Source organism: Mustela putorius, unplaced genomic scaffold (genome assembly GCF_011764305.1).
Source record: "Mustela putorius furo isolate JIRA1106 unplaced genomic scaffold, ASM1176430v1.1 tig00000196_pilon_pilon_pilon, whole genome shotgun sequence".
NCBI lineage: Eukaryota > Metazoa > Chordata > Mammalia > Carnivora > Mustelidae > Mustela > Mustela putorius.
This window is the reverse complement of record NW_025421310.1, coordinates 3,640,077-3,710,942: the sequence shown is the minus strand read 5'-3', so window position 1 is coordinate 3,710,942 and position 70,866 is coordinate 3,640,077. Positions and strand designations below refer to the sequence as shown.

Sequence of the window (70,866 nt, the reverse complement as noted above, 5' to 3'; positions counted from 1 at the left end):
ATGTCTGCAAACGTACCACAGTCCCTATTGCTATACCGCCCAACACAAGAGATGAGCAACACATGCTCATTGAATGACATAATGAAAATAGCAAACGTGGAAACTTGGAAATGGACTGTTTTCTTAAAAATTGGCAACCAGAGGATTAGAATCATGGAAATTGTCTTCTCCTCCTGAGAAAACAAATGCTCTTTTTGTTCCAGTTCTTATTCTCTGGCTCCTGGAGGAATTCCGTGTACAATATCAGGTCAATGAGAGGAGTTTTCCTGTGCCCCGACAGTAAGACCATTCTGCCGTAAGCTCTCACAGCCCTGGGCACCTTTCCTCTAGTAACGCTTACCATGGACTGACATTTTTCCTGATACACATCTGTATTGGTCAGGTTCACAAGAGGTACAAAATGGTCACATCGTTACAAAGTCTGGCAGGTCCACACCCTGCAGGGGTGGGGGGCAGCAGGTTGAAGATCCAAGGTAGAGCTCCTGCTGCAGTTCAAGTGTGAAGGTCATCTCCTCTTGCTTGGGGAGGTTAGTCTTTAGTCTGTTCATGCCTTTGATGGATTGGGTGAGACCCACCCACATTAGGGAAGACAACATATTTGACTTAAAGTCCACAGATTTAAACACTAATCTCATACCAAAAACACCGTGAGAGAAACACTCAGAGTAGCGTTTGAGCAGGTGTTGGGAAGCCGTGGACGGCCCAGCATCCATCTCCCTTGCTGAGAGGTAATTCCCATGAGGTGAGGACCAGATCTGTGTTCTCTCTCTGCGCAGCCGCGTGGTGGCTAGCATGGAGGCTGACGCAGAGCTGGCGTCACTCAGTGCTCATCGTGGGAAACCTGACGCTGCAGCCATTTCCCACACCTGGGATTCCTGGGGAAGCCCCTTTTGGGGTTTCATGGCCACCATATTCCTCTTTTCTAATCTAATCTTCAGCGTGGTTTTCTAGAACATTAATGTCAACAATACCTGATCTGACTGTGAGCATCCTTTACTTAAATACTCATGGCAGATCCCACCGTCTACCAAAGAAAGCTTAGCTTGGCCCGTATATCGCTCTCATTCTGTGGATCCGATGATGGTCCCCAAGCCTTACATTCTCGGTGTACACACCCTGTGTAATCCTCCTGGGTATGGCTGGGTGGTCTTGCTCCTGTGATTGTGTTATGTTCCACAGCAGAAGGAAGAGCCCCCTGAGTGGGCCTGACCTAATCAGGTGGGCTTTTAAAGGAACAGCAGAGGATGCCAGAAAGACACACGACTTCTGGCCTGGAAGAAGAAGCAACAACGGCTTGTTTGTGAATTGCCTATGGGAAGCATGCTGCAGGGAACCAGGGGCAGCCTCAGGGAGCTGAGAGAAGACCACCCCCATGAGAAAAAGGGTCTCGGCTATCCAACAGTAAGGAAATGAATTCTGCCAACAGCCAGTCTTTTGTGTGTGTGTGTGTGTGTGTGTGCGCGCGCACACACACGCGCGTTTGGAAGCATGCCCTGAGCCTCAGGTAAGACCACACCTTCATTTCAACCTGAGACCCCAAGCAGAAGGTGCAGCTAACCCCTGCCTGAATTCCTGACCAGAAAATCCACGAGATAACAAATTTGTGCTGTTCTAAGCCGCAGGACTGTGGTAATTTGTTACGGAGCAGAATGTGAGCACACCTTCCATACTTTCCATCAAATGCTGGCACCAGCTGGGCTCAAGGGCCATAGCCCCAGGGAAGTGGAGCTGGGAGGTCCCAGGTTCATGGCCACAGATCTTGCGACGGCGGTGGGGCTTGAGCTAGAACACACATTTTGGGGCCCTTGAGCAACACAGTTCATTATAGGGACGAGCTGGGAGTCACGAGGACCTGGTCTGCAGCCGGGCTCTGCTCCCTCTGGTTAGTGCCAAAGCCTCTCTGACCCCGAGCTAGTTATCCACAGGGTAGGGGTCAGGATGGTGCCTTCCCTGTGAGGTCCTGGAATACATGGTTTGGACTCCTTCCTAAAGCACGTGGCATGGGGCCAGGAATCCTTCCACATGTGGGATAGACATACTACCTGAGCTCATCCTCGCCAAGGCCTTCATCCATGTGTCTGTAACATGTGTGTAATGGCACACATGTGCCACACACACAGGCACACACACAGCGAGGCTCCCACACGAATGGAAGCTCCCCCTGCTCCCACACCTGTATCAGTGGAAATCGTGCATTCAGCATATAACTGACACCAACTGGCTCCAAGACACCGTGAAGGGTCCCCGGGACAGAAAGCTATTTCCTTCGAAAAGAACATTGCGAAATGAGCAGTTCTCAGATTGCAGAGGGAAAAACTGGTTAGAAAGAGAATGTGGTGATAACAGTTTGCCAAACAGATGGTTAGTATTACTCTTTTTTCTCGTGTTTTGGAAAGGAGTGTCTCCACACTGCGGTCTGTACCGAGCCAGGTCCAAGAGAGACATTCCTGTCCTTGGTCCCATGGACGTATGTACTGCTGGTATCCGGCCTGGCCGTTAGCTCAATGGAAATTCCGTGGGATTCTGGAGCACTGAGGGTCCGTCTGGGCCACTCGGCCAGCTTCCCTCACACAGGAGTGTTTCTTGCTTCTGTCGCATTCAGCAGGGCCGGGACTGGGGTGAAGCAGGGGAGGCTCTCAGCTCGGGTGTAAAACCAAAGTGTGGGTTTGAGTGGGCCACAGACATCTCAATAAGAGAAACAATATTTTAATGCAACACAAAGTTTCACAATTAATGCAAAAAAAAAAAAATCAACGGTGAACAAAATAATGTTTTAACTGAAGTGGATCTGATAGGATCGGTATTGTGGTGAGAAGAGGGAGAAGAGTTGCACAGTGTAGCATCAGATCCCATCTTGAGCAAGAATTTAGGTTTGGGGTGCATCGTGGGTTATTTCTACATGATTTTTTAACTAACAAGGTATTGCATTCAAATATTATCTTGACTCTTAGGCTGCCCGTCCCTCTCTTGCCTCCTGTCACTCTGCATCCTTTCCTGTCGACTAAATGTCTCCTTCCTCCTTCCCCACCACCCTTGTCCTCTCTGCCAGATATCACATCTGGCCTGAATGGCCGTGGCAACCTCCGGACCATCCTGTCCATGCCCTGGCCTCGTCCATCTCGTGTGATTCAGGATTTAATCTTCCTTCGGGCCTTTTCCTCGAAGGCCACGTTCATCTGTCCACGAGTCCCGCTGATTCCACTGTCGTCCCCCACTATCTAGAAACATCTAATCAGTGACCCCTGCCCCCATCAGCTTTGGTGTGCGTGGTCACACCTTCCTCCACCCTACCTTCTCCACTCTCTTCCATTCCCCTCCCAGGGTTCCCAGAATGTGGGGCACACTGCACTGTTGTGATGTCATTTCATGGTTCAGCTTTTTTTTTTTTAAGATTTTATTTATTTGACAGAGATCACAAGCAGGCAGAGAGGCAGGCAGAGAGAGGGGGGGAAGCAGGCTTCCTGCTGAGCAGAAGAGCCTGATGTGGGGCTCGATCCCAGGACCCTGAGGTCATGACCTGAGCAAGGGCAGAGGCTTTAACCCACTAAGCCACGCAGGCGCACCTTGCTGATTGCTTTCTAAACAAAGAGAACTTTACACAGAGCCTGGGCAAGCAGCAGCCCCTGGCCCAGGGGTTCCTCGCTCAGCACTGTGGCCCCGGGCCAGGAGAACCGTTTGTGGCGGGGGTGTCCTGTACAGGGTGCCTGTCTTGACCCCCCAGATGCCAGTAGTATGGCCCTCCCCTATGTGGTGACAACCAAAACCGTCTCCAGGCAGGACCAGCAGTCCTGCAGTGGGCGCAGTCACCCTTGGTTGAGAACCACTGGCATAGTCACACTTATTCACACTGTTTAGTTTCTACTGTGTTTCCTTTAAAAAGCGGGAGTGCCTGGGAGTCTCAGTCAGTGAAACATCCGCCTTCGGCTCAGGTCATGATCCCAGGGTCCTGGGATCGAGCCCCATGTCGGGCTTCTGCTCCATGGGGAGCCTGTTTCTCCCTCTTCTTCTGCTGCTCTCCATGCTTGTGCTCTCTCTCTGTCAAAAAGAAATCTTAAAATATATACATATTTTTAAAAACAACTTCATTTTTTGGGACGTCTGGGTGTCTTAGTTGGTTAAGCCACTGCCTTCGGCTCAGGTTCCCACATCAGGCTCCTTGCTCAGCAGGGAGCCTGCTTCTCCCTCTGCCTCTGCCAGCCACTCTGCCTGCTTGTGCTCTCTCTCTCTCTCTGACAAATAAATTTTTTTAAAAAATAAGATCTTTAGGGGCGCCTGGGTGGCTCAGTGGGTTAAGCCTCTGCCTTCGGCTTGGGTCATGATCCCAGGGTCTCTGGGGATCCCAGGAGCTCTCTGCTCCGCGGAGAGATTGCTTCCTCCTCTCTCTCTGCCTGCCTCTCTGCCTACTTGTGAGCTCTGTCTATCAAATAAATAAATAAAATCTTCAAAAAAAAATCTTTAAAAAAAGACCTTTAAAAAAAAAAACTTCATTTTTTAAGGGCAGTTTCAGGTTCATGGTAAAATTAAGGGGAAAGTACAGAGATTTCCCATGCACCCCTGCCCCCACTCCTGCACTGCCACATCCCCGTCCAGGGTGCATTTGTCACCACTGGTGAGGCCTATGTCGACACGCCATTGTCACCCAGAGTCCATAGTATGCGCTCAGGACCACTCGTGGCACTTTGTGCACACTGCGGGTCTGGACGGATGTGAGGTGACATGTCTCCAACCTGTAGCATCACCCAGTATTTTCATTGCCCTTAAAGTCCTCTGGGCTCCACCTGTTTGTCCCTCCCCCTCCAACCCCCACCAGCCACTGCACACACGTCACACACACACACACACAACGCAATCCCTTGCGCGCTCACACACAGCTAGTCACAATCTCTCGCACAAGAGACCCACCGCGGTCGGCTATGTGTGGAGCAGCACCCTTCCTGTCCCTCACGTGGCTCTGGAGGTGGGGACTCTGCTGCCTCCCCAAGTCAACAAGAGAGTCTGTGCTGTTGGATTCCTTTTTTTTTCTTTTTTAAAGATTTTATTCCTTTGAGAGAGAGAGACAGAGACAGAGCAAGAGCAGGGAGAGAGGGAGAAGCAGGCTCCCCGCTGAGTAGAGAGCCCAACTCGGGGCTCAATCCAGGACCCTGGGATCATGACCTGAGCCGAAGGCAGAGGCTCAGCTGTCTGAGCCCCCTAGGCGCCCCTGTGCTGTTGAATTCCACACACATGTTTCCAACACGCCACACGGACGTTCAGACATGGATGGAACATGAAGGTGAACGGTGACCGGAGCATAGGGGCCGGAAGGACACGCAGAGGAAGCAAATCTTCTCTTGGAGGCCCCATGAGCCATTCTCGGTGCCGGAGACCTGGGGACTTGGTCTGGATCTTATTTCTTTTGCTCTGTTTTGGTCAGACACATTCTATTCTTCTGCTCTGCCCTTTCTGCCCTACAACAGCCTCATCTGGAGTCCTAGCTTTCACTCCTAAGGAAAAGTCCCCTGAACCCCATCCCCAATTGTAGGAAAACCCAAGTGTGTGTTGTAAAACCACCAAGGGGGGTAGAACAGTTTGGTACCAGGCAGGTTGGGGCGAGGGGTGCTTGATGATGCCACAGACTCCTGCCTAAATAGGGGTGCCTCTTGGAACCACACGACTGGGGGGACTCTGCTGTCCATGATGGTCTGGGACAAATTTCCTGGCGCCACCTGAGGTTAGAAACAGCAGCCCCTGGTCAGCTGTTGCCCTTGGCCACCTCCAGGGGGACCGTGTGCTGGACAGAGGCAGCTCATCGTGCCGTGACGGGAGGATTAGCTGTTAGGAAAGCCAAGCCTGTGACCAGTGTGTCAGGTATGTCCACCCTTGGGCTCCAGGATCACTAAGGTTTGCCTTGTAGATCTAGTTGGTGCCAAAAGCTGGAGAATGGGTCTGTATCTTGAGGCCCCCAGGGAGTCATGACATGGACATCACTGAACGGACCCAGAGAAAGAAGACAAATTGCACGTCACATGGAGGCTGCAGGTGGCACGCAGAGTCGGGGACTGGGACATTTGTGTGCCAGGACTGCCTTGGGTGGTTTGCTCCCCCATCGCTGCTGGTTCTGTTTCTCTCTCAGAGTTCCGATCAGGGTGCTTTGTGATAAAAGGGGGACAGGAAGCAAAGTGGGAAGTGGGCTACTTGGGGAGGGAAACCTGAGGCCAGAGGGGCCCAAGGTGTCACCGGAGGCCTTAGTGGAATGTCACCATCTCCCTGGGCAACGGATAGACATCCAAAGCCTTGGGTGCGGAAGAACTTAAGCAAGATTGAGATGTGAGATTATGAACCTATACAGTGAGAGAGCCCCTCTTTCTGACAGTTTTCAGGAGGGCATCGGGGTTTGAGGCTCAGCAGGGGAGTGGTCAGGTTCAAGGTCCAGAACGGTTACAAGTGCTTTGAGTTTGACGAGAGGCAGTGGGGGTGCCGTGTGGAGGATAGCCTGAAACCATGCAGAAGTTGACAAAAGAGCATCAGGAATCCTCTTAGATTCGTGGTTTAGACACGATCTGCCCACAAACCCCTCCTCAGCCTCTCATATCCACACTCCCGTCACCCCACCCGCGAATTTGTTTAAAGCAAATCCCAGACATGATACTATTTCATCCCTAAATATTTCTGTGTCTGTGTCCTCAAGAGAAAGACTCTTGTGTGAAGCTGGCGTGAACCCATGCAGGGCAATGGTCACGAAATAGGAAGAGTGTAAATGCATTGCCCAATTTGCTTTTTTGTCAGGATTCTGTTGGTCTCCACAGTTCACATTCCACTCGAGGCATCTGGTTTCGGTTTGGTTTGGTTTGGTTTGAGTTCTAGTGTGTTAAGTAATCAATTGCTTTCATACCAATTATACAGGAGTGCTCCCAGAATGGAGTTACTTAAAAAAAAATTTTTTTAATCTTTTCCTTTTGGGGGCACCTGGATGGCTCAGTTGGTGAAGCGTCTGCCTTCGGCTCAGGTCATGATCCCAGGGTCCTGGGATCGAGCCCCACATGGGGCTCCCTGCTCAGAAGGGAACCTGCTTCCCCCTCTCCCTCCGCCCCTCCTCCTGCTCATGTTCTTTCTCTCAAATAAATAAAATCTATACATGACTTTGAACCCCACGCTGGGTATAGAGATGACTTTAAAATCTTAAAAGAGAGAGGGAGATCGGGGCACAGAAGGAAGACCATGGGACACAGGGAGGAGGTGTCCGTGTCCAGGCCAAGGAGAGAGGCTTCAGGGGAATCTTTAGGAGATCATTTCTGTCCTGCAAGCCTCCCAGGCTGCATGCTTTGTTCTGGAAGCCCTAGCAAACTCATTTGGGGGGGGGGTGCAGGGAGTATATATAAAGAGCTGATTTGTTTTTTTAAAGATTTTATTCATTTGAGATGCAGCCCTGCCTCTCCTCCTCTCTGCTCCCCTTTCCCTCCACGGAGAAGGGAAGGAGTCTCCAGCCATAAGCCTTTTTCTTTCTCAGGTTCAGCCATTCTTTCCAGTTATGTGGTTTTAAAGTGAACGATATTCTCAGACGACCTCTGCTGGCCGCTTTTCGCAGCAGGTGATAACGGTCTGTCCCTGGGCAGACACCCGGCAAACATGACTGCGGAGCCCTGGAGATGTGTCCAGAGCAGGGTGACATGGGCTGTGAACTTCAAAACACTCACTGGACCTTGAAGATTGTGTGTGAAATAAAGAAGGTGAAATGTCTTGTTAACAATTAGATTGATTACATGTGATCAAGCTATGGTTTTGGGGCACCTGGGTGGCTCAGTCAGTTGGGCATCTGCCTTCTGCTCAGACTTGATCCCATGGTCCTGGGATCGAACCCCACCTTGGGCTCCCTGTTCATCGGGGAGCCTGCTTTTCCCTCTCCCGCTCCCCCAGATTGTGCTCGCTCTCTATGTCAAATACATAAATAAAATCTTAAAGGAAAAAAATAAGGAAGTGAGAGCCAAGATTTTAACTCATAACTCCCTGGAAGGCCAGAAAAATACAGAAGATATGCTCCAGTCCAATCACCCCATGAGACTATGGTGTGACAGGGAAGCACAAAGTCATGCATCTATCCATCACCTAGGTCTTACCCGTACTGTAGGCCTCCTATGTGCCACGCACTCCTGAAGTTGGGGGTCCAGAGGGAACTCAGACAGACGGACTCCACTGGCAGGGACACACTTCTCCTGAACAGGAGACAGGGACAACGCACAGTAGGAGCAAATAAAAAATAAGAGGGCAGCTGAAGGTTATTTGGAGAAGAGAGAGAGGAAAATTATCGGGGCGAAGTCAGTAGAAGATCCTAGGAAGTGTTTTTCTAAGGCAGAGCCCTCCAATCCTCACACGTGGCAAACCTCCCCTCGATGGTGAACCTGCAGAGGGAGGCTTAGGGTCCCCCTGAGAAACTCCTGCCAGGTTGGACCTGCCAGGCTGGGGCCACCTGAACTAGTCCCCATTGGCCTCGAGCCCAGGGCTCCTATGCAGTGTGCAAGGGGGTACAGGTCAGGGGGAGAAGCCATCTGCCTACGACACCCATCAGTGATCCCTCCACAGCCCTCAGGGCCCTCCTGCATTACAGGCTGGGATTTGAACAGGCTAATTCCTGAGCCTGGACCCACCCAGCCCCCTCCTTCTGCTGTGCTGGCTGTGGTTTCCATGGCAGTGGTGGTCACCAGGTGACAGCTCCCAAGGCTGGGAAGGTGGAGGCAAGGGCCTTAGTCTGTGGGGGCCGGGGTCCCCATTAGCAGTCAGCTCATGACTTCTATGCAATTAAAATGCATCCTCAGACAGGGTCTTTGCAAAAGGGGAGAAACCAGTCTGCACAGGTCTCTGCAGGCTGTGTTGGAAATCCCAAAACCCCTGAAGGAGCCGCGGCATAAACTTTATCTGTCCTCCAACTCGTTCATTCATTCATTCATTCATTCCACCACTAATTTATGTCACAAAGAGTTATTCGGGTATTTTTTTTTTTTTTTAGTTATTCAGTTTAATAAATGAGGAGCATGGATGATTCTATTAATATACTAATTCTACACCTATTTTAAGCCCCAGGCTTGGTTCTAGGGATGAAGGGGAAAAAACCTCAGTGCCTCCTTTCCTGAGGTTTTGGTCTTAGATGTGTAGGTGCCCACGCAGAAGTGTCTATAATACGTTCAGCACCAAAAAGTCTCAGGACGACAAAGCCATCAGTATTGTTTTCAATTTCATCTCCTTCCTCTTTTAACAGTAAAACAATGTAAGTGGTGGTTACTTCGTAACTCAGTGAATGTGACAGTTGTGCAGAGAAAATCCCACTCCCTCCCCCATCCCACGCCACCGGTTCCCTTTCCGGAAGCCCCATCTGTCACACGTTCTTGAACGAATCAATATTCCAAGCACGTGATGCTCTCAGGCCCCCATTTTTTTTTTTTAACAGAATAGTAATTTGTCCTCTGGCTTACTTAACCCATCCCATCCTCGTGGATACTGAGGTTGTGTGCGATCCACCATCAGATCCCAGGTACACGTGCTATCTCACATGTGTGTGAGCCAGCCACTTCTAGCCAGATACTCCTCATAGTGGTGCTTCAGGATTCCTGGTTCAGGCATTCAGATTTGGCATGGAGAATGGCTTGTGTTCGTCTACACGCCCGCCCATGACGAATGAGCGCTGAAGACATTTCAACCCCAAAATATGGTTTTCCGATTTCTCTTGAATATTTCAGAAAATGTGAACGATGCTGCGCTCAATTTCATGCACGGAAGTTGTTAAGCAGTGTCTGGTAGCCATTGTCTGCTTCAGGATAAGGCTCTCTGTCCCCTTTACTGCATTCTCCATCCCGCCCTGCTGTCTTCGGAGTCCAGACTCCATCGGTGCCCTCTTTGTATGCTGCTTGAGGTGCGAGCTCCCCTTCCCAGGAGATGTTACTCTGCATGCTTGAGAACACCAAGGCCAGGCAGACAGGGTTATTACTGTTAAGAAAATGCCAGTCCTTTTCCACAGTGGCTGTGCCATTTCATGCCCCCACTGATGGTACTCGAGTGTTGCCCTGGTTTCCCATCCTTACCAACACTTGCTGTCTTCAGTCCCTTGATTTTTCCCCAATCTGGCGAGCGAGCGGTGGGAGTCAAATGTTTTTAGTGAGTGGAGGGAGGGATGCATCTTTGTGGTCAAGGAGAGGATTCCAAATGGCTTAACTGTGCACCAGCCCATGTCTGTTTTCATCCTATCTGTGACCTGGGCAACACTTACGAGTATCTAAGGTGGGGGGCTCCTCCGCAGACTTCAGAAGCGTCTGCAAGCTTGGGAGGCAGTGACTTCTGATACTGATGTCCCATGGGTTGGTGTCCCATGATTGTTTCCAGAGTCAGAGATGCCCTCCTCCTCCTACCGGGATCCTGCATGCCAGCCTTGCCACCTCAGCTGGCCTGCCTTCCTTGATGGTGTCCCTCCATCATAGCATCCTCTATAACCCCTTTCCATGTCATAGCTCTTTCTCCTTTCAGAAAGCTTCTGTCCCTCCAGACAGGTCACCGATGTTCCCATAGGTTCATAAACATTTACACACAACACACCTGCTATATGCTGAGCCCTGGGATGGGCGGAGGGGCCAGGAGGAGATCAAGAAAGGGAGGGTCCTCATGGATTAGAAGAACAAATATTATGAAAATATCTATGCTACCTAAAGCAATCTACATATTTAAAGCAATCCCTATCAAAATCCCATCCATTTTTTTTTTCAAAGAAATGGAACAAATAATCCTAAAATTTATATGGAACCAGAAAAGACCTCGAATAGCCAGAGGAATATTGAAAAAGAAAACCAAAGTTGGTGGCATCACAATTCCAGACTTCAAGTTCTATTACAAAGCTGTCATCATCAAGACAATATGGTATTGGCACAAAAACAGACACACAGATCAATGGAACAGAATAGAGAGCCCAGAAATAGACCCTCAATTCTATGGTCAACTAATCTTCGACAAAGCAGGAAAGAATGTCTAATGGAAAAAAAGACATTTGTCTCTTCAACAAATGGTGTTGGGAAAATTGGACAGCCACATGCAGAAAAATGAAACGGGACCATTTCCTTATACCACACACAAAAATAGACTCAAAATGGATAAAGGACCTCAATGTGAGAAAGGAATCCATCAAAATCCTTGAGAACACAGGCAGCAACCTCTTCGACCTCAGCTGCAGCAACTTCTTCCTAGGAACATCGCCAAAGGCAAGGGAAGCAAGGGCAAAAATGAACTACTGGGACTTCATCAAGATCAAAAGCTTTTGCACAGCAAAGGAAGCAGTCAACAAAACCAAAAGACAACTGACAGAATGGGAGAGGATATTTGCAAACAACATATCAGATAAAGGGCTAGTATCCAAAATCTATAAAGAGCTTATCAAACTCAACACCCAAAGAACAAATAATCCAATCAAGAAATGGGCAGAGGACATGAACAGACATTTCTGCCAAGAAGACATCCAGATGGCCAACAGACACATGAAAAAGTGCTCCACATCACTCGGCATCAGGGAAATACAAAACCACAATGAGATGCACCTCACACCAGTCAGAATGGCTAAAATTAGCAAGTCAGGAAATGACAGATGCTGGCGAGGATGCAGAGAAAGGGAAACCCTCCTACACTGTTGGTGGGAATGCAAGCTGGTGCAGCCATTCTGGGAAACAGCATGAAGGTTCCTCAAAAAGTTGAAAATAGAGCTACCCTACAACCCAGCTATTGCACTACCGGGTATTTACTCTAAAGATACAAATGTAGTGATCTGAAGGGGCACGTGCACCCAAATGTTTATAGCAGCAATGTCCACAATAGCCAAACTATGGAAAGAACCTAGATGTCCATCAATAGATGAATGGATAAAGAAGATGTGGTGTGTATATACAATGGAATACTATGCAGCCATCAAAAGAAATGAAATCTTGCCATTTGTGATGATGTGGATGGAACTAGAGGGTATTATGCTGAGCGAAATAAGTCAATTGGAGAAAGACAACTATCATATGATCTCCCTGATATGAGGAAGTGGAGATGCAACATGGGGTGTTGGGGGGTAGGAAAAGAATAAATGAAACAAGATGGGATTGGGAGGAGAAAAACCATAAGAGACTCTTAATCTCACAAAACAAACTGAGGGTTGCCGGGGGGGGGGGGGGAGAGGGTGGTGGGGTTATGGACATTGGGGAAGGTATGTGCTATGGTGAGTGCTGTGAAGTGTGTAAATTTGGCGATTCACAGACCTGTACCCCTGGGGCTAATAATACATTATATGTTTATTAAAAAATTATTTTAAAAAAAGGCAGGGTAGCCATTCTCACGGAATGGAACTTAGCTGGTCTTGAGGGAAAAACGACAAAAACGAAATGAGGGTGTGGGAAATGGGGAGATGTTGGTCAAAGAGCACGGTTCCAGGGGCACCTGGGTGGCTCAGTAGGTTGAGCCTCTGCCTTCAGCTCAGTTCATGATCTCAGGGTCCTGGGATCAAGCCCCACATCAGGTTCTCTGCTCAGCGGGGACCCTCCTTCCCCTCTCTCTCTGCCTGCCTCTCTGTCTACTTGTGATCTCTGTCTGTCAAATAAATAAATAAAATCTTTAAAAAAAAAAAAAAGAGCACGGTTCCAGTCATGGGAGATGAATGAGTCGTGGGGGTCTAACGCACACTGCGGTGACTCTAGTGAACTTTAGTGTACTGTTGCCTTGACATTTGCTACACACACATATGCACGCACACGCACACACATAAGCACACAATCATGCACAGATCAGCCCCATGTAAGGTGATGGATGTGTGGATTCGCTTGCTTGTGGTAATCATTTCCAAACACGTATCAAAATGACGTAAATGCATATACCATTTTTGTTTGTCAGTTAGACCTCCCTAAAGCCGGAACTGGGGATGGGGGTGGGGAGTGGCAGGGGAAAGAAAGGAACAAAGATGCTTCAGGTGCTCAGAGGAGGAGAGTAAAACAAAGCCAGCGGGAGGAGAGCAGAGGGCCCAAGTCAGGGAGTGTTCTCCCACGTCTGCTGGTGGGAAGGGCGGCCCATGACTCTGCGTCTCCATCATCCCTCTCTCCCCTCCACACACACAACACACACACACACACCCCTATTAAAACCCTCACCACGACCGGGACTCCAGGGGAGACATTTCCCACTTTGAGAAGAGAAAACTGAGTCCTAGAAGGGTGAAGTCACTTTCCCACAACCCTGTGTTTTCATCCAATCCCCACACAGATATTTACTGAGAACCGTTAGTGTGGCAGGCTGGGATTCTAACCCACACAGAGTCTAGAAAGTTCCATCCGCAGTGTTTCTCAGCCTCCTCCCCACCGCCACTCCCTCCCGCTGCAGTTTCCATGGCGACGGGCAGATCCTTAGGCAGCGAATTGAAGCCAGCGAATTCTCTTAAGGACCAGGGTAGAGTAACAGATGCCAGAAAAGTTGAGCTGGGGCTGGAGGGAGGTCCGGGTGGGGTGGGGGCACAGGCCTGAGGTACCCCCCTCTGGGATTTTGGGCACGTCTTTTGGGCACATCACAATTTAAAATGGGCACATTTAAAATGGTTTCTCACCACAAGGGGAAAACAAAACAAAACAGAACAAACAAAACAACAACAACAACAAAACCCTGCCTGCCTGTGCCTTTGCAGACACGAGTAGAAATCATGGGTTTCTGTTCCATAGCGGCTACTGGCACTGACGATGGAAACAGCCTTTGTTCTTAGCTATACTAATTAGTTACTTGGCTAATTCAGTCATTCAACAAGTATTTATCCTTAATTTTTCCAGAAACCAAAATTAACAGATTGGAGGAGATCCAGGTTTGGCGGCAAGAATGGCATCCGTGAATGACAGAAGGAAAGAGGCCTATGTTGGAGGGTACCACTTCCAGCCAATCAGTGACCAAGAGTTTTCCATGTCTCTCTGACTTTCAAGCATCTGTCCTCTTGCCAAATATGTACTTGCTATCTCAAGCAATCATTAAGCAAATATATTAGGGGCTAGTCCTAAATTTGGGGAATTCAGGATAAACAAGATAGATAAGGTCTTTGCTTTCTTGGAATGTTCACCACCATGCAGAGGTGCAGAAAGGAAACGACTGAGAAATAAATTAGCAAGATTATTTCTCACTCTGAAGCAAGGTCTGAAGCTGTGCAGTGGGCATACAATGTGAGCCCCAAACCTACACCAGGTCTGTAATTTTATATTTTCCAGGAGCCATATTTAAAAAGGTAAAAAGACACCAGTGGAATTAATCTTAAAATAAAAAAAAAGATTTTATTTATTTGGCAGAACGGGCACACGAGCAGGGGGATCAGCAGGCAGAGAAAGAGGGAGATGGAGAAGCAGGCTTCTTGCCAAGCAAGCAGCCAATGTGGGGCTTGATCCCAAGACCCTGCGATCATGACCTGAGCCAAAAGCAGAGGCTTAACCGGCTTGAGCCACTCAGACACCCCATTGGAATTAATCTTAACAGGTTTTACTAATCTTAATAGGTTGTATTTAACACAATATATGCAAAATATCACCATTTAGACCAAGGACACTAATGCAATAGAGTGATTGAAGAGATACCAATTTTTTTTCGACTAGATTTTCAAAATCTGGTGTTTGTTTCACAAGTACGACATCTCTCCATTGGGATGGGCGACGTTTCAAGCACTCAGCCATAAGCTTGCGGCTTATATTGGAAGACAGACTTAAAGAGCACTGTAAGGAAAACTACTGAGTAAAGAGAGAGGGATTTGAAGGTGGGTGGATACTTGGACAAGATCTTTTGCTTCAGGAAGTCTGGAGAGGAGCCCAGGAATTGGCATTTCTACAAACCTTCACTTGCCAGGTGATTCTGAGCCGGGGGATCTCCACGGCACCCTCGGGTCGTCAGTCCTGGGTAGGCAGGGAGTGATTTAACAATCTCCCCCTCCAAGTCCTAGTAGTGGGGAATGACGATTATGCCCATTTGCAAAGGGCAAACTAAGCCTTCAGAGAGGTCACCTCCCTTCCCAAAGACCCTGTATTTTCATTCCTTCACAAATGATAAACACGGGTCTTTACGGACCACCCGCTCTGTGCTGAGACTGGGACTTTGCATCTGTACATTGTGCATCTTGCAGGCCTGGAAACTTCCAGTCTCCAAGCCCCGCACTGCATCTCACTCTCCCCTTCGTACCTCCGCTCCAGTGGTGGTTTCCATGGCAACGGTCTCTGCAGAGCAGCAGCTCAGCCCCCTTGAGCTGGCAAGAACCAGTTCATGTCAGAAGGGCCTGGGCTGGGGATGCTGTGGCTGGGGGTCCGTTAAGGCCTGAGATCCCCACCCCACAGTTCTGTTCACTCAGGCCTTTAGTATCATTAAAATGTCTCTTTGGAAGGTGGGGAGGCAGGGGAAGTCTCTTTGGATGGGGTTTTTGCAGAAGAGAAAAAAAAATAATTGGCCAAGGGAATTGCTGCTGATTCTTAAAGAAACCGCGGGTTTGCGACCCGTCATTGCAGGTGCCAGCAACATACCCGTGACCTGTTCTCTGTGCTCAGCAGCACCTCATTGTCCCTTTTGCACAAGTTGATTGAGTGCCCGGGGCGCGGTGGCACTTGAATATAATTGCAAAACAGCAACAACAAAAACCCTATTATAAGGAGTGAAAAATAGGGCTGTGAAGCTTCAAGGATCTTTCTCCCCAAGAAACACAAATGTGAGGGGTCCATTTACTCTGGCTTCAAAAGATGTCGGGCACCTGTTTCCCAGCACCCGTTTGCACCCAACCGCTCTGAGAACTAACGGTAACTTGAACAAAACCAAAGGATTGGCCACAACTCAGAGCTCAAATTCCCTTACTTTCAAGATCTGTGGAGGGGGTGGGCGGAGGGGGGCAGGAGTTGCAAATAGAGACTGGTTTTGGCAGCACATTCAGAAACGGATCGCTATTAATTTCGAGACACTGCTATTATTAATCACAATTCAAATTCTTGGGGCAGGTGCTTCGCAGTGGAACTTTGGGTGCCTGGGGAAATTCTCAATAAATACATGCCTCAAAAAGAGAAGCAGATGGCATGAGGGACAAAGCCTTAAACATCTGCTGGAGCAAATGTTTGCTTGTTTTTGTCCACGACACCGTAGAAACTGCTAGTGTTTTCTTCTAATGGTTACGGGCATTTTCACCGGTTTGGGGTTTTTGTTTTGTTTTGTTTTTTCAGAAGCCCGGCCATTCGGCTCTAAAAGACTGTGGTCCTAAGTGAACAATGGCAGTTTCAAGGGGGAGAATGAACTTAAAGTGTTTATGTTCGTGATCCTAAGCAGAATGGACAGATGAAGAATTCGGAGATTGTGGCAAACATCCCTCCAGAGAGAAATTCTGAAACACACAGAGTACGAGGGAGTCCAAGCCAGCCAGAGACGCAGAAGCCCCTTAGTTATTCCTGCTGGCCTCCCTCTGCTTGCAAACCTCCCTTTTTACAAACTCGTCTTTATGGCCCCATAACTTGCAATAACACGATTGGAAACAAATGCAATATTCTTCAAGAAGGGACTGGCTAAATCCCAATGGACGCGTTCAGTGGAATTTGGTGCAGCTGTGTGGAATTCTAAGGATGTTCTTTAAGGACTGGAAGAGCCAAGTGCACAGGGAAGTGAAAGTGAGTTGTATAATAGCAGAAGGGTGGCCACCACTGTGGAAAAAGGGGGAACGGAAAATGTATTAAAATCTATGTATATAATGCACTACAATGTCTTATATTGCGATACATAATATGTATGTAATAAATACTACAGAAAGCACGTGTGATAAAATAATAATATATAAAAAGACATATATATATAGGCTACCTGTCTTACAGCACGGAGGAGGCACTGGGTGGCTGGTGAACACAGGTGATGTCCAAGGTTGTTGAAACAGACTGAATGCTGCCTCCTTCCAAAAGTCATATGTTGACAGCTGATCTCCACTGTGATGGTGTTTGGAGGTGGGGCATTTGGGAGGTAATTTGGTTGTGAGAAGCCCTCATGAATGGGATCAGTCCCCTGATAAGAGGCCCCACACAGGCTCCTGGGTGGCTCAGTGGGTTAAGCCTCTGCCTTCGGTTCAGGTCATGATCTCAGGGTCCTGGGATCGAGCCCCGCATCGGGCTCTCTGCTCAGTGGGGAGCCTGCTTCACCACCCCCCCGCCTGCCTCTCTGCCTACTTGTGATCTCTGTCTGTCAAATAAATAAATAAATATATTTTTTAAAAGGCCCCACACGGCAACTATCATTAAAACACCACATTGCATGTTTGAAAGTTGCTAAAAGAGTAGATTTTTTTTTAAAGATTTTTTTTATTTATTTGACAGGGAGAGAGAGAGCACAAGCAGTTGGAGCAGCAGACAGAGGGAGAGGGAGAAGCAGGATCCCCACTAAGCAGGGAGTCCAAAGCAGGACTCGATCCCAGGACCCCAGGATCATGAGCTGAGCCGAAGGCAGGTGGTTAACTGACTGAGCCACCCAGGCACGCAGCCCCATTTACTGAGCGATAGCAAAGTGACAGCACAAAGCTCCTGAGGAGGGAGAGGACTCGCCCCAAGAGTAGATCTTAAACGTTCTCATCACAAGGGAAAAAAAACTGTGAGTGTGTGTGGTGACGGGTGTTAGCCAGACGTATTGTAGCGCTCATTTCACAGTACACAAAAACATGAAGTCCTTACGCTACGCTCTGAAAGTCATAGAACATTATCTGTCCATTATACCTCAGTGGTGAAACCAGAAAGCTCCCAGGAGCCTCCTTGTGCCCTTCCATCGTGTGAGGTTGTGGTAACATGAGTGCCGTCTGGGAGCCGGCGTGCAGGCTCTCTCCAGGTACCCATCGCTGGCACCTTGACCCTGGACTTCCAGCCTCAGAAGCAGAGCTTCGGGTTCTGTGTGTGACTCCAAGAGGGGAAGACGGGTCTATCAAACTCTTCTGCCTTTTTTTCATTTCTGAGAAGTCATCAGGTCCTGATGTGTTATCCTTGTATATACTGTTGGGTATCGTGTGGCAGAATTTAGACCTTTTACGTGTCTGTGCGTGGTGAGATAGGCCTGCCATTTTCCACTCTGAGGACACCTCTGACAGGGCAAAAATAGGGATTTCTGTTTCCACGGCGATACAAGGATGGCCAGGTGAATGGCCTCGAAGGGACCAAAAAAGACTGATAATACCAGTGGCCCAGTTGGGAGGCCCAAAGCAAGGCGCCAGCCCAGTTCCCAGGCCTGAGTTGCTGGTGGTCGGGTCTAGGGCCAAGAAACATGCCCCGCACGTTAGAGACGTCGGCAGGCGTCGGGGGATGGCGACACTGACACAATGGACCGTGCAGTCGGTTGACCACAGAGACCCCAGAGAAGGGAGCAAATGGAGGATTTCTTCTGGGGCTTCATCCTGTGGAGAACTTGCTGGATCGCCTCTTCCAGGCCAGCCTGAAGCACAAGAGAGGGATGGAGGCACAGTGGTGTGGGGAGACTGGGGACGGTGGGGCTGGGGAGAGAATTGGTGGGAGCTCAGTGAGAGGCAGTGTGAGAAAAGAAAACCACCAAGAGAGCTCGTGCTCAGGGAGAAAAGGCAGCGAGGAGCTGACCATCTCTCCCACTGCCAGAAGACAATCATCACGAGAATTTTCCACTGAGCTAAAGGCCAGGCCAGATTCCAAGAAGTATATGCATCCCATGTCATCAATGATGGGGAAGGTTTCTCTTAGACATGAGACAGTGTGGACAGCATCTGGAGACATCTGTTTAAGATCATGTGTGTCTGAATACCCCCTTGTTGAGCAAATTGCCCCTGGACCCGATCCTCTGCTGGTCTTCATCCAAATTTTAGGAACTGACAACACTGGATTTTATAATCTGTGGACGTTATTTATTTAGAAGTGTGCACCATGGTGTCTGGCACACTGTAAGTGCTCCGTGGAGCTCTTCTGGGATCAGTTTCCCCAACTCAGAAAGAAGGGAATGTTTCGTGTTAACCTAATGCATACCCTGTTTTTTAAAATGTAAGCATATATTTTATATTTTCCTAAGTACGTGCCTTCATGTGTGTAAGTAAAGGCATATCCATAAGGATTGATAAATTCAGGTGAAAGTTAATTTCCAGGGTTTGGGGTCTACACCTGGTGCGATGACAAATGCTTTATCCAAATCAACTCACTTCCCCACCCAAGGAGTCCCGGGGTGGGCACGGGGGAGTCTAATCTCCACTTCAAAAGACAAGGAAACTGAGGCGGGGAGAGAAGAAGCTGTCCCACAGTGTGAGTGCCACCAACCATTTTGCCCCCAAAGTGAACACCTCACCTGCAGCCTGTCCTCCACCTCCGGTGGACACCATGCTCCCTCATCACGCTCCCTCCCTCGGGGCTTCATGCAGGCCCCGGCTTTTATCACCAACATCTGGCCAGAATGCCTGTCCGGGTCAGAAAGACCTGAGCGGGGTTGCCAGAGATCGCAAAAAAAAAGTGCTGGACGCCCGGGTTATATGACTTTCAGACAAACAAATAATTTTTAATAACCTTTGTTTTAGAAAAGGTTAAGATTTGGTGAAAAGTTGCACAGGCCTGCAGAGATCTCCTGTAGACCCTGCCCCTGGTTTCCTCTATTACCAACAACCTAGGTTAGCATGGTTTGCCACCGTTAAAGAACTACTAACAAGAAGTTGTTGTTTAACCAAAGTCCATTACTATTAACTCAGATTTCCTTCACTTTTACCTCATGTTCTTTTACTATTCTGGGATCCCAGCCAGGACATGGTATCGTATTTTTAAAGCATTTTATTTTTATTTACTTATTTTTTTAAAGATCTATCCATCTCTCTTTTTTTGAAGATTTTATTTATTTGCCAGGAAGAGAGCACAAGCAGGGGGAAAGGCAGGCAGAGGCAGAGGGAGAAGCAGGGTCCTCCTGGGCAAGAAGCCCGATGCGGGACTTGATCCCAGGACCCTGAGATCACAACGGGAGCTGAAACCCGTTGGACGCCCAATGCACCGTGCCACCCAAGCACTTCTCCACCTCAGGCTCCCCTTGGCTGTGGCAGCTTCTTCCGCGTTCCCTGTATTTGATGACCTTGACAGTTTCGGAAACTGGAAAGACATTTTGTCGAATGTCCCTCAGCTGGAGCTCTCAGATGTTTTTCTCATGACTGGACTAGGGTTATGGGTTTTGGGGAAGAAGACCCCAGAGCGGGAAGTGTCATTTCTTATCACACCGTATCAAGAGTACATACTGTTGATGTGGCTCGTGGCTTGACCACCTGGACAAAGTAGTGTTTGTCAGGCTTTTCCCCCACAAAGTTACTCTTTTCCCTCCTTTGTATATTTCCTGTCTAGAAGGAAGGAAGTTACCAGGTAGGGTCCACCTCTAAGAGTAAAGAGTTGTGCTCCACCTACTTGAGGGCAGACAATCGACACCAATTATTTGGGATTTTTTGTGTACAGGAAATTTCTGTGTTCCCCCCTGCAAAACTAATATTTATTTATTTATAAAGCAAGATCTAGGCCCAACATGGGTCTTGAACTCTCGAACCCAAGATCAAGAGTCACGTGCTCTACCAACGGAGCCAGCCAGGCGCCCCCACTAATAATTGATTTGATGTGTAAGTATGTCTGTGCAATCTCTTAGACACACATGAGAAAGTTACTTGTTGTTTATCTGAAATTCAAACTTAAGTGGGCGTCCTGCATTGCATCTAGCGACCTTATCCCAGAGCCATGTGTCTACGGGCATTTTTGACATCCCACTATTGGATATCCAAAAGGCATCTCGAAAAATCGAATCCCAGTCAACGCTGCTGACATCCACTCTCCCCGACACAGCCAGCTGCTTCTGCAAGTTTCCCATAAAGGCATCTCCTTCCTCCAGCTGCCCAGGCCACAGAACCCAGGAGGATCCTTGACTCCTCTCATATCTCGTTGCCCATCAGAAGATCAGGGATGATCCTCATCAAAAACATATTCAAAAATTCAACAGCTTCACACTGCCCTGGGCCACACCACCAGCAGCTCTTGATGGAATGATGGCAAGAGTCCACCACATGCAATCCATTCTCCCAACCTCTGTTCTTGCCCCTGAGTCTGTCTCAACACGGCCTTGTAATCCTAGTTATCCTGCATGGAAACCGGAGGATGTCCTTCCCATTTAGTCTGCCCGTGGGTCCCATCTTGCTCGGAGTAAGGGTTGCACTGAAGGCTGAGAGTGCCATGCCCTTCGCTTCCCCACGTCAGCCATCTTTACTCCAGCCTCTCTTCAGTGGCACAGACCTCCAGGCAGGACAGAAGCGACTCCACGTTGTTCTGCTGTCGCGAAAACGACAAGGCGCCCTGTCTTCACTCACTCCTCTCCAGCCCCCCTACCGGGAGCATCATGCCCCCCCCCTTCCATGTCCCCCATCTCTGCTTTGCATTAATTGCTCCTGAGAAAGAGGAAAGCAGCCCCTGATCTCCGAAAGGAGCTGGCCCGGCGTGTCATGGGAACGGGAAGCCCGGCCATGAGTTGCGTTCAGCAACTGTCCTCCAGCACGTTGACCTCAGAAGAGGCTGCTGTGTAACCAGACGGATCAGGACAAGACACATCCGTTCTGTGATCACGTCTGAACCCAGACGCGGACACTGTCCAAGACGCAAAAATGAGCGAGCAGCCCTTTGTCCTGGCCGAGGCTTCCTCGCCCATCACCATGCTGGCCCAGCTCTAATTGTCCCCAGACCGGCTGAGACACCTCAACACCCCGTCACAGCTCCACCGTCTGTTGGGACCACATCGCGTCTAGAATGAAGGCTTGCCTCCCTGGACTCTTCCTCGGAGTCCCCTAAAGCGAATCCAAATTTCAGGCTAGGTCGCTCCTGACCCCCTCTCACTTCCAAGGGGTCTTCTCTTGCATTCCAGAGTTATCCCCATGTTCACCTCCGGGGGTCTTCCTGGATGCTCCTTAGCCCTAAAGGACACTGACATCCTCATCATCATGTTTATCCTCTGTCACCCATTGCACCAGCATGCTCTGAGGATGGGAATTCTGCCTGCCAGTGACTGGCTGGACGGACAGTTTTGAATGATGAACTCTGAGCTCAGGGGCCGCGGGGCGCCGTCTCGACGTGGTGGAGCATACTCCAGCCTGCACCCTCTGTACCCCAGCTCCGGGCGCCCTTGCTCCCGGCTGCTGGCTTCCCGCCACCCCGCCTGGGTGTCGGTGGCCTTCGCACACCCCCCCTTCCGCTTCTAGAAATGCCCTGGTGTCCCTCTGGGGAGGTCGCTCCCCTCTTTGAAAAACAATGGATTGAAGTGAGTCCAGAGCGAAAGCATTCTTCGTTTTCGACCCTCTTTTCCCCAGTCGGGGACGTTGTAGACACTGTTCCCGCAGCGCCATCTCTTGACCGTTGGCCTCAGTCACCGGCAGCTTCTCCGCATCCACGTGCGGCTCCAGCCACCGACCCCAGGGCTGGGGAGGAGGTGGCTCTGCCCCTGAGCCGCTGACCTGGACCTTCTGAGTCCGAGTTCCTGCCCTGTCCCTCAGAAGTCACTGAGCATATGGGAGCTCACCCTGCAGATGGGGGACCCCTCCAGCTGCCCCTCTTCCTGCCGCCCCTGCCAGGAGGCATTTTCTCATCCCCCCACTGCAGTGCTTTCCCAGCTGCTGCCTCTGTCCTCGCTCTGCGCCCCCCAACCGCGACTTCGGCGTTCCAGAGACCTGCTTTCTCTCAAAATTGTTTTTAAATATTTTATTTATTTATTTTAGAGAGAGAAAGCTGAGCAGGGGGAGGGTGGGGAGGGGAGATTCTCAAATGGTCCCTGAGTCAAGCACGGGTTGTGGGGCTTTATCTGACGACCCTGAGATCATGACCTGAACCGAAAACCAACGTTTTCGACTGAGCCCTCAGGTGCTGCTCCGAGCAGGTTTTCGGCACTACTGTCCCTTCAACAATGATACATTAAGAGGGTGCCTGAGTGGCACCTGGGTGGCTCAGTGGGTTAAGCCGCTGCCTTCAGCTAAGGTCATGATCTCAGGGTCCTGGGATCGAGTCCCGCATCGGGCTCTCTGCTCAGCAGGGAGCCTGCTTCCCTCTCTCTCTCTGCCTGCCTCTCCATCTACTTGTGATTTCTCTCTGTCAAATAAATACATAAAATCTTTAAAATGCAAACTATTAAAAAAAAAAAAAAAAAGAGGGTGCCTGAGTGGCTCAGTCAGTTAAGTGTCTGCCTTCGGCTCTGGTGGGACTGACTCCTGAGTTGGGCTCCCTGCTCAGCAAGGGGCCTGCTTCCCCCTCTCCCCTGCTTGTGCTCTCTTGCTCTGGATCTCTCTCCTGTAGAAATAAACAAAATCTTTTTTAAAAAAAAAGAAAAAAAGAATACATTGAAGATTTGCTCCTCTCCAAGCCCCACTCTAGGTCAGGGACCCCCTGGGGGACAAGGTTGACTGTGTACTTGCCCAGAGGTAGCTCACACTGTAAGGCAGGAGGACAGATTGTTAGCAGACGAACCAACTTTTTTTTTTCTTTTTTAAGATTTTATTTATTTGAGGGGCGCCTGGGTGGCTCAGCGGGTTAAGCCGCTGCCTTCAGCTCAGGTCATGATCTCAGGATCCTGGGATCGAGTCCCACATCGGGCTCTCTGCTCAGCAGGGAACATGTTTCCCTATATCTCTCTGCCTGCCTCTCCATCTATTTGTGATCTCTCTCTCTGTCAAATAAATAAATAAAATCTTTAAAATAAAAAAATATATATTTTATTTATTTGAGAGAGAGTGAGCATGAGAGGGAGAAGTTCAGAGGGAGAAACAGACTCTCCACAGAGCTGGGAGCCCAATGTGGGACTCGATCCCGGGACTCCAGGATCATGACCTGAGCTGAAGGCAGTTGCTTAACCAACTGAGCCACCCAGGTGCCCCACGAATCAACTTTTAAAAATCATTTTGGATACGGACACATACAGGCCCTGAAGAAAATGGAGCAGGTGACATTTTAAAGAGTGAGCAGTACCTGGAAGGTTCTGCTTCCTTAGTCTCAGGGACCCCAGGCCCCTGCATCCGGGCGCCCTGAGGCCTGAGCTTTCTGGGCCCCACTGTGAGAAACAGGCTCTGAAGAACCAGATCTGGCCGGCATTTATAGGATGACTGGCTTCATGCTCATGCCAACCCTATGATCCAGGAGTGGCTGCGATCCGTGTTCTAGAAGAGGAGCCTGGGGCTTGGACAGGAAAGGTCCCTTGCCAAGTCTCAATATCCTTGGTCGTGCAGCTGGGCTGACTCCCACACGCCATCTGACTGCACAGTCTGTGGGAGCTCGGGCAGGTCTCTGGGCGCCGGTCCCTCCTCCAGCACCCCCATCCCTGCACCTCCAGCCTGGATTCCCTGTGACAGGAAGAGGGAAGAGGTGTACTCACAGCTAGTCTGTCATCACAAGATACCGCAGACCTGGAGGTTTCTTCCTCACGGTCTGGAGGCCGGGAGTCGGAACTCATGTCACTGACAGATTCGGGGTCTGGTTCAAAGACAGCACCTTCCCTGTGTCCTCGTGTGGGGAAAGGGGTATCCTAGGATCCCTTGAATGACGGCCCGGGTCCCAGCATGAGGGCCCCACCTCCCAAAGGCTCACCGCCTCGTGCCATGGCCTGTAGCTTAGATCTCAACGAGTGACTCTGGGGGCATAAAGACTCACTGTCCCCTGCAGACCCCAGACCAGTGTGACTGGCAAAGGAATGGCTGAGTCTGGACTTGAACCGCCACTGGCCCCAAAAAGCCTATCAGGTATGTTCTGGCCCCAATTAAAACGGGAACTTAAGAGTCCTCACACCAGGATCAGAAAATGCAATGGCGTTGCAGTCTTCTTCAGACACCTACAGAAATCCCTCGTTCCAGTCAGCCCTGCTGAAAGTACGAGGGCCTTAAAATATCGCTTATATGACTGAAAATCAAGTATATGAGGGGATATTACTCAAGCACGAGAAAAAAAGAAATCCTGCCACTGGCGGCAATGTGGTTGGACCTGAGGGCATCCTGCTGAGGTAAGCAGGACAGAGAGAGACTAATCCAGCCTTGTCTCACTTACGCGGAACCTTTGAAAGAGACAAAGTAGGAGCAAGAGTCCGACTCACAGAAGCAGAGCCCAAGGGTGGTTAGCAGGGCCCGCAGGGGAACACGGGCTGCCGGTCACGGTCACGGGTAAGAGCCTCCGGTGAGGAGGCGGGGGAGTTTGGGGAGCTAATGCGCAGCGCGGTGACTCTGGGCAGGAAAGCTGCTTCTGCCTTTCAGGCTGCTTCCAGCTGCTTCCAGGATCAAACTGACAGGAGCCAGATGGACAGGAGGGAAACATCCGGTGTTGAGTCCTGTGCTCACGCAGGAGGCCCAGTCACAAAACTGCCATGCGAAGAGATGACTGCGACGAGGGGTTTTTATGCCTTTTAGACAAAGTGACAGTGAGCAAACGTGCGGCGGGGAGCTTTGATTAGTGAAGAATTCAAAACAGAACTTGGGCTGGGGGAGTTAGTTAGTGACAAGTGGTGGCGGTTTCTGCAGAATTCTGGCTCTGAAACTTCTAACGCGGCCAATGAGAACGTCTCTCCGACTGTATAGGCAGGGCCCTTCTTGCAGTGGGACTTAGTTCCTGTTTTCTGGAGACAGGGGCTTGGAGGGTTTTAGGTTACGTGCGGAGGTTTTTGTTTTTTGTGTTTCGCACTGGCTGTTTCTTAAGAAATTTTTTTTAAAGATTCTATTCATTTGACAGAGAGATAGCACAAGCAGGGGGAGCAGCAGGCAGAGGGAGAGGGAGAAGCTGGCGCCCTTCCGAGCAGGGAGCCTGATGTGGGACTCGATCCCAGGACCCCGGGACCATGACCTGAGCTAAAGGCAGCCACTTAACTGACTGAGCCACCTGAGCTCCCCAAGAAACTTTAAATTTAAAATAATCAATATGCTAAAATGGCCCTTTCAGAGGCAGCCTGCCCTTGGCCCCTGTATGGTTAACAATACTGTATTGTGTACTAGAAATTGCTGAGAGGAGACATGACACACGGCACACACACGCACGTGCGTGCGCGTGCACACACACACACACACACACACACAGAGTCACTCAAATAAAACCACCATTTTTTTTTAAGATTTTATTTACTTATTTGACAGACAGAGATCACAAGTAGGCAGAGAGTGAGGGGGAAGCAGGCTCACTGCTGAGTCGAGAGCCCGATGTGGGGCTCTATCCCATGAGACCATGACCTGAGCCAAAGGCAGAGGCTTAATCCACGGAGCCACCCAGGCACCCAAAACCACCAGTTTTAAAAACAAAATAAATATTCGTGAAGGAAATGGTAACTGTTATTCTGGGGTGATTCTCAGAAACAGTTCACATAAACGTGACAGAGTGTGATAGACGCGTTGGCATTTTTGCGGGCATGCACAGACGGGGTGTGAGATGCCTCAGCATCGTGTAGACAAGGTCGAATTGGCACCGGCCCTACCCTGCTCTTCTGTATCTTTCTTCAATTTATTTTTCTTTTTCCAATTTTCTCTTTATTTTCCCTTATTTTCTCTTTCCCTTCCACAAACGCTCCTCAGCCCAAGGGGAAAGGACAAAACCCAGGAACTTTCTTGTGCTTCCTTCTCATCTTCTCTGTCTCTCTGCCCCCTTCTCTCTCTGCAGCAGAAAGTTCCAGAAGGAGAGGAGTGCAGTGGGCTGAGGGAAATGTGAGGGCTTCGTGCTTGGGCGGGGAGCACAAGGCTGGCTCTGGGGTCTCTGGACCCCTCTCCAGCTGCAGAAACACCCGGAGCCTCAATGGAAAACATTTCTAGTATCACCATTTTAGGAGTGAAGGAAACTTTCTCCGAAGACCTCTCGGCGGACACCATCTCACATCCCATCGCCCAGATCTGGGTCACCCAACCGGCCCTAACGCAATCACCAGCAAGGAGAACAGGACCTGCCGGAGTGAATCAGACCCACCGAGTTCACTCTTGTAGCTCGGGATGGGGTCACTCTTCCATGACTCAAGTGCTTGCCCCGGGTTTGCACACACCTCATTCCCTTTCATCACTCAGGCCTCTGCACAAACGCCACCTCCTCAGAGGAGCCTTCCAGGAATACCCCACATAGAGTGACCTTGCCCAGGCACCCCTCTCTTCTGTTCTCCCAGCATTTATCACGATCATAAATCGTCCTGCTCATGGATGTTTTCCACCAGGTAGACACCATCATTCTTGGCATTTTATGGGCAAGGAAAGCAAAGGCATGTTCTTTGGTCCCTTTAAGGGTCAACACGGAGTCTGCACGGATGTGGGTGTTACCACCTTGGCTTCGCCCCACCATTTACCTGTGTTCCCCTAAATTGTGGATATGGGGTGCCCTTGATTTTTTTTTAATGATAAATCTGAAAATTACTATAATTTGGGGCACCTGGTAGGTTCAGTCGGTGGAGCATGTGGCTCAATCTCAGGGCTCTAAGTTTGAGCCCCAGGTTGGGTGTAGAGATGAGTTAAAAAATATAATAGTAGGAGCACCTGGGAGGCTCAGTCGGTGAAGCCTCTGCCCTCAGCTCAGGTCATGATCCCGGGGTCTCAGGATCCAGTCCCACATCACTTTCCCTGCTCAGTGGGGAGCCTGCTTCTCCCTCTCCCCCCGTCTCTCTCCCAGTTTATGCTCTCTGTCTCTCAATTGCTAAAAAAAAAATAAAAATCTTTAAAAAAGAACCACCTCGGGGCACCTGGGTGGCTCAGTGGGTTAAAGCCTCTGCCTTCGGCTCAGGTCATGATCCCAGGGTCCTGGGATCGAGCTCCGCATCGGGCTGTCTGCTCTGCGGAGAGCCTGCTTCCTCCTCTCTCTCTGCCTGCCTCTCTGCCTACTTGTGATCTCTGTCTGTCAAATAAATAAATAAAATCTTTAAAAAAAAAAAAAAAAAAGAACCACCTCTACTTCAGAACCACTGCTCTAAATGGTTGAACTAAGACTTGAGCCCGCCTCAGAACCCCATGAGGGTGGGAGGCAGGGACTGGCAGGGGCTTGGGTAAACAGTGCTGGGCCCCTGCCTAGAGTTTCTGGTCTGGGGGGTCTGGAAAACTTACCTGGAGGATTCTCTGCTCTCAATAATCAAGATTTCTGTCTTTTGTTGCTGTTGTTTTTCTTCTTCCTCTTTTTTTGAATAAAGATTTATTTCCTGTTGCAGGGAGATGTGAAAGCCATCAACATACGGGGGTGAGCTAAGAGCCCACCGGGACGTGTGCATCATGCTACGGTATGTGCAGCCCAAGAGGAAGCGATGATCTTGCGCTCCTGGGGACAAAGGCTCCCGTGTGCTTGGGGACAAAGGCTCCCATGTGCTCGGTGTCACCCTGCCTCGCACCTGGGAGCCTGACCCTGCAGACTTCCGTGGCAGTTGCCACATGCAACCACTAGATGGTGGCAGAGGCCAAGTCATTAAGTGGCCCGTCTCCTGGAGAAGCCAGCCATGGGCAGGGGGTGGCCTTTGAAGGCTTTCTTCCCTGCTTAACACAGGAATCCCCACCCTTTAGACACTCTGGTGCTGCCATTATGGAGTTTTCTAGATTATCCAACTCTGCCTAACAGTTTTCCATTAAATGGCTCGATTTATTTATTGATTTTTATTTTTTTAGGGACAGTGAGCAGGAACGCAGGGAAGTAGTGGTGGGGGGCAGATAGAAGGAGAGAGAGAATCTCAGATAGAGGCTCCCTGCCCAGCAATGACCCCAAGCTGGGCTGCATCTCACAACCCTAAGAACGTGATCTGAGCTGGAACCAAGAGTCCGAATTCGGCTTAACTGACTGCAGCGCCCAGTACCCCCCTACCCTCATGTACCTATTTTTAAAAATTTTATTTTTGAGTAATCTCTACACCCAAAGCCGTTTGCCCCACTGAGTGAGTGAGCCAGGCCCCTCTTTAAACAGCTTCGAATGTTTTTGCAAACATAGGCCTTTCAAAAGCAAGCAGGGCCGTGCTGGGTGGAGAACTGACTGACCACCGCTGTGAGTACATGAGGTTCCCAGAAGGAGCCGTTTCCCTTCAGGCCTGTCCTTAAAAGGCAAGTGGGTAATTATTAGACATTTTAACAATGTATTGACACCAGCTGCGCTTTCTTTTTTGAAGCACTTAGTTGGACTTAAGAGCACTCTGCAGCATGTCCGGCATGTTCGTGTATATATATGGCCTTAAAGTGACCACTCACGTTGGGAAAGTGAGCTCGGTCCTGCGCACGTGGAATAGCTGGCGATGAAGATGCAGCAAGCGGCGCCATCCGGGACAAGCGGGTTCCCGAGACTGCCCCAGGCAGTCGATTTCAGATATTTTTAAAAGATTTTATTTACTCATTTGACAGACAGAGATCCCAAGTAGGCAGAGAGGCAGGTAGAGAGAGAGAGGGAAGCAGGCTCCCTGCTGAGCAGATAGCCCAAAGCAGGGCTCGATCCCAGAACCCTGAAATCATGACCTGAGCTGAAGGTAGGGGCTTAACCCACTAAGCCACCCAGGCACCCCAGGGATCTATTTCTGAATGGGAGGGGAGTGAGGTGTGGCTAACCAACCGCCCCTAGTGACCCAACAGAATCCACTTCAAAGGTCCATGCAAGAGATTATTGAAACTTGGCAATGGGAAGCCAGGGGAGATGCTTTGAGGGAGGAGAAACAGGACTTTCTGGCAGTCTGAAAGTAGGCAGTGTGAGAAAAGTCAAGGTTTAAGGCTGGACCACCATATCCCTTGCTTGGGGATGATGGAGGATGTGGGACTCTGCGCATTTTCCCCACACACAGGGTAGGCACCAGGAATGTTATATGGTATCAGAACTAATATTCCGCTCTTTTAGTGCTCTGGAACGTCACTATTAACTATATTGAAAGACCCCCCCCCCCGTCGTTAACTAATTAACTGCTCTTTTGTTGTGTAAAAGTACCCCTCCTCCCCTTGCAATGAAAAGACCCTTCCCCCAGGGTTGAATTCAATGTAACTGCTCTTTTGCCTTTCTGTAACCGCTTGGCTTTTAGGGCATGACACTTGACTCCTGTTTGAACAAGATACCCTCTCCTAATAGCCGGGGCATGGTCACGTAGGCAAGGGGGCTGCATGGTCACATAGGTCACGAAGGCAAGGGGGCTGCATGGTCACATAGGTCACGTAGACAGGATGCCTTCTGCCTTTCCCCTCTTTGTTTCCCCTTCCCGCCTTTCTCTTCGCGCGAGGGGGGTCTTCCAGGGCCAATCCACTAACACCAAGTATGCCTTTTTCAAAAGTTCAAACTGTCCACCAATCAGTTGCGCCCCACCCAAAACTTGTTTGTACCTTCCTATAAAAGACCCCGCTTCACTCCGGTCGGGGTGCTCGGTTAGCTGGAGCTGCCGACCACCCACCGGTACCTGCGTGACAATAAACCTCTTGCTGTTTGCATCCAGTGGCAGTGTTGGATTCTTGGGTAAGGGGATCCGCGGGTCTTTCAATATGTTTCTGAAATATTTTTTAAAATTTACCCAAGAACTCTGCTCAGCCTTTCCTAGAAAATCACTCATCTGAGATTTTCAAATGATCATCTACTATCTTTCTACCCTGGAAACCTGATCTGTGTATGTGTCTACTTCTAAATCATTCAAGACTCTGAAAACGTGTGCTTTCTGTCCTTTATTTTCCCAGCTAGGTCTGCCAACCACGGGACTATTTACAAACTTCAGGCTCTGATATTTGCATATCAATGCCTCTTCTGTTCTGGCTTCTGATTCCTTGATGACTGCTTTTGTCCTTACTGAGGTTGGTCTTTTATCAGCTTCTTAGATTTTCTGATTTTTTTTACAATGTTACTGATACAAAGTTGACCTACAATAGACGAGAGGTACTTAAAATGAACAATCTGATGCTTTCTGATAAATGTATACCTTCAAAACCATCACCGCAGTCAAGACAGGAAACCTATCCATCACCCCCAAAAGTTTTAGGTATGCACCTTTCTAATCCCCCCACATGCGCTCCAGCAGCCCCCTCCCCAGAACACCACTGGTCTGCTTTCAGTCAATATAGACTCACTTACATTTTCCAAACTATTATAGAAGTGCAGTTATATGATACACATTTTCGTGTCTGGCTGCTTTTTTGTATTGTAATGATTTTGAGGCTCCTTCATGTTCCTGTGAGTAAGAGTGGTTCACTCCTTTTTCCCCCGCCAAGTAGTATTCATTGATGGCTATACCACAATTTATGCATTCATCCAGTTAATTTTAGTATATGTGCTGCCGAAGCGTGCACATCCACCAGTTAATTGATGTTGAGTTTGTTTCCAGTTTCTGGCAGTTGTCCTGAGTCTGGCGGCAGGGGGCAAATGTGGATGCAGTGACATTTCTGTAAGATCCAAGGGAGAGAAAATGGTAGTTCCAACCAGGATAACAGTGTTGAGAAAATTCTAGATATTTTGAAAATGGAGCCACTGGATTTCTGACCATTCAAAGACAATAGGAGATTGCATGAGATTTCCATTAGAAATCCCCCCCCCCATTTCAACCCATGTTGTCTGGGTAGAACTGACCCTACACTCAACTCTAAGAATGTTCCAGAGCCTAACTAGTCAGTGAACCCCACCTCCAACTCAACCACACGAATGGTCCTGAGGTTGGTACATATCTCAGGCACAGCCAGTGAGCACACAGGAGGCATTTGCTAGGGTTTCTGGAAAAAAGATGATTGCTCTCTTGTCCCCAAATTGATTTGGTGTGATATGATGTGTTCCTGCCCAGAATACAGAGGCTGGGGCTACCAGGAGACCCTGAGGTAGAAACTGAGGATCAAGTCAACACAGTGGAAGTAGCATGAATAGAGAAAGAGAAACTAGATTACTGTCAACATTGTTTAAGCTGCTGGATAGAGCCTCACCCGATTCCCACATATCAGCCCTTCCTCTGGCCATCCCTATCATGTACATCCACGAATCCCGGTTGTTTTTAAAGCCTATCTGAGATCGCTTTTGAGATAGTGAATGGAGGAGTTGGTGCTCTGGATGAAACGTGCATCTAAGGTGATAGACCAGAGGGACAGACAGTCTGTTGCTTATGGGAGATGAGAGAGAAGCAGGGATCAGTGACCATGCTCCCAGATACCTGGTTTCACAACCCACTGAAGGAACGAGTAAACAGGAGATGCAGCTTCTGCAGAGGGATAGGGTAAATATTGGGGTGTTGAAATTGAGATGCTACCCAAATGTACAGAGAGGCATGGCACTGGAACACATGGAATGATGCACATATGCATGTGATGTGCTCTGTGCCACATCTCCCTGGCTGTTGAGGGTTATTTCAGCTTCAGATCTCTCTCTTCATAGAGAGGAGAGGGCAGAATAGTGCCAAAAGCACTTTTATGTATAATGACATTGGAAATATTTTATTAAGTGTGTGCAAATCTTGTGTTCCCCCAAGGGAACAAGACTCTTCTTTTGAGTCTCTCTGTACTGAGCAGTGAGTGGGTGACCCAACAGTGATGGGCATTGGAGGCCGGGCCACTGAAGGATGGCACATCTGGGCTACTAGGAAAATATTTAGGCCTAGTAATCTTGGAAGCTCCAAGATGAAAAGAAAAAAAAAAATTGATCTGGGAGCCAAGGTGGGATTTGGGGGAAGATTAGGAAAATCCCTGCTTACAGGGAAACCAGTGTGCCCAGAGTCCCACAACCATGCGTCCAGAGCCGCTGGGGTTTGGAATAGATGGGTGCAAATTAGGGACCGGCACCTTCTGGTCAGACAGACCCCTGGATACATGGTTTGGCTGATGGGTGACACTTTTGTGGGAAGAAAAAGGCATCTGTTCCTCAAGGCAGGTGGAGCAGAGAGCAGGGACCATGGCCTGGTGAGCAGAAAGCGAGCTGGATTTCAGCTCCTACTTCCACCCTGGGTGGGAGTTTCCATGCAATGCACAAACTGCACAGTTGTACACAGTGGCCCGCCGGTGAGCACATGTTTCTTTATGGGTAAGAGCACGGGCTTGGGAGTCCTGTTACCTGGGTTCGAAGCCAAGCTTTGCAGTTTGCTGTGTCCTCAGACAAGTTTACAACCTCCTCGTGCCTCTGTTTTTTTTCTTATCTCTAATATGGGGAGGATACCATGAGGATTCAGTGACCTAACACATGTGAAGTGTTAAAACAGGGCCTAGGCTGCCAGGGGCACCTGGGTGGCTCAGTGGGTTAAGCCTCTGCCTTCGGCTCAGGTCATGATCTCAGGGTCCTGGGATAGAGCCCCGCTCTCTGCTCTCTGCTCTCTGCTCAGAGGGCTCTCTGCTCAGCAGGGGCCTGCTTCCCCCTCTCCCTCTGCCTGCCTCTCTGCCTACTTGTGATCTCTTCGTCTGTCAAATAAATAAAACCTTAAAAAAAAGAAAAGAAAAGAAAATATCTCTGCTAACTCCAATCCACTCCTGAAAAGTAACCACAATGGCTCATCCTGTAGATACTGTTCTCAACCTGGACACCAGTAATAAAGCATTTTCCTTAGTGGAACCTGGGGAGCTCAGTTGGTTAAGCATCCAATGCTTTTCCTTTGCATCTTTTTTTTTTTTTTTTTTTTTTAAAGATTGAGCCATCCAGGCACCCTGACTCAGGGGGTTCATAGCAAATGAGGTGGATGAGAAAATTTACATTCATCTTAACCCTGGAGTGTCCAGGACTGGTGGGATCCCCGACACACAACCCACTTCTTTTTCATGAACCTCCCAACACTTATTGGCTCGGTTTGTTCTTCAGATCCACATCCTTCTATTTGTTTGTTTGTTTGTTTTAAGAGAGAGAACATGTGAGCAGGAGCAGGGGGAGGGACCAGAGGGAGACACAGACTCCCCACTGAGCAGGGAGCCTGATGTGGGGCTCCATCCCGGGACTCTGGGACCATGACCTGAGCTGAAAGCAGATGCTTAACCTTAACTGAATGAGCCACCCAGGGGGCCCCAGATCCATGCCCTTTTAAACCTAAGACCACCTGGAAACCTTTCAAAGGCTCACGTGTTCTTCTAGAAAGCTTTCTTCTAGCAAGCTGCCCCTCCAGTGCCCAGCACTTCCTTCCTCAATAGCATCCATATCGGACAGTCTCTCCGACCCTTTCTTACCTGGAACTCTGTCTGAAATCTTTTCCTCTAGATCCTCGCGTAGTTTATGCGTTCTCCTACTGTCACTGTTGGCTCAAAACATCACCTCACCAGGCACGTTTTCTGACTCCGTTATCTTGAGGAACCGTTGCCCCCAAACTGCTCAAATCACTTTATCTTCATTTAGTATTTATGCCTTCGCTTCATTTAGTACTTTTTCCAACTTCTGGGTTCACTGTCCACCTGCCATTACTAATATTCATGTCTTCTTTTCAGGTGCCTTAGTGCAATATTTTAGGTTTCTTCATTTGGGTTGTGTACATTCTCTTAAAATTTATCCATCCTTAGTTTGGGTTCTATAACTGAGCCCAAGTCCCTCTGCCTGACAGGCAGCAGAGCCACTCCCTGGTTCGCAGCAAGAAAAGGGTTTATCTAAGAGGCAGCTAGGTGAGGAGACAAGGAAGTGGGAAGTAGAGCTTCAAACCCACCTTCTGGAAGGGGGAGAGAACAAGTTTTTTATAATCACAGGAGTTGGGGCCACATGCATATTGCTGAAAAGGGTCGGGGAGCCTGACTTTTCATGAGTAAAGATGGAGCTTGCATAATGAGCAAACATATATGTAACATATATCCCCTGTTCATTTGGGGGTAAAGAAGTCACCAGAAGGAAGCAAAACCCAGCCCCTGATGTCGGGACAAAGGGAAACAACTTAGGGCATGTTCCAGGAGCTGGGATAAGCTAGATAGGGTCTGGGATCATTTTCTTAAGAAATGCAGGGCATGGGGCACCTGGGTGGCTCTTGGCTAAGCGTCTGCCTTCGGCTCAGGTCATGGTCCCAGGGTCCTGGGATCGAGCCCCACATCAGGCTCCTGGCTCAGCGGGAGCCTGCTTCTCCCTCTCCCTCTGCCTGCCATTCTACCTACTTGTGGACTCACTTGAGCTCTCTCTCAAATAAATAAAATCTTTAAAAAAAAAAAAAAAGAAAGAAAGAAATGCAGGGCCTTCCTTGTTCACTGGCTGGGGCTATATCACTTGACCTTGAGTTCCAGGCTTGTGCAGTCACTAGTGGGCTTGTTGGTGGGGTCTGAAAAGACACAGTAACTTATTGGGGGAAACAGTTGTCTAAAAAATAAGATTAACATTCTCTGCTACTTTTAACCTCATTAACCCTAGGGCACTGTTTCAATTTTGCTGTGATTAAAATAGAGTTTTACATTATACTTTCTAACATACTAATGCCATCAAATTAATAGGTACCAGTGTTTGAAGAGCACATTTATAAAATTGGAAAGATGCTGCCGATGATGTTGAATGAAACAGTTCACAAAATGCTTTCTAGATCTGTACCCTTCAATAGGGTAACCACTAGCCACATGAACTATACACTTTTTTGCCTTTTTAAAATTTAAATTCAATTAACTTATAGTATATTATTAGCTTCAGAGATCGAATTTAGTGATTCACCAGTTACATGAAACACCCAGTGCTCATTCCATCAAATGCCCTCGTTAATGCCCATCACCAGGTTACGCCATCCCCCCACCTCCCCTCCAGTAACCTTCAGTTTATTTCCTAGAGTGACTATACACATTTAAATTAAAATAACTTACAGAGCACCTGGGTGGCTCAGTTGGTTAAGCGTCCAACTCTTGGTTTCAGCTCAGGTCCTGATCTCAGTGTCATGAGATCAAGCCCCACATCAGGGCCCCTCCCACTTGTGTTCCCTCTCTCTCAAATAAGTAATGCTTTAAAAAATTAAAATAAATTAAAAATGCAGTTCTTGTCACATTAGCCATATTCGTTCTACTCAGTAATCAGCTGTGGCTTGTGGCTATTAACAGCACTAAGAAAGACTGTTTACAACAACACAGAGATTTCTGTTGGATAGCTATTGACCTATGAACTTAATTAGAATAAGAACTTAATTAAAAATAAAGTATATATGGGGTGCCTGGATGGCTCAGTGGGTTGAGCCCCTGCCTTCGGCTCAGGTCATGATCTCAGGGTCCTGGGACCAAGCCCCGCATTGGGCTCTCTGTTCAGCAGGGAGCCTGCTTCCCCCTCTCTCTCTGCCTGCCTCTCTGCCTACTTGTGATCTCTTTCTGTCAAATAAAAAAATAAAAATCTTTTTTTTTTTTTAGATTTTTATTTATTTATTTGCCAGAGACAGAGGGAGAGAGAGCGAGAGAGCACAGGCAGACAAAGAGGCAGGCAGAGGCAGAGGGAGAAGCAGGCTCCCTTGCCGAGCAAGGAGCCCAATGTGGGACTCGATCCCAGGACCCTGGGATCATGACCTGAGCCGAAGGCAGCCGCTCAACCAACTGAGCCACCCAGGCATCCCTAAAAATCTTTTTTAAAAAATAAATAAATAAGGTATATATGTCACAGATATCTTCGTGGGGGGGGGCACACATCAATTAAAGGTTCTCCATCTATTACATAACAGATTTATTTAACTTTTAATTTTTAGAGAATGCAACTTTATTGGCTGGGTATGAAATCTCAGAATATTTGAAATTATCACACTCCTTTTAGAAATCACTATTTGACCAGATACTTTACTTTTTAAAATATCTGCTTTAGGGGCACTGGGCTAGCTCCGTCAGTAGAGATGTGACTCTTGATCTTGGGGTCATGAGTTCGAGGTCACATTGGGAGTAGAGCCTAGTTCAAAAAAAATATTTTAAAATTATTATTTAATATTATTATTAAATATTTTAAGATATCTGCTTCATAATATCTGTTTACTTTAAAAAATTCTTCATCATATGGTCCAAAAATTCACTTCTGGGTGTATATCTAACCCAAAGAATTAAAAACAGAGATTGAAACAGATATTTGTACCCCCCGTGTTTATAGAATCATTATTCGCAATAGCCCAAAGATGAAAGCTACCTACATGTCCATCCATGAATAAATGGATAAACCCAAGGTGGTGAATGCACATGATGGAGATGGAGTATCATTCAGCCTTAGAGAGGGAGACAAATTTGACACAAGCCATGAGACAGATAAACCTTGAGGACATAATGCTATGTGAAAGTCAGACACAGGGGCAAGGAGGGTGCCTGGGTGGCTCCGTCGTTAAGCTACTGCCTTCAGCTCAGGTCATGACCCCAGGGTCCTGGGATCGAGTCCCATATCAGGCTTCCCTGCTCTATGGGGAACCTGCTTCTCCTTTTTCCTCTGCCTGCTGCTCCCCCTGCTTGTGCTCTCTCTCTCTCAAACAAATAAATAAAATCTTTTAAAAAATAAAATAAAACAGCCAAATTATGGAAGCATTCCAAGTGTCCATCCATAGATGAATGGATAAATTACATATACATATATATGATGGAATATTATATATAAAGAATATATATATAATATAAATAAAAATAAAGACTATATATATATATATATACACATATATATAATGGGATATTACTCAGCCATAAAAAAGAATGACATCTTGCCATTTGCAACAACATGGATGGATGCAGAGACTAACATGCTAATGAAATTAATCAGAGGAAGTGAAGCTGGCTCAGGCAGTGGAGCATACAACTCCTGATCTTGGCATTGAGAGTTTGAGCCCCACATTGGGGATAGAGATTACTAAAAAACAAAAATTAAAATAAATAAAGACTTTTTAAATAGATGGGATACCTGGGTGGCTCAGTCAGTTAAGCATCCAACTTGGTTTCAACTTAAGTCATGATCTCTGGGGTGGTGGCACTGAGCCCTGTGTCAGGCTCTGAGCTCAGTAGGGAGTCTGCTTGAAAGAGTCTCTTCCTCTGCCCCTCCTGCCACTCAAGTGCCTCTCCCTCGCTCTCAGTAAATAAATCTTCTAAAAAACTTTTTTAAAAAGACACATGTTAAAATACAGTATACTAGTCAGAGAAAGACAAACACTATATGATTTCACTCAGATGTGGAATTTAAGAAACAAAACAAATAAACAAAGGAAAAAAGAGAAACAAAAAACCAGACTCAATTATAGAGAACAGACCTGCGGTTACCAGAGGGAGGTAAGGGGGAGTGGGGAATACAGGTGAAGGGGACTGTGAGTACACTTACCGTGATGAGCACTGAATAATGTAGAGAATTTTTGAATCCCTCCCTATACAGTACAGCTGACACTAATATAACACCGTATGTTAACTATCCTGGAATTAAGATTAAAAAATAATAAATCATAGGGGCGCCTGGGTGGCTCAGTGGGTTGAGCCGCTGCCTTCGGCTCAGGTCATGATCTCAGGGTCCTGGGATCGAGTCCCGCATCGGGCTCTCTGCTCAGCAGGGAGCCTGCTTCCCTCTCTCTCTCTCTCTCTCTCTCTGCCTGCCTCTTCATCTACTTGTGATTTCTCTCTGTCAAATAAATAAATAAAATCTTTAAAAAAAAAAAATAATAATAAATCATTGGCTATTGACAAATGGTTCAACCTCCAGACCCTCTCCCTTTCCAGAAAGTGCCAATTCTTTGATTTCTCTCATCACTGGAAAGTCCAAAGATTTTAGAAACTGTGCTAGAAATGGGGATGAAGACCAATAAATGTTTCTTACTAAAAAGCACAATTACTGTGATGGCTGGAAAAATGCTCTACTGGTATGTTTATTTTCCTTGTTCTCCAGATCTGCTGGACTCTGGATCTACGATCAAATCAGTCAGTAGGTTTGTGTGGTGCATGTATCTGTCTCTGCTCCCTGAAGCTCTGCTTATCATCTCCAACAGGCTCAACTTCTGGAAAAGCTGAAAGTATGCTTAGAAGAGAGATTTAGATCCCAGGGTGAAGACATAAAATATACTGAAAGTCTCGCTCTGGAGAAATAAGACAGTTGAGAGTGAGACTGGTGCCATTTTGTGTAGTTTCTATGCCCAATGGGCAAAGATAAGAAAGAGAAATGGGGGCGCCTGGGTGGCTCAGTGGGTTAAGCCGCTGCCTTCGGCTCAGGTCATGATCTCAGGGTCCTGGGATTGAGTCCCGCATCGGGCTCTCTGCTCAGCAGGGAGCCTGCTTCCTCCTCTCTCTCTCTCTGCCTGCCTCTCTGCCTACTTGTAATCTCTGTCTGTCAAATAAAATAAATCTTTAAAAAAGAGAGAGAGAAATGGAAGAAGCCAGTTTGTATATTCAAACGTGAAAGTAAACTCACTCCCACCTTCCTAGCCCAATGTGGAACTTACTACCCCCTGGGAAAGCCACACACGAGGCGGCCCCTGGCAGAACACACCTAAGGACTGATTCTTCTATTAAGTCAACCATATCTTCCACAAAAATTTACTGATTGCTTACTATGTACCAGGCCCTGGGAAGACAACAGTGAACAAAATTCCCATTCTCCTGGGGTTTCTGCATTCCAGCTGGAAAAGTGCCCAGTGGAATTCCTTGGGGGGAACCATAACTTGGGGAGAGCCTTCAGACACTATAACCAATCCCCTTACTGCATGGAACCTGATAAGGCATCTGAGTAGGTTTGTCTTCTAGCTTTATCCTTCTAACCTATCCTTCTTCCAGGTTTATCCTTCTTTTGAGTAAGAATATCTTCTAGTTCCCAAGAGATAGTTGGGTTTGCCTCCCCCATGTGGGACGACTGGACAGTCAGGAGGCTCGGCTTGTGAGCGACAGCGGGATTACCTTGAATGTTCTCATCCCAGAGATCCTGTTGCTGGTCTTGTCTCTGTTCTCAGTCTTGATCATGAGGTTCTCTTTTTCTCTGGACATGGAATCTGGATCTCCGATTTTGAAACCAAATCTAAATGGGTAAAACACTGAGAATTAATTAAAGCAAGTGACGTCTGGGAGTTTTGCCATTGCTTTTGTCATAAGGCAGAAGGAAGAGTGTGTTTGTTTTAGGCTTAATTTCAAAATCACTGTCATTCCATATGATATCTAGGAAAGTCTATTGGGTCTGGAGATAAAGCCCAAAATTCTGAACCTCACACATAGTACTTGCATTATGGGTTTTATACCCTCCTCCATGACCCAGGATATTTTCTTTTTTTTAAAGATTTTATTTATTTATTTGAGAGAGAGAGATCACAAGTAGGCAGAGAGGCAGGCGGGGGTGGGGGAAAGCAGGCTCCCTGTTGAGCAGAGAGCCCGATGTGGGGCTCGATCCCAGGACCCTGAGACCATGACCTGAGCCGAAGGCAGAGGCTTAACCCACTGAGCCACCCAGGTGCCCTAGGAAAATATTTTCTATTCCACAGTAATACATAATGGATTGCTACTCCCAGCCTCTGCCCATAAATTACACTACAGGTAATTTAGACACATTAGACACAAACGTTAAATATATGTATACATTTTATAATAACATAACTCTAGAAAAACACGTGCTTTTATATATTACACACACACACATGCCTGTCCCACAGCTGCTACTTTTGGTTTTCACAGAGGTTGCAAGCAGAATAAAGCACAGATCTGGAGTCCCAAAACCAGGCTTTGGAAAAGTCACATAATATCCTGGAAACTTTCACGTCCTTCCTGACGGTCTAGGCCACCCTGCAGATGAATGCTGGTCTCAGAAGCCCACACATGCATAGCCCTGTACGTGGCGTCTACACCCAAATCCTAACCCTCTTTCTCTGTCTGCCATGCTTGTGATGGCCACAAGAATTAGTCCCCTGTTGACGAAGCCATTCAGATAAGTTCTCATTTTTTCTGCACCTACCCATATCTTGATCTTAAGGAAAAATGTATTCAGCTTTGAATTCTAAGGAGAAAAATAGCCCAAAGAATATTGGAATGACCTTATTAGGACATGATTCACTTCATCTTCTACCGCTGACTTCTGTTTTCTTCTCTCTCCGCTCATGCTCTTTCAGAATCCCGCCGAATCAATTACTCAAAAGTCAGTGTGCCATTTCCATCGGGCTTCTCTGTAAAATCTCCAGCCTTCACTGGGACGCATCCTCTCCTCCCCAGAGCTTGGGAGCCTTGTGGAAGCTGCCTCCTAACTATCCGTTCTGGGTAACCCAGGCGGACACCTCCCACCTTGTGGGACTCCTTATATTCTTTTAGAACCCCGTCCTCCTGCTGGATAACACCCGTATCAGCCATCCAAGCCAAACACGCCGTATCTTCCAGGTTGGTTCATCTCTTTCCCTCTCTGTGCCATCCCTGTCCCCCACACCCTGTCCATGCCCTGTGTTAGTCTGTGTCCATGCCGTCCCTTAACCCCTTTCCATGCCTCAGCCTCCTTGACTTTTCCCTGATTGTCCAACCTATTTCCAGTCTCCGTAGCAGAGTCCATTCTTCACTCTGGAGGAAGAGAAGCTATTTCAAGGTTTAACTGTAGCATGCTTTCTCCTCCTCTGCCTTAATTCCTCAAGCATGTCCCTCCCACCCAAAGGATGAAATATAAACCCTTCCAGTGAACACTTTCCAAGTCTGTAATCCACTTCAAGACCTCTGAGCATGCCTGAGCATACAGGGATTAATCAGAGATGGGCCCCATCTCCCAGGTCACAGGCTAACGAATGATGTCACATTTGGGTTTTGTGTCCACAGTCTTAACTGGCTACAAGTAGCTGGTCCACACTTGGAGCTCCCACAAGTATCTTTGACATGCTAGTTCACCAGCCCGTAGACAGATCTGCGATTCTCTGGAAGCCGCAGGACTGCTCTTCGGAATCCGGTCTCCCGCCAGTGCTGCCCTTCCTAACCCCCTCTATCTGGGTCTTCCCCTGGAGAGTTTCCCGACTGTCAAGCCTCCGATCAAGTTTTCCTCTGTGAAATGATCTCTGCCAGACGCATCTGATTCCCTATTGGTACCAAACTCATTTGTTCACTCGTGTTTATCTAGAAGGTGAATTTGTGTGACTTTATTGCACCATCGAAACTGCGGTTCATTTGCCCATCTCCCTTACTATTTTCCAAGCTTCTGTTTTCATGAATGCCTCATCAGGTAGGCCTGCTCCTTGCACACCGCAGATGCTTGTACGAGTGCAGCATGAAAGACACAGAAGGGGGGAGAAAGAGAGCAGAGAGGATGGCACATCGGTCCTCCTCCTGTCATTTGGTTCCTGGTTACTGCAAGGAGCACTGGTGTGGAAATACACACGCAGTACACTACTCTGGAAGAATCACACTCCGTTGGAACCCTGCATTGCTGGGACCCCCAGGTGGCTCAGCTGGTAAAGCGTCTGTCCTCAGCTCAGATCATGATCCCGGGGTCCTGGGATCAAGCCCCGCGTCAGGCTCCTCTGTCAATGGGGATCCTACCTCTTCCTCTACCTGCTGATGCCCTTGCTTGTGCTCCTTCTCTCTAACAAATAAATAAAATCTTCTTTTTTAGTAAAAGGATCCTACATTTTTGAACTAAATGTTAAATCTCTAAAGTAGACAAAATACTTCCAACCTCATGGGATAATTAGAAAGGTTGAGAAATATGGCAGATCTAAAGAGTTTAGCCAAATGTCTGGCTTGAATTCAAGGTAAAGTAACATTCCTTCCTTCCTTCATTCATTCAATGAATTCTTATCATCATGTGCCAGGCACTGTTTAGAAAACAAATAGGAAACCATCCAACGTGCCCCTTCCTCACCGCCCTCCAAATCCCACTTTGCCAGTGCCGCAACCATGACGCTGAAGCCGAAGAAGCAGAATCAGCAGCAACAGCAGCAGCATCCCTCGATGCCAGAGCAGGAGGGAAGAGACTGGAGATGAGAAGGACAGGAGTCCCACTCGCCCACGTAACCTCCTGGCCAATGGAAAGCCTGATGACCCTAAGTCAGCTCTTAACAGAGGTCCTCCAGAATCAAGGTCTAATGATTCTACCACTGCTGAGTCCCCCACCTCCTCCCTGGGCAAAGGCCCAATTCAGGGAGGCCAAGGCCCCAGGTGTGGTCCAAACAGTTGTGGTCGGTAGAGGGGAGACTGATGCTGAATCTCCTTTTCCCAGACGGGGTCACCAGGGTCCCTTCTGGGGAGGCTTTCACAAAGGGCAGAGAAACTCTCGAAGGTTCAAAAGCTGGTCTCTTATCAAGAAGATCTGCCTGACCAAAGATGGACCCCAGGACACGGGAGACAAATCCAACTTCCCTGTATTGCTGACACTTAGCCAAAAAGGGCCACTGTCGAGGACCTCTGTGCCTTCTACCACACAGGCATCGGCGTCCTCCTCTGGGAGACCGCCTTCCCATCCCGGCTGGGAAGAGCCTGCGGTGGCCTGAAGGCCATATATTTCCCTGTGCCCCTGGGATGGCTACCATGAGGCTGTTCCCCCCACCACCCTCTGTCAGGAACCCCCACCTGCATCTGCCACCTCCCCGATTTGGGGTCCAGAGCTGTCTCTACAGGTGAGGGACTCTGGCTGCTTTTTTCCAGCCCAGCTAGTATCTTTATAATCATTGTGTTAAATTCCTGTTCAGACATCTTACTTCTATCCATGCTGATTAAATCCCTGGCTTCGAGTACTACCTCCTCTTCTTTCTTATGGGATGAATTTCTCCTCATCACTTTATCCAGAAAAGAAGAAACAGAAGAAGCAAAAACAACTCCTACTTTCCAAAAGGTGGTTGTTTTTCTACAAACAAAAGAATTGGAGTATTTGTTTCCTCAGACCTCTGACTGATTTCTCAGGTGCTAAGAATGATTTGGTAACTATCTAGTTGTATTTGAGCAGTGAGACAAACTTAGGGTCCCCCTACTCCTTCATCATCTGGACTCCTCCCCCTGGGCCCAGAGCGGCATCTTCGGTGGTGTGCAGTGTGCACTACTTCTGACTAACCTCCAGACTCCCTTTCAGGACCCCATCTTTGCTCCCTTCATCTGCCTCCTGGGTCCTCATTCCCCTGTCCAACTGGCCACTGAACAGGAAACCTCTTCAGTGCCGTTGCTTCTGCAGCTGTCCCCGGTACTGCCATCAATTCCTGAGAGCCCTGGAGAAGTTTCCCGCCATTCTCTTCTTCTACCTGCTTGTTTCAAGTCCTTTCTATGTGACACGCCAGCGTGGCCAGCTGCTCTGTGGTACCCACCAGGTTATTTGACTTGGACTCAAGTCTGCATGGATGCGGGAGTTTCCCCCTGAAAGGCCACTCTCCTTGCTTTTGCATCTCATAGTTTCCATGTCAGGAGTGTGATCCCCACCACTCTAGTCTGTGATCCCGGTGCTGGTGAAATTGGGCATCGTTGTGTAGCCTTTCGCAATGTGGGCGGCATCTTTGTGACTTCCTCATGCTACAGTTAAGTTTTTCTGCCAAAACGAGTCAGGCTCTTTGGTGTTCTCTCGATTTTCCACACCTCTCAATGTGGGAGAGTTATGGAAATTTCCAGAAGACTGCCTCCCTGGTCCTCCCCATTCTTCTACTAGTATAGTTTCTTCTAGGTTTGAGGCATTCACTAAAGGCTCTGGCAGACTAGCCTATCTCCTCTCCAGCCCACTTTAGTTAGACTATGTCACTAACAGGTCACTAGTCCTTTTGTCTGAATTCTGTGACTCTCCACCCAGCTGGCTTTTGGGTGGAACCTGAACAACACTGTTGCCTTCCTCCAACCTTCTGCTACATCCCTTGCACTGGTTGCTTCCTATGAAAATGGCAATGGACAGGCTCAGTTTTGAACTGGTCCTGAGGAAATGGGTCAGGTATGTGGGCAAGAGGGATAAGAGCTACTGGAGAATGGAGAATGAATTTTTTAAATTTTTTATTAGTAATAAATGCAGTGAAAAGATGAAAAAAAGAATATTGATTACAACAAAAAACCAACTGAAGGGGGTGAAAGCTGGCTGTGAGTGATCCTGGGCTAGAACCTACCAGATGGAGGGAACAGCTTGTGGAAAGGCCCTGGAGAGGGAATGTGCCTGTCATGTCCACGTAGCTCCCCTTCCCATACGTCTGTCTCTAGGACATGGAGCAGTTGAATTCTTCATCACTTACCTGGACTCTCGACTCTGGAACGCCAATTTCTTTAGCAAGTTGCTCTCTGGTATTGATCCCAGGATAAGGGTTGTTCGTAAATGCCTGGATGAGGGTGTGTAGTTGTGAGGGAGTATAGCTGGAACGGTGCCGTCTGTCTTCTCTGCCTGGGACGAATGTGAGATCAAGGGTCAAAAAACATTTCAGAGGTCAGTTTACATATTCAGACAAGGAGCCCAAACATGCCTCACTCTGTCTCCCATCTAATTTGAAGCCTGTTGCTTCTCCTTAAGAGGTTTGCCCCAGCTTATTACAGGGAGAAAGTTCTAGAAGAGATGCAGTATATGGCTAGGTTGCTGGTTCTTTCCAGTGGAAAGAATGTAAACAGAGGAGAGTCTCAGGTCCATGAACCTGGACACCCAGATGTTTCAGTCAGTTTAAGTTTTGGACTTTGGCTCAGGTCATGATCCTGTAGTCCTGGGCTCAAGCCCCACCATTAGGCTCCCTACTCAGCAGGGAGTCTGCTCCCTCTGGGCCTCACCCCACTCTCATGCTCTCTCTCTTCCTCCCTCTCTCTCTCCTATAAATAAATAAAGTGTGAAAGGAAAAAAAAGATGAAGGTTCGTGATCCATGAAAGGAAGAATTTCCAGGGGCCATGTTGAACCCTGAACCTGAAGACCCGAGCAGGAAGGAGGTCCAGAAAGAGAACATTCTTTCCTGCTAGGAGCAAAGGTTAGCTCCAGCGTAGACAGGCACTTGGGCACCCGAGAGGCCCTGCCAGGGACCAGGACTGGCGCAGACTATTTACTCTGAATCTCCTCTTCAGCATGATCTTGGTCTTGGCTTGATTCTAAATCCTCATCGTGTTCTGACTTTTTCTGGGACTGGTGCCTAGCTCTTCGATTCTGAAACCAAATCTTAAGTGAGGAAAACAAAATAAGAGAATTAAGTATGTTTATGTCATCTCAACCCCATCACTGCTTTTCTTCAAGGGCGTATATGTGATTCTTACTAGATCAAAGCTCGGGATTGTTACTGATACCGGTCACATCTGCCGAAGTCTTAGGTCAAGGCTTGGCATTTAGCATCTCCACAGTCTGGTCCCAACAGGACTGTAATAATCTTTTAAGTTACTAAGTAGATACTGCAGTTATGTATTTTACAGGTAGTCCAAACATTTCCTCTTGCCTGAAGGAGTACTGCCCGTCTTCTTCCCACTCCTTCCGCTCTTTCATCCTCAGTACCCACATTTGTGAAGTCAGACAAAGAGCAACATCCTTGTCAGTTCTGGGTGTCAGTCAGGACGCCTCAGGGCAACCCTCTTAGGTCCCCTCCCTCTTTAGCTCTGTACTGTCACTCAATAAGCTTTGCTTTGTTGCCCCCCACAAAGATACTCCATACAAAGCTCTTCTCAGACTTCTATGTAGCTCTGCTCGATCAGCAGATTCCTTCTCCTCCCTTTCCACTTTTAGTCTTGAAGATACAGAATTTGTGATTTACCTGGACTCTAGACTCATCAGTGTTGACTTCCAAAGCCAGTCTTTGTTTGGTAGCATAACCTGGGTAAGGATTTTGGTCAAATGCCTTAATGAGGATTTTCAGTTGATCTTCTGTGAACCTAGTGCGATTGCGTCTCTGATTCATTGCTACGGTCTCTGTGGAAAGGTCAGGAGAGAGGAAGCATTTCATAGGCCGGCTTATACATTTCAAACTTCAGGCTCTACCTAGACTCTGGTTTACCCTTTTCATTTGGAATCCACCAGAACCCAGTAGGAAAGAACTCTGCCACAATTATGAAGCCTTTAAACACAAGGGTGATTCTTTTTTTTTTTTTTTTTTGTAGATTTTATGTATTTATTTGAGATAGACCGAGAGCACAAGCAGGGGGAGCAGCAGGCAGAGGGAGGAGGAGGATCCCCACTGAGCAAGGAGCCTGATGCGGGACTCAATCCCACAACCCTGGGATCATGACCTGAGCTGAAACCAGATGCTCAACAAACTGAGCCCCCCAGGTGCAACCACAAGGATGATTTTGAGCTTTGCTAGTTGATCTGAATACCATGACTGGGAAGTTAAAGTCTTCTATTTTCAAAACCCATGGAAAATGGATGTGTTCTCTTCATATAAATTAAGAACAATGAGTCAAGAAGATCACAATTACATTATAATCATAAATACTTGAACCCATAGAAATGAAGGACAAATGAAGTATCATTAAGCCCCTCTCAGTTTTTCTGGTTAAAAGTCTGATACTGGGGCACCTGGGTGGCTCAGTGGGTTAAGCCGCTGCCTTCGGCTCAGGTCATGATCTCAGGGTCTTGGTATTGAGTCCCGCATCGGGCTCTCTGCTCAGCAGGGAGCCTGCTTCCCTTCCTCTCTCTCTGCCTGCCTCTCCATCTACTTGTTATTTCTCTGTCAAATAAATAAATAAAATCTTTTTTAAAAAAATAAAAGTCTGATACTTAGGGATGCCTGGGTGGCTCAATTGGTTGTATCTGCCTTCAGCTCAGGGTCCTGGGGTTGGGTCCTACATCAGGCTCCTTGCTCAACGGGGAGCCTGCTTCTCCCTCTGCTTATTTTTTAGATTTGAACTTTTTTTAAAGGAATGTCTACCCCCAGCCTGGGGGTTGAACTCACAATGCTGATGAGTCGTGAGTCATCTGCTCTGCCACCAATGCTGGTAAGTCCTAAGTCGTCTGCTCTGCCCCACTGGACCAGCCAGTGGTCCTGAAAGGGGAAAGCTAACTTTATTATTACCCACAAGTCTTCTAAAATCATGCTGATCAGTCCCTTACTTTGACCTACTTTGACCTTATAACCTGGAATAAGTATGTCCTCCAGCCGCCACACCTAACTTCTCTGTCCAACCAGGCCAACTTCCTCCTACCCCAGAGCATGGTGCTTGTTCCTCTCTCACTGTGATGCTCTTCCCACGGCGACCAAATAACCTGCTCCTTTACGACAGGCTCCAGCTTGAGTGCTGTCTTCTCAGGGTCCTTCCTGACTCTCCAGTCTAAGGCCCATGCTCCATGCACCAAATAGTCTGTGACAGGATTTTTTTTTAAGTTTTTATTTATTTGATAGCTTGCAAGAGAGTGAGAATGGGAAAGGGGAGGGGGAGAGGCAGAGGGAAAAGCAGGCTCCCCACTGAACGAGGAGCCCAATGTGGGGCTCAGTCCCAGGACCTGGGACCATGACCTGAGGAGAAGGCAGACATTTAACCGACTGAGCCACCCAGGTGCACCTGTGATTAATTTTCCTGTTGGCAAGTGATTGGCTCTGAAGTTGGCCTTAGGTGAAAAAAACTCTCTCAGGATACCACCCGTATTACACCGTCACTTACATTATTCTCTGTGCACAGGCCCACGACTATCCATTCTAAGAAAAAAAAAAATTTCTTTACAATAAAAAGCTTAAAGGAAGGCCCTTAAGTAGCTGTAGAACTTCTGACTAACCCAGACCAACCCTCTAGGGAGCAGGGGGAGGGATAAGCAGATTAGGGCTTCCTGAGACACTGACTCGTAGAGGCTGGGCTGGGAGGAAGAGATGAGGAAGGGCAGAAGGAAGATGCAAGTTGAGGAAGGAGCGAAGCGAAGAGATCAAAGCTGAGTAAGATTGCTTTCTTTCCATTTTTTTTTAAGATGTTATTTATTTGTTAGAGAGAGAGAACAAGCAGAGGGAGAAGCAGGCTGAGCCGAGCAGGGAGCCCGACGTGGGACTTGATCTCAGGACCATGACCTGAGCCAAAGGCAGACGATTAACCCGCAGAAGCCACCCAGGTGCCCCAGCAAGATCTCTTTCATCAGCCCAAGCACATGCTTTAGTCCAAAAAGCTAAAGGCTCCTGGAAAGCAGCATCAAGATCCAGTTCATTTCTGACTGGGGAGTGGGAGGAGCAGGTGAGAGGAGCACCAGGTTCTGGACAGAGTTACAGCTCAGTCATTGCCAGGAGAGTCTGTGCCCTAGAGGAACCAGTGACCCACGTGCATGTGCGTAATGCAAGTGGAAAGTCACTGCCGTAGTGCCGGTAGTAGTGAACATCTTAACTGTCCACCAAAAGGGAACTGCATTTCTAGACAAAAATGCCAGCAAGATATCTGAAGTAAACTTTATTTTAGGACGTTTGGATTTACAGAAGTTGCAAAGGTAGTATGAGGAGTTCCCATATGGTCTACATCCAGTTTCCCCTATCATTCATTGTGCTTTTTAAAGTCATCTCTGCACCCAATGTGGAGCTCAAACTCATGACCCCAAGATCAAGAGTGACTCGCTCTACCAAATGACAGCTGGGTGCCCCTCCCCTATTATTAACACATTAGTACAGTATATTTGTCACAACTAATGAATCGATACTGATTCATTATTAGTTACTAAAGTCCATACTTTATTCACATTTTTAAAGTTTTTATTTAAAAGTTTTTACTTTGGGGCGCCTGGGTGGCTCAGTGGGTTAAGCCTCTGCCTTCCGCTCAGTCATGATCCCAGGGTCCTGGGATGGAGCCCCACATCAGGGAGCCTGCTTCACTCTCTCTCTGCCTGCCTCTCTGCCTACTTGTGATCTCTCTCGATCAAATAAATATATAAAATATATATATAAAATCTTTTGAAAAAATAAATAAAATAAAATAAATTTTTTTTAACCTAATATCCTTTCCTGTTAGAGGGTATTCAAGGTACCATCGTGCTACATTGGATCATCCTGTCTCTTTAGGGTCCCTTTGACTCTTCACAGTGTCTCAGACTTTCCCAATTTTCCATGAAATGGACAGTTCTGAGGAGTCCTGAGCAGATTTTTTTTGTAGAACCTCGTTGGAGTTTATCTGATATTTTTCTATGATTAGACTAGGGCTATGTTTTCTGAGGAAGAACCAAATGGGATTTTGAGAGCAATCTAAAATGTACAGGGAGAATAAAAGCCCACAAAATGGATTATATATTTTGTTTAAAAAGATACAGATGATAGAGTTAATTGCCGGTAAAATACATTAATACAATTTTTTTCCCTATGGTATGCATGCAGAAACAGACAAGTAGACAAATGGAACAAAATAGAAAGCCTGTTACATGTGAGAACTTGGGATGGCTACAGCCTCCAGAATCTGTGCCGGGAAAGGATAGTGTGGGGTAAGGAAAACGGCTGACTGTATGAAGAAAAACGAAGTTGAGCCATACAATAGACAGCATATTTTAAAATGCCAAATTAAAGACATGTAAAAGGTTATAGTAAATGGAAGATGATGTACAAGAAAACCTATGTTACACTGAGATAGAAAAGAGTTACTTAAATAAAACGCCAAACACAGATGGGAAAAATTGCTGGAATTGAAAACTGCAGTTGAAAAGTTAAAAAATCAGATAAAGCCATACGCTTGTAATGATGGGGGTTTTAACTGTTCAAAAACGTATTTCTAGAGTCCCTCCGCCAGACCCTCCGCCCTTCCCTAGGCACTGTGAGCAAAGCAGACAAGATAGCCATGGCCTCATGGAGAGTCAGGAGATAGCAAACAAGTGAAATGTTGTTGTCAGAGGGTGAATATTTCTAGGGCAAAAAAGGAAGGAGGGAAAGGAGAGGATGCATAGGGTATGGTCACAATTTTAAGTGAAGTGATTAGCAAAGACCTCACTGAGAAAATGACTTGAGCAAAGACTTGAAGCAAATGAGAGAGGAAGAAGCCATGTTGACATTGAGACAGGTAAGTTGCGGGAACTGGGGATAGCAGCGGGTGCCTGCCTGCGCTATTTAAGAGAGAGCAAGGTTAGATAGTCTGGAGAGGAGGATATAGAGCATGAGCAGGTGAGGTCCTAGTCCTTAGGTGGGGGTGGGAAGCCAATTATATAGGGCCTTACAGGGCCATCTGGGGATGGACCAAGAAACAGTCAGACTCCTAAAATATTTGAAAGTTAAAGCCAACAGAATTTCCAGCCTGATTAGATGTGGGTCATAAAAGAAAAATGGCTCAAGGATGTTCCCTAGATTTTTTTTTTTTGGCTGACATGTCCCATGTGAGGATAAACTCGGGCAGGAAGAGTTCGGGTGGAAACATGGAGAGTCCGGTTTGGTTGAGTTTGGGACGCTTGTTAGAGACAAGTCAACATAGACAGACAAACCCAAGGTTGAGGAGAAAAGTTGAGCCTGGAGAGAGAAATCTGGAAGCTTCTTTGATTCCAAAGATATTCTGGTTTCTGAACTTTCTTATGGCTCCCATAGTTTCTTAAATGTGTCTCTCTCCCTCCCTTTCCTGAAGCAAAAATCTATCTTGTTAGTTCTTAAATGCCTGTACCTTTCTGAAACCCCCAATGCTCAATGTTCAGAAAACGCACATTTTCATCTCACATGACAGAATCTGGTTTTCCCTAACCCTAGTACAGCTTTTTCAAAGTTTAAAAATGGAATTCCCACAACTTCTGGCAAGCCCAGTAGCCCAGTAGGTTTTTAAACCCAATTTTTAGTCCACTTCGCTCTCCAAACCAACAAAATGGAAACTTAGTCAGGGGTGAGGGGCGCTTACCGTTCGGAGAGTTCTCTGGGGCCATGTTGGAACGGCGTTCTGAAGTCTGAGGATCAGACTGGGAGGCAGCTTCGAGGATGGGCTTATATCATCAGCCGGCTCTGCCCCTCCTGTCTATTTAATCTTTAGTGATTCTGAAGTTTTATCTTTGCCAGTTGAATTACTTCTTAGAACCATAGACCCTCTTAATCTAGGAAGGGCTAGATAAGCCTCCTATTCTTCCATTAACGGAGATTTAATCATTTATACTAACCCTAACCCATTACAGGACAATCTCCAAGGCCTACTGTTTTCACATTTTTTCAACGTTAATTATATATATATATTTTTTTTTTTTTAAAAGATTTTATTTATTTATTTGACAGACAGAGATCACAAGTAGGCAAAGAGGCAGGCAGAGAGAGAGAGAAGGAAGCAGGCTCCCTGCCGAGCAGAGAGCCCGATGCGGGACTTGATCCCAAGACTCTGAGATCAGGACCTGAGCCGAAGGCAGAGGAGCCACCCAGGTGCCCTATATACATTTTTTTAAGTTGCTTTTTAAAAATGTTCTTCACTTATCTTTTGAAGTGGTGACCTTTTCTTATTAAATTAAAAGAGTTCTTGGGGCGCCTGGGTGGCTCCATTGGTTAAGCTTTCTGCTCAGCTCGTGATCCCAGGGTCCTGGGATGGAGCCCCACATTGGGCTCCCTGCTCAGTGGGGAGTCTGCCTCTCCCTCTCCTTCTGCCTGCTGCTCTGCTTGCTTGTGCTCTCTCTCTTTCTGTCATATAAATAAGCAAAAAAAAATTTTTTTAAAGATTAAAAGAGTTCTTAGTGAGCCTGACTTGCTCAGTCTGTAGAGCATGTGACTCTTGACCTTGGGGTCATGAATTCAAGACCCATGTTGGGTGTTGGGCATACAGCTTATTTAAGGAAAACAACAAACAAATAAAAAGCAAATGAAAATTAAAAGAGTTCTTTTAATTAGTGCCAGGATTAGGGATGGAAAGTGAAGTTCTCACCTCAGGAGCAATTTAAGAGGGTGCAAAAAAATTCTTTCTTCAATATAAATCATATTTGAATGCAATACTTAAAAAACCAAAAATTAATCGTAAAAAGTCCATGTATATAAGATATTAAAAATGTAAATAAAAACAAGATCCTACCCCACAGGGGCAAGAGTGGTTTCAGGTGAGATTGCCTGTGCAACGAACATAAAGGTCTCTCCCTTGCAATCTCTTCTCGAGGTCACTGATCAGCCTTGATGGAAGGTGACAAATTCTTGTAGTTGTTGGTAGCTGCAATCCACAGTACCACAGGATAAGAAGGAAAGTTTCATTTTATTACACATATATGTTTGTGTTATTTTAAAACACTTTAAAGAGGAATTAGATAAGTAATACAAGTTTTATTTATTGAGATATTTGACTTCTTTTTGGTTTTTAGACAGATTTATTTATGTATGTATTTGAGAGAGGGGGAGGGGGAGAGAATCCTAAGCAGACCTCACACTCAGCTCAGAGCCTGATTCAGCGCTCAAACCCACAACCCTGAAATCCCAACCTGAACTAAAGCTGAGAGTCAGCCGCTTAGCTAACTGTGCCACCCAGGCACTCCACATGAGCTATCTGACTTCTAATAAATAAAATGTGATCAAATATTAAATCTTTCCTGAAAGTTCTTTAATCAGGACAATAACATACTTATCAGGAAACTTTTATACTATAGTCATGTAAAACAGCGGTAAGTTGTATGTCATTCACTTCTGCATATTAAACCTTTTTTACTATATTTTCCACCAAATTGGTCTAGACACCTAGAGCACAATTTTCTGCCATTTGTATTTATTAATATGTCTATTTTTGATATATATTTTAATGTATACCTACTTGGATTTAAATATCATAACTTATATGATTAGTTAATGATTATAAATTAAATATTTATTGTACTTATTCCAATTAAATACTATATTTATTTTAAAATATATTTTTTAAATTTATACTAAAAATTTTAACATATATGTGGCATCTAAAAAGCCAATCAGGGGCGCCTGGGTGGCTCAGTTGTTAAGCATCTGCCTTTGGCCCAGGTCCTGATCTCAGGGTCCTAGGATGGGGCCCCCCATCTCTCCCCTGCTTGGCGGGAAGCCTCCTTCTCCCTCTCCCACTCCCCCTGCTTCTGTTCGCTCTCTCGCTGTGTCTCTCTGTGTCAAATAAAGAAATAAAATCTTTTTTTTTTTTTAAGTGAAAATCGGGGCCCCTGGTGGCTCAGTGGGTTAAAGCCTCTGCCTTCAGCTCAGGTCATGATCCCAGGGTCCTGGGATGGAGCCCTGCATCAGGCTCTCTGCTCAGCAGGGAGCCTGCTTCCCTTCCTCTCTCTCTCTCTCTCTCTCTGCCTGTCAAATAAATTTTAAAAATCTTTTTTAAAAAATAAAATAAAAAAGTGAAAATCATTGGCCATTGTGAAAAAGATGTTCTCAAATTTTTGTCAGTGAAAATCTCTGAGCTTGTGGAGATTAGATTACATTTCAGAAGAGAGGAAACACAATTTAGGAAAGATGGGGAAATTCTCAACCTCATCAGTGTCTGGGAAAGGAAATCACAACCATCATTAAATTCCATTTTACACTGATTTCATTGGCGAAATATAAGCAGTTTGACAATTCCAAGTTGTTGAATAAGATCTAAATGAATAACATCTCTTGTCTCTTCCAAAAACTTGGAAACTTCCAACAACTTGGCATTTATTGGGGTGCTAGGGTGGCTCAGTCTGCTTTCAGCTCAGATCATGATCCCAGGGTTCTGATATTAAACCCTGCAATGGGCTCCCTGCTCAGCGAGAAGCCTGCTTCTCCCTCATCCCTCTGCTTGTTGCTCTGCCTTCTTGTGCTCTCTATCTCTCTGTCAAATAAAAAAATAAAATCCTTTTTAAAAGACTATTTTTAAAAAACCTTGGCATTATCTTTAAAAAATGAAAATTTTTGGACTCTCCCATGATGCAGCCATTTCCATCCTGATTTTACAAGGGAAACTTTTCCATATGTTTTAAGATTTTATTTATTTGAGAGAGAGAGTGTGTTTAAATTTTACTTCTAACTCCTTAGGATCTCTGGATGGGCCTGAGAATTAAATTGACATAAGACAGATTAAGAGGAGAGAAGCTTATAAATTTATTTAATGTAAATTTCACCTGATACACAAGACTTCATAGGAAAACGAAGATGCAAAGAAGTAGGAAACCTAAGTGCTTATATGTTAAGTTGAACAAAGAGAGGCAATTGTTCAAAAGTAGCTAAAATAAATGGGGAGACTAAAGGAAGATAAAAGTTATCTTTAAAGAAAGATTTTATGTATTTATCTGAGTGAGAGAGGGAGTACAAGCAGAGGGAGTGACACAGCGAGAGTGTCAGAAGCAGGCCTTCAGCTGAGCGGGAAGCCCAACTCAGGGCTCAACCCCAGGACTCTAGAGATCATGACCTAAGCCAAAGGCAGAGACTTAAACTACTGACCCACCCATTGTCCCCAAAGTTATCTTAACAATATCTGTTTATATGGATTTTCGTTTGTTTGTTTTGACTTCTCATGTCTGGTGATAACAATGTTTCTTTGCTCCCAGCCACATTTTTGTCACACTTTGTCACATTTGTCACTAACACTCATCCTTTTTCCCTCCCGCTATCCCTCAATCTATCTTTTTCTGAACCATTTAAGAGCTTCATACTTCATGTCTCATATTTGCTTGTATTTCTGAGAACAAGGGTATTATCTTACACAACCAGAGGACAATTTCTAATGTCAGAGAATTTAATATCAGGTCAGTAGATTCATTTCGCCCGGATCACATTGCATTCATCATGTAAAGTCCATTGTATGTAATATGGTCCATCCCAGTAATGGGCCAATACCAGATTTTATCTAGTTAGGCAGAAGCATGACTTTTTACTGTCTTTATTTGGAGATTAAGTATGGTTTAAGGAGATGTATGTGGGTGCCAAGTTGACAAGAGGTGGAATATGATGGCTAGTTTTATGTATAAACTTGGCCAGTTATTGGATCAAACACTGATGTAGTGTTGCTGTGAAGATATTTTATAGATATGCTCAACATCTAAAAATGATTGGCTTTAAGCAAAGGATTTTATTTGGTAGTGGGTGGGTCTTATCCAATCAGTGCAATGGTCTTATGAGTTTAAGTAAGAGTTCCCAGAGGAAGAAATTCAGTGTCAAAACTACAGCATTAGCTTTGTCTGGAGACTTTCCAGCCCACCAGCCTACCCTCTAACCTATGGATAGAGTAAAACTTGCCACGCCCCACAATCACATAAGCAAATTTCTTGAAATAAATCTCATATACGTACTGTACCTATATATGTATATGTAATGCCCATATATACACCGTATAGTTATAACAGGTGCACATGTAAACATTTATAAAACATATATCTTACTAGTTGTCTGCAGAACTCTTGATAGATCTTCATTCCTTGACTTGATTAATAACTTGTCACTATGATTCTCTCTCATCTTAGAAATATTATCTCAAGGGCATGTCTATACTCCCTGATTCCAGTTCTCAATCTGTATGCATCCTCAAATCATCAAAAATGCATTTGATTCTCCCAGCTTCACAGTTATGGGGGAAAAAAATCACCAATGGTGACTTCTAAGATTGCTTAATGTAGCTCCGGGTGGACATTAGAACCCGTAATGTGAGTTTGTTGGTTTCTTGACATCAACAAGTTAACAAAGCCAGACTGGTCCAGAATTCATGCTCTGTCCATTCTCTTCTCCAGTCTACACTCATTACTCTGATGGTCTTACTGATGAAGTTCTAGAACCTAGGTGAGGTTTGGTGGGCTGAGGTCCGGAGCCGATGACCAAGAAAGAATTCTTGAGACATCTTTGGTGCAAAATGGTAGTTTATTAAAGCACGGGGACAGGACCCGTGGGCAGGCAGAGATGCGGCTGCCCCGGGTTGTTAGGAGTGGTTGGTTATATACACAGGAGTTGGGTAGGTGAGGACAAAGGGGTATTCAGAAGGGCTATTGGGGCAAAGAATACTATCAGAATATTGAAGGCTTAGTTACTATCAAGTAAAGACAATTGAGAGTCTCCTGGTGGAATGTTACATTCCTGCTATCAAGCATCCCTGTTAATGAGATTTAGGTTTAAAGACAATTGGGAGTCTGGTGGAATGTTACATTCCTGCTATCAAGCATCCTTGTTAATGAGATTTAGGTTTAGAAGAAATTTAACTTTATTTACTTTTCCTTCTACCTCCACCTCCTTCGGTTTTTATGGAGGGGAGGGTAACATTAGGCTTGAGGAACTGAGTTCTGTGTCTTTGGAAATTGGGCTATTGATAAGGTAACTTCTTTGTTGTAATCTCAAGGACATTTGCAAACCAAGGGAGACTCCTGTCTTGTAGGATTGTGATCTCAGCAAGTTAACTATTTATCATTTTATGGCAGTCAAGGGTGCCTAAGGAATGCTACACCTATGGAGGGGAGCGGATGAAGGGGGGGGTGCAAGGCGCCAGCTTTTGCTTTGTCCTCAGCCAGCCTCCTGCTCCCTCATCATTACCTAGTATCATGATTTGGAATATCGGTGTAAGCTAGTAACTCCCAAATGTATGGGTAATGTCCACACAAAAGGAACAAAGCTTTTTTAAAATCTTAAAGAGAAAGAGAGTTTTATTTAAGCTCAGGTTAGGACAGCTAACGGGTATACACAATCTTCACAAAGAAGAGAGTGCTCTGGGAAGGAACATTTGGTGCACTCTTATATTTTTGTTTTTACATAAACAGTTACAAATAATCATGAACAGACATTCCAGAAAGTTACAGACTTTCTCTTATGCTTTTAGTATATGTAAAACTTTATGTATGACTTTAAAGTATGACTTTAATCTTAGGGGAACCAAGGAGGATTTTTTTCCCCCTTTTATCTTTATGTTTAGAATGCTCCTGTTTAGTTTTTGTTTTTGTTTTTCAACAAAGCAGATGAGCAATGTGTGCTTGGGGCAGAAATAGAGACCATGCTTTGATGTTTGCCAAGTCATTTTGACTTTGGTAAATGCTCAAGTATAACTTCCCTGACAGCCCCAAAACAGGACCCACAAAAACGGAAAGTTGAAAATTTTCCTTTATTTCATCAAATTTTCCTTTATCAGTGATCGGTAACACGTGCTTTGTGGTCTCACAAACGTTTCAGACACACACCCCCCTGCTCACAGGTGGAGTCCCGAGTCCCCCTCCAAGCTTCCTCCATGTGCTCCTCCCCACCTCACAGGATGGCAAATCCATTTCTTGGTGATCTGGGCCAATTACACGACTCAGAATGTCATTCATCGCATGAAAAAGGCCCAGGAGAGTGTGCAGCTCTCTGCGGAGAGAAAGGGGACTTCCGGTGTCCTCCTTGGCAGGATTTTTACACGACTTTTTTGGGAGGATCCGGGAAGGGGGTACCAAAAGGGGAAGTGAGCAGGCCAGCCTCGAGTCGAGGGCGCGGTCTCTGCCCTTGCATGACCTGCTTCCCGAGCCTCAATTTCCCCAGGCCCAGAACGAAGGCTCTCGCTCCTGCCCCTTGCCAGTCCTCTCGAACTGAAAACAGGACGACAGGCTGCTCAGTTGCCCGCGATTCTTTCCCTGTTAAGGAAACTCCTGCGAAGACCCGCCTCGCGCAGTAGGACACGGAGCAGGGAAAACCACAGTACCCAGAAGGCATCTGAGGTGGCGCTGGCCAATGACAGCCCCGGACGGGGCGTCTCCTGCGGTTTGCGTACCGGGGCGGAACTTCCGGGTGTTTTTTTTTTTTTTTTTTTTTTACTGCCGCCGCCATTAGCCCCTGCCGTTCGCCCCGGAGAGGCGTTGACTTGCTGAGGACCGGGCCGGCGCCACAGCGGCTCCACGCCTGGAGAACGAGCCGGGAAGGAGAGGACTCACCGCGTTTTGTAGGGTCCGGGCCCTCTGTGGCGGGCGTGCCACCCCCCCACCTCCGGCCGCCCCCTGGGCCGCGGCCTCTGCAGCCGCCCTCATCCCCGCAGTCGCCAAGGGCAGCGCCCGCGTCGTGGTGCCTTTTGCGCGGGGGACGCAGCGGTCCGGCCTCCCGCTGTGCGCCGAGGTCGCCAGAGCGCGCGGGAGAGGTGCGGCCAGCAGGGTGCCCCGGTGCTCGCCGCTGCAGCCTTGCTCGACCGGGGGGCCCCGTGATGGCGGCGCCGCCGACCGGCCAGGCGCAGGTCAGTGGACGTTGGTTTTGGGACTGCTGTTTTTCTCCAGGGGCGGGCGGGAGCCGCGGCGGCCGCCGGACGCGTATCCGCAGGGGTGTGTGTCGGTGTGCGCGGCTGGCGCGTGATCCCCGGACTCTCAAGTGTGCGGTCTCTGACTTCAGTGTGGGAGGAGTGAGGGATGCTTCTGCCCGGGACTCCAGTTGTTCTTCGAGTAAATTCCACCCCCCATTGCCCTGGGTTGATGCACGCTTTCCACCTGCTCTCCTCCAGCAGGCGACCTGGGGCACCGGACGGAGGCGGACAGCTTTTCTGACAAGTGCGTGGACGGAAGTGGGGGACGCGGGTTGTTGAGGGAAGCCGGTAGCTGCTCCCCGTGGTCCTGCAGGACGCTCCACCGACCCTCAGCACGCCCGCCGCGAGGCCAGTGTCTGTGGCGTTTGCAGCCGGTTGTGCTGCGGGTCCTGAGGTACCCTAGCCCCAGGGAAAGGACTGGCAGCTCAGGAGGGAGAAAGGCTTATGGTTCATGGTGGCATCTCCCAGACGCATCGGAGGGGCCTGGGGAGCAAGTCCGGGCCCTGCAGTGTCTCCAGGGAGACTCCGCCCTTTCAGCAGCATTTCCCATGAGGTTGGTGAGGAGGGCGCAGCTCCTCTGTGCATGTTCAAGGAAATATTTGGGGGGAAGTAAATGTATTTAAGAGCAAAACCCGGGGTAAGTGCTTCACAGCCTCCATCTGCTGTAGTCACTCTGGTTAGACCGGAGGGCCCGGTTCGGCTTGTTAGTGCTGTGCTAGAGTAGTTGGTCCTGAAACCGCACTTTGGGTGGCACGATGTGAGGCTGCTGGCCTGGCAGGGCTCCCTCAGCCTTTCAGGGCCGGTGGCACCAAGATGATGAGGTGTTTGCCTCCCAGGCTGGAGACACCTGCAGATCCCAGAGCCCGCTGAGCACTGAGTCACTCCTGTCTAACTCTCGCAGCTGTTGCTGAAGTGGGAACTATTACTACTGTATTGGTCCAGAAACCAAGCCTCAGAGAAGTGATGTCCTCTTGGTAACGCAGCTGGCAAGTGTCGGTTTCAGGAGTCTGGATGCAAGCCACAGGAGACTGACTTAAGACCTGGGGACTTGTAGTCCCTTTACCCGGGATGCGAAGCCCTCAGCATGGGGCAGGCAGCTAGCAGGACCAGTGAGGCTCAGGTACTGCTGTTGTTACTGACACCGTTATTACCATGCTTGCTCATTCCTCTGACGTCCTAGAGCCCTTGCTGTCTGCATCTCCCAGTCCTTGAGTCATTTTCATTGTCTGTGTGACCTTCCAGGGCCTCCCACGGAGGAGGCTTCTCCCTTACACTACCGGAGCACATCCAGAGCAGGGCCCACCTCCCCCTCGAGCCCAGCACAGAGCTTGGCCCTCAGGAGGTACTGGGTGATCGGAGCCTTGATCACTCTGCATCTTTACCAGGGATGTAGGGATGAGCTCTGATCCCATCCAGCAGCCCCAAGGCCAACGCTACTCTCTCTCTTTGACTTTGCAGATATCTGTGACCTTTGATGATGTGGCCGTGACTTTTACCCAGGAGGAGTGGGGGCAGTTGGACCCGGCCCAGAGGACCCTGTACCAGGAGGTGATGCTGGAAAACTGTGGACTTCTGGTGTCTCTGGGTAAGTCCTCCCCACTCCACCATGGGGACAGCTGCTGCCTCCTTGTCAGAGCACCCTCTGGCTCCAGGCCTGGCTGGTCAAGAAGATCTCTGGAGCCCTCCCCGTGACCCTCCTCCCTGCAGCTTCAGCCATTTTCTAGGTTAATCTCTTTGGACCTGCTCTCCTGTGTCTGTTTGGGCAAGAAACAGTTCCTCTTTGGCTCCTAGAAAACCGTGGAAGGAAAGGGGGGTGTTCTGCAGAACCCAAGGGGAGGATTTCCAGCTGGTCCCGTGAGGCTCTGGTAGAGGAACTGGGAACCACGACGATGATGCCGTGGCTTCTGGTCTCTTGTCCTGGCTTCTCTCTCTGGCTCTCTCTGCTATTGTCTCTGTATGCAAGAAGGTTTTTTTTTTTTTGCCTCATCAGGTAGTGACAGGACTGGCCACCGGTCCCTGCTCTCTCCGGCCCCCAGATGCCTCATCTCCGCATCTTGGCGTGCTTATACTGTTCCTCTTTGTCTGTCTGCTGCCGGGCCGTGTGGGGTGTTCTTGAGGCAGGAACGGCCACCGGAGCCAGTACTTCTCTGGACCTGTCACCCCAGTGCCCAGCACAGACTGGCCTCCATCCAAGATTCTGATTTCACATTCCGGAGGGGGAGCTGACTGCACGAGCCTGATTGACTCAAGTGTCCTTAGCAGGCCTGTGAGTGATGGGATGTTCTCCAAGGAGGGAGTGAGTCAGGCAGGCCCCCGGGAGGCCTTTGCCTTCAGTGCGGACAGATACTGTCCCAAAGGACATGGTCCCAGTTATGGGGCTTCTCTGTGTTTGTGCCTCTGTGATGGTCCCGAGGTTCAAGGGCCAGGCCAGCATCCTCTGCCGGGTCGAGAGACGTTAGAGTAATGCTCCTCGGCAGCTGGCAGTTGTGCCCCCAGGAGACATTTGGCAATGTTTGCGTGCCCTCTGGGTTGTCTTGCCGTGGGTGCAGCTGGGACTGGCATCTAGGGTTCGAGTCCGGAGATGGCCGTAACCCTCTTTGATGGATGAGACAGCGCCCGCTCAGTGACGAATTGTGCCGCCTGCTGCGTCCCGGGTGCTGCGGTTGAGAAGCACCAGCTTCGGTGTTTCTCTCCTTGGGTAGAATCAGCACAGGCTGTTCAATTTGAGGGAAAGGGGAACTATAAATCCAGAGCCGAGGATGAGACGTGTCTGTTCTTGGAGAACTGGAATTACGTCTGCCAGTGAGAAGAGAAAAAGCAAAACTAGAACAGCCAGATAGATTAAATATTTCGTAACAAAATGTTTCAGAATAAAAGTCCACGCTCTCCTCCTGCTGACCTCACCCCTCACCTTCAGTGCTTTCCCGGAGCTCACTCCGCTGGAGCACTCTGCTGGCTGTCGTGTCTGCTGCTGCATGTTCTGGGGCATTTCAGCCTCTCACACGGTCGCGGCCATCTGTGTCCTGACCGGCAGCTCTCGCGGAGGCTCCTCCCTCCACCTCACATTCTCTCGTCTTCCTGTTCTTGGGTTATAACCCACTATGCCTGTGGTTCTCATTCAGGGAAAATGTCGTTCCCCCAGGACACTGGGCAGTGTATGGAGACATTTTGGTTGTCCCAGGTGGGATGGAGGTGGGACAGGCACTGAGTGGGCAGAGACCTGGAATGCTGCTGGACATCCTTACAAAGCACAGGACAGTTTTCTTCCTTGTGTTCTTAGCAAAGAATTATCTTGATATAAATAATCATGCCCATGAACCTCAATAATTATGCCAGGTTGAGAAGCCTTGTTTCAGAGAGGTTAGGAACAGTGCATCAGTTGGCATTGAGAGACGCCCTGCCATAAATGTTCCTGGCCAGTCTGGGTTTAGTGCTGAATCTTAATATACTTTCTTCACTCGCCTCACACTCTGATTGTGGGTACTTTTCCCTTTAAAATAGAGGGAGTAGCCTTGGGTTTGCAGCCCTGCGTAGGCAGCTTTAGGACACTGGGACTTAATATCATTTAGATTTCATTGCTGAGTTTTCGTGGTGACCTGCCACCAAAGGAATTGCCACCAAATGATTCTTTCTCTGAAGAGAAGAGAAATTAAACATGGATCACGTTAAAGAGCAGTTCATAATCATCAGCACAAATACCCTGAGCACTGACCAAGCAGGATTCTTCAGGTATCGTCATGCTCTACTTGTTTAAATTCCCACAGCATTCCGCCTGTAGTAACTTGTACTTCCAGGATTTTAGTTTGTAGAGGTTACTTAGTGACAGAACGGGGAGGTTAATGCTGTTGTAGGTCTTACATTTCTATATGTGTGTATTTGTGTGTATACACGCAGGCACACATGTACATACATGCCTTTGTGTGTGGTAGTTGTGTGTAAAAGAAAAAATCTTTTTCCTCTACTCAGCAACTCCTGATATCACAATTTTGTTTTCACACCATGCATTTCTGATGCTGCCCCCCTGGGGTTAGTCCTGATCCTGCAGGTTAAGGGCTTAGTGGCCTAGGCTGGCCCCTCCCCCTTCCACGCATCCACTTCAGGTGCCAGGTACAAGTCCAGGTTGTCACCCGTTCTGATCAACTTGCTGTAAGTCAGAGATAGGACCCCTTTCTCACAGTTGATCGTTTACCATGGTGGCTCACAGAACTTAGGAAAGACTTACTTAATATTACCTGTTTCTTATAAAGAATTATATTTAGAAAGTGCTAAATGGAAGAGATGCAAAGGGCTAGGTGCTTAGGACAGGACACTGAGCGCCGATGCCCTCCAGGCTTGGCACCCTTCTAGCACCTTGTGTGTTAACCAACCTGGAAAGTCCCTGAACTGCTTTAGTTGGGAAGGCTTCATTACATAGGCATGATTGATAGATAACTCACTGGCCATTGGTGATTGAACTCAATCTCTAGCCCTTCTTGCCTCCACAGAGGAAGCTGGAATGGAACTGAATGTTCCAATATTAGAATCACATGATTGGTTCCCCAGACCTTTCCCCCCTAGGAGTTTTTTAAAAGTCACCTCAGGAACATAATAGAATTCCTAAAAGAGGAAACCAGAAAAGGCCCTGTGTCTAATTTCTGTCTTAGGAGAGGCAGTCTGTGGACATTAGTTGGGGTGAAGGTTTTAGCATCCGGGTGGAGTCACCTTCATGGTTGAGGTACTGGTCTGGGATGATGTTGTCTGGGTGTGTGAGTGGGGTATTCTTTGCAAGTGAGTACCCTCTGGAGTTGGTGGGGGTTTTGCCATGTTTGGTTGAAACAGTGGTGTTAGTGTGGAGTGTAAGTAGGTCAAGAGGCCTTTTATTAAGGCAAGATAGAGACCCTGTAGGGGTTCTTTGTCACACTGGAATTTGAAAAGGAGTTGTTTGAAGTGACAATTTTGTCTTTTACTTAAAACAGCTATTAGGAGCAAGTCTGGGGCATGTTTGGGCCCAGAAAGCTCTATTGAATGTCTCTTCCCAGAGCATAAGTAGCATTGCATAATTTGAGAAGTGAAATGTGTGTCCATTGTCTACAACTCTGAAGGGGATAAGGAATGTCCTGGCAGTGCCTTGTATTGTGGCCCTTGCATGTGTAGAGATAGATGATTTTGACTTCTATTTGGAGTGTCTGTGAGACAGGAGATTCCTTTTTTTGTGTTGTTTTGTTTTTTTAAGATTTTATTTATTTATTTGAGAGAGAGAGAACGTGAGATGGGAGAAGGTCAAAGGGAGAAGCAGACTCCTCGAGGAGCTAGGAGCCCAGTGCGGGTCTCAATCTCGGGACTCTGGGATCATGACCTGAGCTGAAGGCAGTTGCTTAACCAACTGAGCCACCCAGGTGCCCAAGAGACCGGAGATTAAGGGTTCTTTACTCTAAAGCAGACCATTTTTAGGCAATGGCCCAGCAGATTATGATAAATGTAGAGATGGGACCATTTATTATTTAATCAGGGCATCCAGCACTAAGATAACCCCCAATGTTTGTCCAAAGTAATGTTTGTTAGGTCCCATTTTTTATTTGGAACATTCTGGCTAAGGGATAGAAAGCAGCCGCATTCCACTGAGCTGCATCATGTATGATGGGAAGCAGTGTCCTTTTAATGGTCCACGAACTCCTGTACCTGTTCACTCTTAACCTCAGGGGACTTTCCAGATAGCCAAAGGGTCTGGGGGAGGGGGGGCTGACCTCCTGCAACACCTTAACATCTGGCAGGGGACTGAGGACAGGAGAAGCTGCCACCTCCTGGTGGAGTTATGCCAGAGGACCCAGACTGGGTTCTGTTCTGCCTTAGAGAGTTCTCAGGAGCTGTGCTGAGCTTGTTCTGTTAACAGTATTTTGAGTAGATTTAGAGTCTTTGTCGGGGGGAAACCCATTTAAGGTGGGCTGATCTGTAAACAGCAGCAGTAGTGAGATTAAATAAAGTCCGTAAATGAGTAGTAATGTAGTCACCAGGCCTCAGATAATATCGAGGTAGTTGTATTAGCTAAAACTGTCCCCACGGTGGGACTGAAAGACATTGGATTTATGTATGCATAATGAATGCATAAGGCTATAACCGATATACCGTACCTGTATTACTGGAGAAAGGTGGGTGTGGTGAAGATCTTGAGTGCACAGATTGCACGGTGGCAGAACCGTGGGGCCAGCCTCCCAGGCAGCCTGGAAAATAGAAGTGTTGACCTTCAGAGTAAAGGCAGGCTGGCAGAGAAGCTGTTGAGGTACTAAACAGGGTTAGCCAGATCTGTGAGCCCAAGATAATCACTGGGTTGTTGATTGGCTATCATTTTTTATTTATATGGGATATTGGCAGTATGGATTGTATGAATCAGCTCTGGCTGCCAGACTGTGTGGCTTAAACAACAGCTTATTTTCATGTCATTCTGGAGTCTGGAAGCCCCAGACCCGAGGTGCAGGCAGACAGGTTTCTGATGATCTCTTCCTGGCTGTGCCTTGGTGCTCTGTCCTCACATGGCCTTGCCTCTGGCTTGGAAAGCCCCCTTAATCCTCTTTTAAGGATACCAGTCCTACCAGATTGGGGCTGGTGACATTTAACCCTAATTACCTCCTTACCGACCCTTTCTCCAGATATGATCACATTGGGAATTTGGGCTTAGTAACAACATTTAGGGGCAGACACACTTGGTCCTTCCCAGGAACCCTAATGGATTGACCACCGCATTAAGATTGTAGTAACCCACTGTGAGGTGCCCTTTGTTTTTTTCCCAGAGTTAAGAGCACATAAAACTGAGCTGTCAAATGGAGAAGCAATGGGACAGTCATTCCTTTATTGATTAGCTGTTATGTGAAGTTTTACTGCATGGAGGCCCTTTCCCAGCTTCCTTTGAGCCATATTCATTACCTTAACTGGTGTCTATGGGTCCCATTTTACCGGGTCAATTTGTAAGCACCAAAAATTTAATTACATGTTGTGTCAGAGCATCCATGCCCAGAGTGGGATGTTTTAGGACAGTGGGTATGGGTATGAGTAGGGGAAAAATAGGCAAGTCTACAGTTTAAGTGAGACATACCTATTTTTCCTTTGCATTTTGCTACTTTTTAAGTTTGGGCGGAATAATATCTAAGTGGAATCTCCAATATGGCTATGATTTGAGCCCTAGTATTGATTAAATTTGTGAAGTTTTGTCACTTGGTGCATTTTAGCAAATTATAAAGTTAACTCAGAACCTGTATTATAGAATCAGAAAAGCCATTCAATGCCATGTTTTCTTTTGGTGATATAATTTTTTTTGGAATACAAATTTTGTGATGCCGTACGTAATTATTTTATATAACTTACGTAAGCTTTTAGTATGTAAATTTTGCATTTCCAGTTGTCAAATATATATCGTGTGTTATTAGTTATCTTTTTTTTTTTTTTTTAAAGATCTTATTTATTTGACAGACAGAGATCACAAGTAGGCAGAGAGAAAGGAGGAAGCAGGCTCCCTGCCGAGCAGAGAGCCCGATTGGGGGCTCGATCCCAGGACCCCGGGATCATGACCTGAGCTGAAGGCAGAGGCTTGAACCCACTGAGCCACCCATGCGCCCCTATTTAGTTATCTCTTATTTTCTCTCTCTGTATCTAGTGCTTTGTTACTCTTTTGAATCAATAAATAGTTTAGGGCGCCTGGGTGGCTCAGTGGGTTAAGCCGCTGCCTTCGGCTCAGGTCATGATCTCAGGGTCCTGGGATCGAGTCCCATATCGGGCTCTCTGCTCAGCAGGGAGCCTGCTTCTCTCTCTCTCTGCCTGCCTCTCTATTTGTGATCTCTCTGTCAAATAAATAAATAAATAAATCTTTAAAAATAAATAAATAAATAAGTAGCTAGTTTAGAATGAGTCATGTATTCTAGACCTGGTGTTTCCTTGGTACATAAGTTTTAAAGTGCACCCCCTCCTTTTTCTCTTGGGCTTTCAGCTTCCCGAAGCCCCATATTGAATTTGTCTCCCACTGGTGAGAGGAGCAGCAGGGAGGGCCTGGGGCCTCTGGGTAGCAGCCTCCTTGGGATGGCCCTGGTCCACAGCATAATTGTTTTTTTTTTTTTTTTTTAAAGATTTTATTTATTTATTTGACAGAGAGAAATCACAAGTAGGCAGAGAGGCAGGCAGAGAGAGAGAGAGAGGAGGAAGCAGGCTCCCCGCTGAGCAGAGAGCCCGATGCGGGACTCGATCCCAGGACCCTGAGATCATGACCTGAGCCGAAGGCAGCGGCTTAACCACTGAGCCACCCAGGCGCCCCAGCATAATTGTTTTTGTCACCTCTCTGTCCCTGGCTATTTTTCATTTCTTTGGGTATTTACCCAAGAAGCTTCTGGCAGTCCCAAGTGGCCTTGTGAGTGGTGGCCTCCTTTTTTAGGGTGCCCCAGGCACCCTAGAAAGGGGCTGAGCTTACATCTAGAGGAGCAATGGCGGCAGCATCAGTATCCTGATTGTGTTGGTTTGATTTTAAGGAGGAGACTCTTGGCCTGCTGGTGGGCAGCAGCTGTCAGAAGTCCCTAAACACATTGGCCAGAGGTTGTACAATCAAGAATAAGGTGAGAAACATCCTGAGGTATCTTAACGGGGAGCAGGAACAAGATATTCTATACACTTTTTTTCTCTCCATTATACATTGAATCATGGGTCTCCATGAATGGGGTCCCTTACACCCTGCTGTGTGAGGGGTCAGACTGCAACAATGGTAAGATTTGCCCTCAAGCAATTTAAGCCTGTTGTGCCAATGCATCTGAGGAGGGCGTGCCACTCTATGTTGCTGTGGATCCCTTATATCACATGAGGGACCAGTACCGGGACACTCTAACAGGTGTGCCTCTAGAAGGACGAGCCAGTGTGATTGGTCTGTCACAGTTAACCCAGTGGTACTGCCCACCAACTGCTGGCCCAGTTGGTTAAACCTGCGTCCCAGCACAGTAGTCTCTGGGGACACCTCAGCCTTGCATGATAACTGGTTATCCTAGTTGCCCCTGGGGGCACATCCCTCCCCCCACCCTCTAAACTTGACCATGGAAAGATTTTGATGAGATCCATCTTTCCAGATAAAGTGGCAACTAGGGGATCAGCCCTCACAGACCCAGGTTATCACACCTGAAACTACAAAAAGACTTTGCTGAGGATCTAAAATAACACTTAGATCGATGAAGACACATACCTTGTTTTGAATGAAGAGTCAGTATTTTAAATGTCAGTTCTTTAAATTCCATAAATTCTTTTCCACTTGAAACAACATAATGTATGTGAATAGCTTGACACAGTCCCTGTGTATGGTTATACCCTGTAAATGCTAGTTTTTCATTTACTGTGGGGATTAAAAATTCCTTAATAATGTGGCAGAGGAATGAAGCACCTGGGCCCAGGAGGCACACTTCAGTGAAGACGTGTCAGGAGCATGACCTGGGAGCTGAGACCGATAATGGGCCTCACCTACAGAGATTTTGTTTCCATTGGCTAAGAACCCAACATCCCAGGAGGTGCTGATGCGCACCTGGGTGAGACTCACTTACTTGGATTGGTTAAAAAACACTTTCTGGAAGGAGGGGGTCTTATTCCCTGGGATTCTGTGTGCTGGAAGTCAGGATAGATGTTGTCTACACAGCCAGCACTACTGTCTAAAGTCTTTGGATCCCAAGAGTGGTGTTCATGCCTATTTCTAGGCGACAGGTTAGTATTTTATTAGTTTGGATGGGAGTAGCTTCATTCCAAGGTCATAACCACTTTCTGAAGTCCCAGACTAGATTGAGGGATTTTCTTTCTTTTCACATAAACCCTAGCATCTTCTTTCTTTCTCTGTGAACAGGGTGTCCTGTTCCTAGACCTGAGCTGATCTACCAGCTGGAGCACAGGCAGGAGCTGTGGATGCTGAAGGGACACCTGTCTCAGAGCACCTATGCAGGTACGAGCCAAGGTGTGGGCAGGTGGGGGACTCTCCAGGCTCGAGACCACCAGGAGACCGCTGGCCCTGGTTCCCTGGGGAAGCTTCTTGTTCTGGCTTCTCTGCTGTTTTGGAAGCCACGGAGCCCTTTGACCCGAAGTCAGCATTCTTGCCAAGGGGCCCAGAAGGTCGCTGACTCCTCCCACCTCCCAAGTTTCAGGGAATGGTCCTGCCACCCAAGCAGGTTAGAGACTGGAGACAGCCTCCGAGAGTTCCTCACACCCCCAGCTCCCTCCAGCCCCACTTCCGGCCGTGCCCCAGTCCCGTGCATTTCACATCTCCTCCGTCTCCCGAACCCATCACTTGCACCACCTCCCTCACACCGGTCCCCAGGCTCAGTGCACATTCCCATCGTCTTTTCTCTGGGGGTTGCTGCTAGCCTCATAACCAGCCTCTGCGTCTGCTGGGCCTCTGGTCAGCTCTGTGTCCTGCACGAGTTACCTCAGGGGCTCGGACTCACTTCCAGGGCTTCCCACTGCCCCAGCCATGATGTCTCAGTGGGTCTTGGCGTTGAAAGTCAGGTCCGCCTCCTCCATTGCTTGATCCTTGACCTTACCGCACTTGTTCAGGCTCCAGGGTCTGCAGCTCCCCTACCATCGAGCGGGAGAGGTCTTGCCCTTGGCCCTGGCCAGTTCTGAGTCAGAGTCTAGAGCACACCTTTGCAGGAAACTGTTTTCTTCATTCATATTCTGCTTGTTGTGTAATGTGACTTCACTTTTTTTCGACTCATTATACAGATGGGCTCAGATCCTCACAATCAAAGAAAAGCAGTAAGAAAGTTCCTGTCTTTCGGCATGTTCACCAACTTTGCGCTCCGTTACTCACACGTTCTGACTCTCATAGGTGCAGCTTCCAGGAGCAGTCCTGTGTCGGTCATCTTGCATGAGATGGTGGTGTCTCTGATGTCTCCTAGGGTGACATGTTGGATTATAGGCCATGCAGGCTCACCTGCTCATTGGCTAACGGCTGTGGTGTTCTGAAGGACATGTACCAGCTCACACTTGCCCCGGGACTGCGTGGAGGTTCCTTCGGCCTGTGCTTTGCCCGGGACTCGGTACTGTAGGGCTCCTTGGTTGCTGACAGTATTCTGCCCAGTGTCTGGTACTCTCAGGTATCAGGTCGATGAAACTGTATCTCATGTGGGCTCTGCTTGCTTTTCCTTCCTGGAGGACCTTTGGCACCTGCTCATATGATCTCGGTCAGTCTGTATTTTCTCCTTGGAGTGTCGTTTCATGATAAATACCTATTTTTCTATTATCTCACTCGGTGTAGTCCTTACACTTACCTATCATTGGTTATGGGTGCTGCAGGTATAATAATAATTTTCAGTATTGTTTTTTCGCTTACTTAAAGTATGTTTTCTTGAATAGAGCTTTTTATTTTAGTGTAATGTTCTTACATAATAATGATTCTGTCTTGTGTAAAAATCTTGTTGTATTCCCCAACATCAGGAAAATAGTCTTGTTTATTTTATCTGGATATTTAACTCCTTTTGATCTGAGGTCGAATTTGAATGAGTGTGAGATCGGAATACAGTTTGCCAGGGTGACATCAGTTTTTCTAGCTCCGTTTACTGTGTTTTCTCTCTTTTTACAACTGAGCTGTCTGCCTCCTCTACCATCCACCAGAGTCCCGTGTGTGTGTGTGTTTTCTGAGCTCTCTGTTCTTTTTCTCTTCTCCATTTGTCTTCTCTCTGTGCCAGTACCACCGTGTCTGAGTACTCTCATCTGAGGTGGTAGGTACACACATCACAGTACTCTCATCTGAGGTGGTAGGTATCCTTCTCCTTAATCTTGCCTGTCTGATCTTTCCTATAAGTCCTACCATCGAACTATGAAGTTCCTTGATGACCCAGTTGCCATTTTATAGGGAATTGTACTGAATTTTTTTTCTTCACTTGGGTAGCATTGTCAGTTTTATATTATTAAGTGACCCCCCCCCCCACGCTGGCTCGGGTTTTGTTGAGTAATTATGGACATACAGGTTTCCCCACTATGCCAAATTAGAGTGTTCCTGGGAAACTTCTCAGGACATAAAGTGTGGAAGAAATTACCATTGATTTATATGGAGAATTTTTTCACCATGGATGTCTTCAAGTACAGCATTACTGTGTTCTCATGTAGATCTTGTGTATTTTGCAAGGCTATTCACCATACTGCTCCTCGGGCAAACCAGACTCGTGTCCAGCCCAGTCCTGCTCACTTCCTGCCTTATGAGCCTTGTCCTGGGAGGCCTCACTGTCACCCTTGT

At 47.4% G+C, this 70,866-nt stretch overlaps 2 protein-coding genes, 1 long non-coding RNA gene and 1 pseudogene across 19 annotated transcripts in view; 3 read left to right on the top strand and 1 right to left on the bottom strand.

The window, feature by feature from the left end:
• Positions 1 to 39,686: 39,686 nt before the first annotated feature.
• On the bottom strand, positions 39,687 to 46,510 carry DUXA (double homeobox A). The gene is made up of 4 exons (XM_045077260.1): positions 46,367 to 46,510; positions 45,675 to 45,783; positions 44,887 to 45,032; positions 39,687 to 39,755 (listed from the first exon to the last, which is right to left on the bottom strand). Exons 1-4 carry the CDS (start codon positions 46,508 to 46,510, stop codon positions 39,687 to 39,689), a joined length of 468 nt encoding a protein of 155 aa, XP_044933195.1.
• LOC106004134 lies at positions 40,845 to 42,310 on the top strand. The gene is made up of 2 exons (XR_001177010.2): positions 40,845 to 41,095; positions 41,519 to 42,310. It is a non-coding gene; the product is annotated as an uncharacterized LOC106004134 (long non-coding RNA).
• On the top strand, positions 42,590 to 43,223 carry LOC123391196 (annotated as a pseudogene).
• Positions 46,511 to 58,163: 11,653 nt separating the features above from the next.
• LOC101691318 (zinc finger protein 264) overlaps positions 58,164 to 70,866 on the top strand; it is a 17,120-nt gene continuing 4,417 nt past the window's right edge. Inside the window, exons 1-5 of one of the 17 annotated variants that reach the window (XM_013048053.2) lie at positions 58,164 to 58,589; positions 58,854 to 58,896; positions 59,554 to 59,772; positions 60,111 to 60,237; positions 68,482 to 68,577. In XM_013048053.2, the coding sequence (XP_012903507.2) occupies positions 59,737 to 59,772; positions 60,111 to 60,237; positions 68,482 to 68,577 (259 nt within the window). In that variant the 5' untranslated portion in view covers positions 58,164 to 58,589; positions 58,854 to 58,896; positions 59,554 to 59,736. The other 16 variants (XM_013048051.2, XM_013048049.2, XM_013048048.2 and 13 more) reach the window with 16 other exon arrangements.

Bases quoted from the DNA above. Each gene is read 5' to 3' on its own strand.
- DUXA (XM_045077260.1), bottom strand. From the start codon at position 46,510: ATGAATCAGAGACGCAATCGCACTAGGTTCACAGAAGATCAACTGAAA. The intron at 45,784-46,366 runs GTAAATCACAAA...TCCTCACTTAAG, and splicing joins CTGATGAGTCTAGAGTCCAG to ATTTGGTTTCAGAATCGAAG. The intron at 45,033-45,674 runs GTAAATAGTCTG...CATTCGTCCCAG, and splicing joins TGCTGAAGAGGAGATTCAGA to GCAGAGAAGACAGACGGCAC.